Source organism: Bombina bombina, chromosome 4 (genome assembly GCF_027579735.1).
Source record: "Bombina bombina isolate aBomBom1 chromosome 4, aBomBom1.pri, whole genome shotgun sequence".
NCBI lineage: Eukaryota > Metazoa > Chordata > Amphibia > Anura > Bombinatoridae > Bombina > Bombina bombina.
This window is the reverse complement of record NC_069502.1, coordinates 784,827,840-784,899,928: the sequence shown is the minus strand read 5'-3', so window position 1 is coordinate 784,899,928 and position 72,089 is coordinate 784,827,840.

Sequence of the window (72,089 nt, the reverse complement as noted above, 5' to 3'; positions counted from 1 at the left end):
TCCCCTTGGGGTTTGGTTGGGTCTCAGCAAAGCAGATACCAGGGACTGTAAAGGGGTTTAAAGCTTAAAACGGCTCCGGTTCCGTTATTTTAAGGGTTAAAGCTTCCAAAATTGGTGTGCAATATTTTCAAGGCTTTAAGACGCTGTGGTGAAAATTTGGTGAATTTTGAACAATTCCTTCATGTTTTTTCGCAATTGCAGTAATAAAGTGTGTTCAGTTTAAAATTTAAAGTGACAGTAACGGTTTTATTTTAAAACGTTTTTTGTACTTTCTGATCAAGTTTATGCCTGTTTAACATGTCTGAACTACCAGATAGACTGTGTTCTGAATGTGGGGAAGCCAGAATTCCTATTCATTTAAATAAATGTGATTTATGTGATAATGACAATGATGCCCAAGATGATTCCTCAAGTGAGGGGAGTAAGCATGGTACTGCATCATTCCCTCCTTCGTCTACACGAGTCTTGCCCACTCAGGAGGCCCCTAGTACATCTAGCGCGCCAATACTCCTTACTATGCAACAATTAACGGCTGTAATGGATAATTCTGTCAAAAACATTTTAGCCAAAATGAACCCTTGTCAGCGTAAGCGTGGCTGCTCTGTTTTAGTTACTGAAGAGCATGACGACGCTGATATTAATATCTCTGAAGGGCCCCTAACCCAATCTGAGGGGGCCAGGGAGGTTTTGTCTGAGGGAGAAATTACTGATTTAGGGAACATTTCTCAGCAGGCTGAATCTGATGTGATTACATTTAAATTTAAATTGGAACATCTCCGCATTTTGCTTAAGGAGGTATTATCCACTCTGGATGATTGTGAAAATTTAGTCATCCCAGAGAAACTATGTAAAATGGACAAGTTCCTAGAGGTGCCGGGGCTCCCAGAAGCTTTTCCTATACCCAAGCGGGTGGCGGACATTGTTAATAAAGAATGGGAAAGGCCCGGTATTCCTTTCGTCCCTCCCCCCATATTTAAAAAATTGTTTCCTATGGTCGACCCCAGAAAGGACTTATGGCAGTCAGTCCCCAAGGTCGAGGGAGCGGTTTCTACTTTAAACAAACGCACCACTATTCCCATAGAGGATAGTTGTGCTTTCAAAGATCCTATGGATAAAAAATTAGAAGGTTTGCTTAAAAAGATGTTTGTTCAGCAGGGTTACCTTCTACAACCCATTTCATGCATTGTCCCTGTCACTACGGCCGCATATTTCTGGTTTGATGAACTGCTTAAGGTGCTCGATAGTGACTCTCCTCCTTATGAGGAGATTATGGACAGAATCAATGCTCTCAAATTGGCTAATTCTTTCACTCTAGACGCCTCTTTGCAATTGGCTAAGTTAGCGGCTAAGAACTCTGGGTTTGCTATTGTGGCGCGCAGAGCGCTTTGGTTGAAATCTTGGTCGGCTGATGCGTCTTCCAAGAACAAGCTACTAAACATTCCTTTCAAGGGGAAAACGCTGTTTGGTCCTGACTTGAAAGAGATTATCTCTGATATCACTGGGGGTAAGGGCCACGCCCTTCCTCAGGATCGGCCCTTCAAGGCAAAAAATAGACCTAATTTTCGTCCCTTTCGTAAAAACGGACCAGCCCAAGGTGCTACGTCCTCTAAGCAAGAGGGTAATACTTCTCAGGCCAAGCCAGCTTGGAGACCAATGCAAGGCTGGAACAAGGGAAAGCAGGCCAAGAAACCTGCCACTGCTACCAAGACAGCATGAAATATTGGCCCCCGATCCGGGACCGGATCTGGTGGGGGGCAGACTCTCTCTCTTCGCTCAGGCTTGGGCAAGAGATGTTCTGGATCCTTGGGCGCTAGAAATAGTCTCCCAGGGTTATCTTCTGGAATTCAAGGGACTTCCCCCAAGGGGGAGGTTCCACAGGTCGCAGTTGTCTTCACATAAAAAGACAGGCGTTCTTACATTGTGTAGAAGACCTGTTAAAAATGGGAGTGATTCATCCTGTTCCATTAAGAGAACAAGGGATGGGGTTCTACTCCAATCTGTTCATAGTTCCCAAAAAAGAGGGAACGTTCAGACCAATCCTAGATCTCAAGATCTTAAACAAATTTCTCAAGGTCCCATCGTTCAAGATGGAAACCATTCGAACTATCCTTCCTTCCATCCAGGAAGGTCAATTCATGACCACGGTGGATTTAAAGGATGCGTATCTACATATTCCTATCCACAAGGAACATCATCGGTTCCTAAGGTTTGCATTCCTGGACAAACATTACCAGTTCGTGGCGCTTCCTTTCGGATTAGCCACTGCTCCAAGGATTTTCACAAAGGTACTAGGGTCCCTTCTAGCGGTGCTAAGACTAAGGGGCATTGCAGTAGTACCTTACCTGGACGACATTCTGATTCAAGCGTCGTCCCTTCCTCAAGCAAAGGCTCACACGGACATTGTCCTGGCCTTTCTCAGATCTCACGGCTGGAAAGTGAACGTGGAAAAGAGTTCTCTATCCCCGTCAACAAGGGTTCCCTTCTTGGGAACAATTATAGACTCCTTAGAAATGAGGATCTTTCTAACAGAGGCCAGAAAAACAAAGCTTCTGGACTCTTGTCGGATACTTCATTCCGTTCCTCTTCCTTCCATAGCTCAGTGCATGGAAGTGATCGGGTTGATGGTGGCGGCGATGGACATAGTTCCTTTTGCGCGCATTCATCTAAGACCATTGCAACTGTGCATGCTCAGTCAGTGGAATGGGGACTATACAGACTTGTCTCCGAAGATACAAGTAAATCAGAGAACCAGAGACTCACTCCGTTGGTGGCTGTCCCTGGACAATCTGTCTCAAGGGATGATGTTCCACAGACCAGAGTGGGTCATTGTCACGACCGACGCCAGTCTGATAGGCTGGGGCGCGGTCTGGGGATCCCTGAAAGCTCAGGGTCTTTGGTCTCGGAAGAATCTCTTCTACCGATAAATATTCTGGAACTGAGAGCGATATTCAATGCTCTCCAGGCCTGGCCCCAGCTTGCGAGGACCAGGTTCATACGGTTTCAATCAGACAACATGACGACTGTTGCGTACATCAACCATCAGGGGGGAACAAGGAGTTCCCTAGCGATGGAAGAAGTAACCAAAATTATTCTTTGGGCGGAGTCTCACTCCTGCCACCTGTCTGCTATCCACATCCCAGGAGTGGAAAATTGGGAAGCGGATTTTCTGAGTCGGCAGACATTGCATCCGGGGGAGTGGGAACTCCATCCGGAAATCTTTGCCCAAGTCACTCACCTGTGGGGCATTCCAGACATGGATCTGATGGCCTCTCGTCAGAACTTCAAAGTTCCTTGCTACGGGGCCAGATCCAGGGATCCCAAGGCGGCTCTAGTGGATGCACTAGTAGCACCTTGGACCTTCAAACTAGCTTATGTGTTCCCGCCATTTCCTCTCATCCCCAGGCTGATGGCCAGGATCAAGCAGGAGAGGGTGTCGGTGATCTTGATAGCTCCTGCGTGGCCACGCAGGACTTGGTATGCAGATCTGGTGAATATGTCATCGGCTCCACCTTGGAAGCTACCTTTGAGACGAGACCTTCTTGTTCAGGGTCCGTTCGAACATCCGAATCTGGTTTCACTCCAGCTGACTGCTTGGAGATTGAACGCTTGATTTTATCGAAGCGAGGATTCTCAGATTCTGTTATCGATACTCTTGTTCAGGCCAGAAAGCCTGTGACTAGAAAGATTTACCACAAAATTTGGAAAAAATATATCTGTTGGTGTGAATCTAAAGGATTCCCTTGGGACAAGGTTAAGATTCCTAGGATTCTATCCTTCCTTCAAGAAGGATTGGAAAAAGGATTATCTGCAAGTTCCCTGAAGGGACAGATTTCTGCCTTGTCGGTATTACTTCACAAAAAGCTGGCAGCTGTGCCAGATGTTCAAGCCTTTGTTCAGGCTCTGGTTAGAATCAAGCCTGTTTACAAACCTTTGACTCCTCCTTGGAGTCTCAATTTAGTTCTTTCAGTTCTTCAGGGGGTTCCGTTTGAACCCTTACATTCCGTTGATATTAAGTTATTATCTTGGAAAGTTTTGTTTTTAGTTGCGATTTCTTCTGCTAGAAGAGTCTCAGAATTATCTGCTCTGCAGTGTTCTCCTCCTTATCTGGTGTTCCATGCAGATAAGGTGGTTTTACGTACTAAACCTGGTTTTCTTCCAAAAGTTGTTTCTAACAAAAACATTAACCAGGAGATTATCGTACCTTCTCTGTGTCCAAAACCAGTTTCAAAGAAGGAACGTTTGTTGCACAATTTGGATGTTGTTCGCGCTCTAAAATTCTATTTAGATGCTACAAAGGATTTTAGACAAACATCTTCCTTGTTTGTTGTTTATTCAGGTAAAAGGAGAGGTCAAAAAGCAACTTCTACCTCTCTCTCTTTTTGGATTAAAAGCATCATCAGATTGGCTTACGAGACTGCCGGACGGCAGCCTCCCGAAAGAATCACAGCTCATTCCACTAGGGCTGTGGCTTCCACATGGGCCTTCAAGAACGAGGCTTCTGTTGATCAGATATGTAGGGCAGCGACTTGGTCTTCACTGCACACTTTTACCAAATTTTACAAGTTTGATACTTTTGCTTCTACTGAGGCTATTTTTGGGAGAAAGGTTTTGCAAGCCGTGGTGCCTTCCATTTAGGTGACCTGATTTGCTCCCTCCCTTCATCCGTGTCCTAAAGCTTTGGTATTGGTTCCCACAAGTAAGGATGACGCCGTGGACCGGACACACCTATGTTGGAGAAAACAGAATTTATGTTTACCTGATAAATTTCTTTCTCCAACGGTGTGTCCGGTCCACGGCCCGCCCTGGTTTTTTTAATCAGGTCTGATATTTTATTTTCTTTAACTACAGTCACCACGGTACCATATGGTTTCTCCTATGCAAATATTCCTCCTTAACGTCGGTCGAATGACTGGGGTAGGCGGAGCCTAGGAGGGATCATGTGACCAGCTTTGCTGGGCTCTTTGCCATTTCCTGTTGGGGAAGAGAATATCCCACAAGTAAGGATGACGCCGTGGACCGGACACACCGTTGGAGAAAGAAATTTATCAGGTAAACATAAATTCTGTTTTGTATGTATTTGTCTCAATGTTAAAGCCCTTTGCCTATCTTATTTTCTATATACCTGAGACCTGATATCTTTGAGCCCTTATAACATTTTTGTACAATTTTTTTTTTAAATCATTTTTATTAGATAGTGTTATGATGAGTGTAACTGTACTTTGTAATGTATTTTTGATGTGTTTTGTGATACTTTTTTCTTTTGTTAAACAGTTAAAGGGACACTGAACCCAATTTTTTTCTTTTGTGATTCAGATAGAGAATGCAATTTTAAGCAACTTTCTAATTTACACATATTATCAATTTTTCTTTGTTCTTTTGCTTTCTTTATTTGAAAAAGAAGTCATCTAAGCTATTTTTTTGGTTCAGAACCATGGAAAGCACTTGTTTATTGGTGGGTGAATTGATCCACCAATCAGCAAGAACAACCCAGTTTGTTCACCTAAAATGGGCTGGCATCTAAACTTACATTCTTGCATTTCAAATAAGATACCAAGAGAATGAAGACAATTTGATAATAGGAGTAAATTAGAAAGTTGCTTAAAATTGCATGCTCTATCTGAATCACAAAAGAAAAAATTTGGGTTCAGTGTCCCTTTAATCAAAACTCTGAGGACGCAGTTACCATTGTAGCATAAATAACGTTAACTTTTAATATGAGTGGTAAACCTGACACGCCCAGCCATGATAAACCCCTTTTCGCTTGCACATAACTGGTAACGCTTCACTCATAATCTAGAACTATGTCATTTTTTTTATAGAATGTCCCCAGTGTTTCAAGCAATATGTAGGTTTGACAACTGGAGATGTACATACCCCCATCAGGGAACACTACTGGTATATTACTAATAATGAATCATGTTCAGCCTGGTTGCAGCACTTAATTGAGTTACACAATCAAAGAGTTGACACATTTAGATGGAATGGAATAGAAGTTATACATACACCGCATAGAGGGGACAATAAGCTGGTCACATTGGAACATCAGAAAATATATTTGTTAACACAAATTGAAAACATTAGTGCCACAGGGATTTTATTCCCAGTTTGATATCATGAATTATTGGGAGTTATTTCTTCCTTGTGTAAATAATTACATAATTTGTATAAATTTAGAATTTATAGTACAATGGACTAACTTTCATTGCTAACTGGCACGTGAATAGTTAATTGTTCTGAGTTGTTTTAATGGAGGAGGGATTTATTCCATATATAACATGCTCCCTGTTTACAGCTAGGATCTATGATTACATTTAGTAATGCCAAAACATGTTACTTCATGTCTTTAACTTTTAATGTAGTATGCTGTTGATTTGAATATGTTCCAATAAAGCAAGAAGATTTATTTTAATTATAACCAGTGCATTGACATTGTTTTTTGTATTCAATAAGGAGTACAGGTACTCCTTGGTCCGATTGAGGACCGGGCTGCTTCTGGCACAGTGAAAACATGTGTGTATATGCTGCACAGGGGTTATCTGCGAATGTGAAGTAGAGGGCTTCAGCAGTTGGGGAATATTGCTACAACGTTTCCCGTTGATACCGCATACAATGCTAGGTGGCTTCTTAAGAAAACTGTGGAACAACTGGGAGTGGATGGAATCTGCAGTGCCCATCAGGAAGTGTGACAGCGGTGAGTGCCCTCTATGTTTTGTACTACTTGTCTGTGGTCTGCATTAAGCTTTACCCAGATTGAATCTGAAATTAGTTATTTGATCGATTGATTACAGGCACCTTTATGACATTTGGGGACATTGAGTTCAAACTTTTTACATTACAGAAATTCTTCATGTGTGCTTACCCAACATGAGTTGCGTTATGTATTTATTAAAAGTAAAATATTGAAAAATATTAGTAATTAATGTAAATAATTATTATAGATGTACTAAAATAATTTAAAAAAATCCATATAATGTGTATATATATATATATATATATATATATATATATACAGGCATATCTCGTTGTATTGCTCTTCGCTTTATTGTGCTTTGCAGATATTGCTCTTTTTACAAATTGAAGGTTTGTGGCAACCCTGTCGAGCAAGTCTATCAGAGCCATTTTTCTAACATATATACACATATAAACACATGAATACACATAAATAAATATATATATATATATATATATATATATATATATATATAAAAACACACCTCCAGCAAAACAATAATGACTAGCTGAAGGCAGGCTCAGATGATTCTAGGATTTTTAGCAATAAAGTATTTTCTCCAACATTGGTGTGTCCGGTCTACGGCATCATCCATTACTTGTGGCAATATTCTCTTCCCCAACAGGAAATGGCAAAGAGCACAGCAAAAGCTGTCCATATAGCCCCTCCTCAGGCTCCCCCCCCCAGTCATTCTCTTTGCTGCTCTGAACAAGTAGCATCTCCACGGAGATGGTGAAGAGTATGTGGTGTTTAATTGTTTTAGCCTTTCTCAGATCTCACGGGTGGAAGGTGAACATAGAAAAGAGTTCCCTGTCTCCATCCACAAGAGTTCCCTTTTTGGGAACAATAATAGATTCTATAGAAATGAAGATCATCCTGACAGAAGTCAGAAAGTCAAAGCTTCTAAACGCTTGTCAGGTTCTTCACTCTATTCTGCAGCCTTCCATAGCTCAGTGCATGGAAGTAGTAGGGTTGATGGTTGCAGCAATGGACATCGTTCCTTTTGCTCGAATTCATCTAAGACCATTACAACTGTGCATGCTCAATCAGTGGAATGGGGACTATGCAGACTTGTCTCCAAAGATTCAAGTAGAACAGATGACCAGAGACTCACTCCATTGGTGGTTGTCCCAGGATCACCTGTCTCAGGGAATGAGTTTCCGCAGACCAGAGTGGGTCATTGTCACGACCGACGCCAGTCTATTAGGCTGGGGCGTGGTCTGGGATTCCCTGAAAGCTTAGGGTCTATGGTCTCGGGAAGAGTCTCTTCTCCCGATAAACATCCTGGAACTGAGAGCGATATTCAATGCTCTCCGGGCTTGGCCTCAACTAGCGAAGGCCGGATTCATAAGATTCCAGTCAGACAACATGACGACTGTAGCTTACATTAACCATCAGGGGGGAACAAAGAGTTCCTTGGCGATGAGAGAGGTATCCAAGATCATCAAATGGGCGGAGGATCACTCCTGCCACCTATCTGCAATTCACATCCCAGGAGTAGACAACTGGGAGGCGGATTATCTGAGTCGTCAGACTTTCCATCCGGGGGAGTGGGAACTCCACCCGGAGGTTTTTGCCCAGTTGACTCAATTATGGGGCATTCCAGATATGGATCTGATGGTGTCTCGTCAGAACTTCAAGGTTCCCTGCTACGGGTCAAGATCCAGGGATCCCAAGGCGACTCTATTGGATGCATTAGTGGCGCCTTGGTCGTTCAACCTAGCTTATGCGTTTCCACCGTTCCCTCTCCTTCCCAGGCTTGTAGCCAGGATCAAACAGGAGAAGGCCTCGGTGATTCTGATAGCTCCTGCGTGGCCGCGCAGGACTTGGTATGCAGACCTGGTGAATATGTCATCAGCTCCACCATGGAAGCTACCTTTGAGACAGGATCTTCTAGTACAAGGTCCATTCGAACATCCAAATCTAGTTTCTCTGCAGCTGACTGCTTGGAAATTGAACGCTTGATTTTATCCAAGCGTGGGTTTTCAGATTCAGTGATAGATACTCTGGTCCAAGCCAGAAAACCTGTGACTAGAAAGATTTACCATAAAATATGGAAAAGATATATCTGTTGGTGTGAATCCAAGGGATTCTCCTGGAGTAAGATTAAAATTCCTAAGATCCTCTCCTTTCTCCAAGAAGGTTTGGATAAGGGATTGTCAGCAAGTTCTCTAAAAGGACAGATTTCTGCTTTATCTGTCTTGTTACACAAACGACTGGCAGCTATGCCAGATGTACAAGCCTTTGTACAGGCTTTGGTCAGAATCAAGCCTGTTTACAGACCCATGACTCCTCCTTGGAGTCTAAATTTAGTCCTTTCAGTGACCTGATTTGCTCCCTCCCTTCATCCGTGTCCTAAAGCTTTGGTATTGGTTCCCACAAGTAATGGATGACGCCGTGGACCGGACACACCAATGTTGGAGAAAACAGAATTTATGCTTACCTGATAAATTACTTTCTCCAACGGTGTGTCCGATCCACGGCCCGCCCTGGTTTTTTTAATCAGGTTTGAGAAATTTCTTTCTCTATACACTACAGTCACCACGTCACCCTATTGTTTCTCCTTTTTTTCTCCTAACCGTCGGTCGAATGACTGGGGGGCGGAGCCTGAGGAGGGGCTATATGGACAGCTTTTGCTGTGCTCTTTGCCATTTCCTGTTGGGGAAGAGAATATTCCCACGAGTAATGGATGACGCCGTGGACCGGACACACCGTTGGAGAAAGTAATTTATCAGGTAAGCATAAATTCTGTTTTTTAATTAAGGTATGTAGATAGTTGTTTTAGGCATAATGCTATTACACACTTTATACACTACAGTATAATGTAAATATAACTTTTATGTGCACTGGGAAACAAAAAAAATAGAGTGACTTTATTGCTATATTTGCTTTATTGCGGTGGTCTGGAACCGAATCCAAAATATCTCCAAGGTACTCCTGTATATATTTTACATGTAACTATAATAATTATTAATAATTTGTGATTCAGATAGAGCATGAAATTTTAAGCAACTTTCTAATTTACTCCTATTATCAAATTTTCTTCTCTTGGTATCTTTATTTGAAATGCAAGAATGTAAGTTTAGATGGCGGCCCATTTTTGGTGAACAACCTAGATTGTCCTTGCTAATGGATTAGTGCATACTAATTTTTCATGTGTGCTAACCCAACACTGCGGTAGACCTAAAGCGTGCAACCCAAAGCATTTTACGCATATTTTACAGTCCAATGTTCTTCACATAGAAAAAAAAATGTCTTTTCATTTTTAAATATATATATATATATATATATATATATATATATATATATATATATATATATATATATATATATATATATATCTGATAATGTTAATGTAGAATATATATCTATACCTATATATCTATATGAATATGTATATAGTTATACGTATATATAGATATATAAGAAATATATATTTAAAATAAAAATTAAAAAATCCTGTTTGTAAAGAACATTGGACTGTGAAATAATAATAACTCTTGAGTCCATTTGCGTTAGCATGCCATCGATAAGCATTCATTTTTTTTTCTTCTGCACTCTCTATTGAAGTCTATGGGGAAAATATGGCGTGGTCGCAATACTGAGGTTAGTGTGCATCCAGTTTTGCTTGCGCGCAAAAATTTTACTTTCGATTTGTAATTTGCGTGCTAACCCGAGGCCTCAAAAACTTTACTTCTGGTGGTGTTATTGCTTGAGCGAAAGCGCTCAATAGCACACCACTTGTAATCTAAATATAGTGTATTACTTGCTTTGTATTGTCTTAGTGATAAGGGCAAATATGCAAATAGAACTATATAATTTATAGATGGACACTTAGGGGCCTATTTAAGAAATTGTTGCTAGCGGACATGATCCGATACCTATGCCAGATAAAATTAAAAGGGACAACCAGCAGTTTTTAATCTTTATTATGGCCTGTGAGGTAATGTTTTCTTTAAAGCAAATCAGTAACAGACTGAAAAAAAAAGAGTACAAATATTGCACTCACAACGTTTAATAAGTAAATAGTTTGTATTGGGCAAAGGATGAAAAGCAAAAAATAAAACTTTTTTATTAATATTCCTAATAAAAAAGGGTAAGGGGGTAACTAGGTTTTAAAAAATAATAATTTAAAATTAAATACCCTGGTAATTATCCATGTAGAAACTGCATTTACTGCTCACATGCCGTCCAAACTAACCAAATTAAAGTTAGGTTCGGGAAGGTATAAAAAATAAGACAAAATATCCCATGTAACACCTGTGGCGTAATATATGCATTGAAATGCAATTGTGATTTATATTACGTCGGCATGACCACCCGACCCTTGAAGAGAAGAGTGGGCGAACATATGAGCAATATAAGAAATGCCGAACCTGATTTACTAAATGCGAAAAAGATCACTAGTACCTAAACATTTTCTTCAAAAACATAAGTCTAATGTAGATGATTTATCATACTTTGGCCTAGAGAAAATCTCACTTGGCATCAGAGGTGGCGATTTAGAGATGGACTATTACAAGCAGAGTGCAAATGGATCTATTTATTGGATACTGTTAACCCTAGTGGATTAAATGAAAATAATAATTATTATGTATTTTTACCTAAATAAGTATCTAACTCAGATGCTAATAAAGTCTTTTTATTCTTTAAACAACGTTAATAATATACACTCAGAAAGCCAGGTTTTTATACCAAACCCCACTGAAGCTATATGTGGAGATATACGTACAAGGATTTTCTCCGATTCAACTTCACTGTATGTTCACTCATTCCTTGTTTGACATTTTTTTCAATTTAAAGTTGATTAGTTCTGTTTTCACATGTTTCACCCAGCACTATAGCACTATAATTATTCTTTCACTCTTTAGCAAAGCGTCCTTTTAAAATATAGATCCTTTTTTTGACTGATCGGAACAGCCAATAGAATGCGAGCTCAATCTGATTGGCTATCAGCCAATCGGATTGAACTTGATTCTGATTGGCTGATTCCATCAGCCAATCAGAATTTTCCTACCTTAATTCCGATTGGCTGATAGAATCCTATCAGCCAATCGGAATTCGAGGGACGCCATCTTGGATGACGTCCCTTAAAGGAACCGTCATTCGTCGGGAAGTCGTCGGTGAAGATGGATGTTCCGCGTCGGCGGGATGAACATGGATCCGGAAGAAAGAAGATTGAAGATGCCGCTTGATAGAAGACTTCAGCCGGATCATGGACCTCTTCAGCTCCCGCTTGGATGAAGACTTCAGCCGGATCTAGGACCTCTTCAGCTCCCGCTTGGATGAAGACTTCAGCCAGATCATGGACATCTTCAGCCCCCCGCTTGGGCTTGGATCAAGACATCGGAGCCAGGACGGATCGGTGTGATACCCGGCGAGGTGAAGATAAGGTAGGAAGATCTTCAGGGGCTTAGTGTTAGGTTTATTTAAGGGGGGGTTGGGTTAGATTAGGGGTATGTGGGTGGTGGGTTGTAATGTTGGGGGGGTATTGTATGTGTTTTTTTTACAGGCAAAAGAGCTGAATTCTTTGGAGCATGCCCCGCAAAGGGCCCTGTTCAGGGCTGGTAAGGTAAAAGAGCTTTGAACTTTTTTAATTTAGAATAGGGTAGGGCATTTTTTTATTTTGGTGGTCTTTGTTATTTTATTAGGGGGCTTAGAGTAGGTGTAATTAGTTTAAAATTGTTGTAATATTTTTCTAATGTTTGTAAATATTTTTTTATTTTTTGTAACTTAGTTCTTTTTTATTTTTTGTACTTTAGTTAGTTTATTTCATTGTATTTATTTGTAGATATTGTATTTAATTAATTTATTGATAGTGTAGTGTTAGGTTTAATTGTAGATAATTGTAGGTATTTTATTTAATTAATTTATTGATAGTGTAGTGTTAGGTTTAATTGTAGATAATTGTAGGTATTGTATTTAATTAATTTATTGATCGTGTAGTGTTAGGTTTAATTGTAACTTAGGTTAGGATTTATTTTACAGGTAATTTTGTAATTATTTTAACTATTTTAGCTATTAAATAGTTCTTAACTATTTAATAGCTATTGTACCTGGTTAAAATAAATACAAAGTTACCTGTAAAATAAATATAAATCCTAAAATAGCTATAATATAATTATAATTTATATTGTAGCTATATTAGGGTTTATTTTACAGGTAAGTATTTAGCTTTAAATAGGAATAATTTATTTAATAAGAGTTAATTTATTTCGTTAGATTTAAATTATATTTAACTTAGGGGGGTGTTAGTGTTAGGGTTAGACTTAGCTTTAGGGGTTAATCCATTTATTACAGTAGCGGCGAGATTCGGTTGGCAGATTAGGGGTCAATAATTGAAGTTAGGTGTCGGCGATGTTAGGGAGGGCAGATTAGGGGTTAATACTATTTATTATAGGGTTATTGAGGCGGGAGTGAGGCGGATTAGGGGTTAATAACTTTATTATAGTAGCGGTGCGGTCCGCTCGGCAAATTAGGGGTTAATAAGTGTAGGCAGGTGGAGGCGACGTTGAGGGGGACAGATTAGGGGTTAATAAATATAATATAGAGGTCGACGGTGTTAGGGGCAGCAGATTAGGGGTACACAGGGATAATGTAAGTAGCGGCGGTTTACCGAGCGGCAGATTAGGGGTTAAAAAAAATATGCAGGTGTCAGCGGGAGCGGCAGATTAGGGGTTAATAAGTATAAGGCTAGGGGTGTTTAGACTTGGGGTACATGTTAGGGTGTTAGGTGCAGACGTAGGAAGTGTTTCCCCATAGAAAACAATGGGGCTGCGTTAGGAGCTGAACGCGGCTTTTTTGCAGGTGTTAGGTTTTTTTTCAGCTCAAACAGCCCCATTGTTTTCTATGGGGGAATCGTGCACGAGCACGTTTTTTAAGCTGGCCGCGTCCGTAAGCACCGCTGGTATCGAGAGTTGAAGTTGCGGTAAATATGCTATACGCTCCTTTTTTGGAGCCTAACGCAGCCATTCTGTGAACTCTAAATACCAGCGGTATTTAAAAGGTGCGGCCAGAAAAAAGCACGCGTAGCTAACGCACCCCTTTGGCCGCAGAACTCTAAATCTAGGCGTTATTTTCTAAAAAACAATCCGTTATTGGGAACATTCTTTTGGACATGTCTAATCTTCACTACAAATCCCATTATGGATTGCAATGATTGAAAGGTACTCTGACCAATGGGGAGGAATGATATACGAGCAATTAATATTGAGATATACATTTGGCGTTTAGAATCATTGCAAGTAAATATACAAAACTTATAAAAGTTAAGTGAATTTCAGTTAACATCTGTCAAATTAATTCATTTAATCGTACAATTTGGGATGGTAACGTTATCCTATCCAATCAGAATGCACTCTGCTGATTGACAACAATATCGTCCAATCCTCTGGCCAATTACATGATAGGTTGTCGATACAGCCAATCCAATAATAGCTAAGGGTATTTAAATCCCACGACATGTAAGTGTGATTGCCCTTTGATACAGCCACCACGGTGAAACGTGTCATTGGCATCCCCGCTCCCTCTACCCTATTTTAGACAGCTATGCCTACTCCTAGATAAACGGTATATCAAGGTATAAGACTTTATTTTGCCCTGGGGGTATTTTTTACGTTATGCAGGAAATGCTATTTCAGCTCTATGGTTTTCTTAACATGAGTCCTGACTGCTCATATTAACGCCTCATTATCGGTAAGTACCAGGTATAGGTCTTTGGTATCTCTGGAGAGAAAATAACTGGCTCATACTCTGAGGCATTTTTTTATTATAAGCTGGAAAGCAAATATAGCAGTTTTGTTTCCTGACAAGAGCTTTCACTCTCTATACTAAGCATCATTATCGGTAACTAAAAGGTATAGGTCTCTGGTATTACCAGAATGTCCTGACTGCTCATATTAACGCCTCATTATCGGTAACTAACAGGTATAGGTCTCTGGTATCTCTGGAGAGAAAATAATTATAATACGCTGGAAAGCAAATACAGTCTGTTTTGTTTCTTGGTATTGACTCTCTGCACTAAGCATTACTACCGGGAACTAAAAGGTATAGGTCTCTGGTATCACCAGAGAGCCCTGACTCCTTATACTAATGCCCTATTATCGGTAATTAACAGGTATAGGTCTCTGGTATTTCCGGAGGGAAAATAATTGACTCCCACCAAGAAGCATTATTTTATCTCACACTGGAAAGCTAATACAGCTCTTTTCGTTTCCTGATATGAGTTCTGACTCCCTACACCAAAGCATCACTGTTGGTAACCCAAAGGTATAGGTCTCTGGCATCACCAGAAAGTAAATCACCAGAGAGTACCTATATATGAGACATTATTTGAGGCTCAGTTACGGCACCAGGGTACATAAGGCAATGATTTGAGCATTCATTTGACATAGATTAAAACTCTTGGTGAGTTTGGACAGTATATTTACACTGAGGTTCTTTAACACATAGAATCTCCCAAGGTCACCTACCATTTAGGTACTACTCAGACCCTCGGCTTCCCATCTTGTTCCAACTCGATCTTTGTCACTTTACCTTGCGTAGTAGGCATATGCATTTTTTTAAACCTAGTTACCCCCTTACCCTTTTTTATTAGGAATATTAATAAAAGTTAAGTTTTATTTTTTGCTTTTCATCCTTTGCCCAATACAAATTATTTACTTATTAAACATTGTGAGTGCTATATTTGTACTTCAGTATATTTGTAATTCAGTCTTTAACTGATTTGCTTTAAATTATCTATCAGTACAAGCACCATCCCCTTTCAGATAATTACTATTGAGTAATGACATATATGGGATCGTTTATTTATTCATGAGTAGTGCCATTGGTAATTCTATTACAGTAATGTTTTCTTTGAAACACATAACTTTTTGTTAAGGTTTTGTAAAAGTTAGAATTGCTATTTCTTTATTCCTTATCAGATTACAAGTAAAGCATTATTTAACGCTCCCGCTTGAGCGTTAACTGCACTAGAAGTAAGCTTTTTGCATGTGTCAGGTTGTGCTTGTATTACAAGTTGAAAGTAATATGTTTTCATTTGAGCGCTAACCTGACTAGCGTAAAAAGTCTAACTTTGAATATGGTGTACGAAATAATGTATTCCCCCATTGAAGTCAATGGAGGAAAATAAAATGTGTGTGGGGGGACTAACACCCTACTCGCGCACAAACATTAATTTTTGTATTTATGAATATATGAATACATCCCATTCCAATGTTCTTCATGTTGCAGAATATGTTCTATTTATTTATAAATACATAGTTCTACATATATATGATATTTTTATATAATATATATCTCTTTATTTGATTATATATAGGTAAAGAACTATACAGATACAGTATATTTAGGAATATCAATTTAGAAATACAAAGAACATATTCCCCTATGTGCAGAACATTGGAATGTGAAATATTTACAGTACATACACAGTTAAACACTTTATTATGAATATTGCATAAATATGTTTTCTTCTACTTAACTGCAAAGGACTCCAATGCACTTCTATACTGTATATGTCTAGATATGTGTACATATGTATTTATGTGTTTATATGTGTATATATGTCTTTATTTTCAATTTATATGAGCGAAAAAACAGACGAGCACAAACACCCGTGATAAACCCCCTTTCACTTGCGCGTAGCTGTTATCCCTCCACTCATAATCTTGACCTAAATAGGCCCATCATTTTTATTAATTGGGGATAAAGCCCTTGATACATGGGATTCTTTTGTGGAAGCTATAAAGCTTATTTATAATGATTACATTTCTGCTGCTACTACTCAAAGTTCTATTCAATTACTTACTCAAGGGGTTATGCCTGTGAAAGATTAAATTTCTGAATTTCATTTGTGAGACTTCATTGGCAGATCAGTTTAGAATTGGACCCTCTGAGGAACTCAAGGATGAGTTAGCACGTATTGGTTTTCCAAATTCTCTAAGTGGTTTGATGAGAATGATTATACAAATTGACAGTAGATTTTGGGAAAAGAAAAGAGAGAAAGGATCTGAGGTTGAATCTTCCTTTAAGTCTGTTGATTTAGAGTGTGAGTTCATTCAGATAGGTTTAATTAAGGGATCCTTACCCCTCAGGAATGGCAACACCATTTTCATTTAAAAAGCGCTGTTTATATTGTGGTAATGGGGGACATATGGTTAATAATTGTCCTGGTTTTTTTTTACAAAAGGTCTCGTTGTAGCAAAGGAGAATCCAACTATGGTACATGTGGTGGATGTAACCCCATTAATTCTGGCCCTATTATGTTTGAGACCTGTACCCTCAAGATGGTTCTTGGAAATATTCATGTGGAAAGAATCAAATATGATGTTGTTAAAATGCCAATTCTTCCCATAATTTTAGGGTTGCCTTGGCTTAGAAAACATAATCCTGGCATTAGTTTGGAGTCTGGGCAATTTCCTCTTCTTTTGTGGAGTGTTTCTCTAAAAAAAATTGTTATTTGTACTAGTTATTCTGAAGTTGAGCCTTTTCTTCCCCCTAAGTTATGCGAGTTATGGGATGTTTTTGAAAAGAAAAATTCAGAAAACAATACCGCCTCATAGATCTTTTATAGATGATTGCCCTATTGAGCTTTTTGCAGGTGCTAGTGTTCCTTTTGACAAGGTTTTTTCTTCTATTAGGGCCTGAACTTAACCCCTTAAGGACCAGTGACGTACCCTGTATGTCGCTGGCCTTTTTTTTGGGACTTGATTGTTTTATGGTCTTGCCACCAGCGTTGAGACTGCTCTATTCCACAAAGCCTGCTGGAGGGAGGGAATTAATAGTGTGTTCTTGCTAGACTTGTGCTATTATGTCCTGAAAAAACCCTTAACGACCAGTGACATACAGGGTAAATTGTGGTCATTAAGGGGTTAAACATATTAAGGATTATATTGAGGAGATTCTTTGCCAAGGGATTTATAAGCAAGAAAAAAAAGAGAAGTGTCTGTCACAGTATCAAGTAATAGATATAAATGGTATAAATCCCAAGGACACTATGAAAACTGGGACTTAACAGTGTACCTCCAATACCCCTTTAAGATGTTCCCCCAATGCCCAAAAGCAAGGCAACTTCAGTACCTGCAAAATCCTCCATGCGTCTTCACCGGATCATCAGAGAATGTAGGAGCAGCTTCACGTAACCTTGGGGTCAATCCGTGTCTCAAACAAGCCAGAAGCCTCACTAGGTGTAGTTCATCAAAGGTATCCCGGTTGTGAGCTCCAACAATGCCTCCAGACTCAGCTAGCATGGGGCGATGACATCAAACGTGACGTATTAGTGGAGGGGAGAGGAAAGGAAGGTACACTTGCCAAACACCTGCAAACATCCCAGGAGATCAGCGGAACCAAAATGCTGGTGCAAATATCCAAAAAGAAAGGAGTATATACCGGCTGAGGTTCAAAGTAAAAGTATTTCTTTATTCAGCAACAAATTAAATTAAAACATGGAGAGCATCCGTGATAAAAATCAAGAGAACGTAGCACCAACTGCTAACATGTTTCAGCTGTTAGGCCGTAATCATAGCATAAGGTGCTTAAGTGAACATAGGTGAACATAGGTGTTTAAAAGGGGTTAGCCCATTTCTGATAGGATAAAGGAAAACAGGTACACCCTCAATTGATGTAAGAACTGAACAGTATTAAAGAAAACACATAATTATTAGGCAACTTCCTTTCCTTTGGCAAAATGGGTCAAAAGAAGGACTTGACAGGCTCAGAAAAGTCAAAAATAGTGAGATATCTTGCAGAGGGATGCAGCAGTCTTAAAATTGCAAAGCTTCTGAAGCGTGATCATCGAACAATCAAGCGTTTCATTCAAAATAGTCAACAGGGTCGCAAGAAGCGTGTGGAAAAACCAAGGCGCAAAATAACTGCCCATGAACTGAGAAAAGTCAAGCGTGCAGCTGCCAAGATGCCACTTGCCACCAGTTTGGCCATATTTCAGAGCTGCAACATCACTGGAGTGCCCAAAAGCACAAGGTGTGCAATACTCAGAGACATGGCCAAGGTAAGAAAGGCTGAAAGACGACCACCACTGAACAAGACACACAAGCTGAAACGTCAAGACTGGGCCAAGAAATATCTCAAGACTGATTTTTCTAAGGTTTTATGGACTGATGAAATGAGAGTGAGTCTTGATGGGCCAGATGGATGGGCCCGTGGCTGGATTGGTAAAGGGCAGAGGGTCCAGTCCGACTCAGATGCCAGCAAGGTGGAGGTGGAGTACTGGTTTGGGCTGGTATCATCAAAGATGAGCTTGTGGGGCCTTTTCGGGTTGAGGATGGAGTCAAGCTCAACTCCCAGTCCTACTGCCAGTTTCTGGAAGACACCTTCTTCAAGCAGTGGTACAGGAAGAAGTCTGCATCCTTCAAGAAAAACATGATTTTCATGCAGGACAATGCTCCATCACACGCGTCCAAGTACTCCACAGCGTGGCTGGCAAGAAAGGGTATAAAAGAAGAAAATCTAATGACATGGCCTCCTTGTTCACCTGATCTGAACCCCATTGAGAACCTGTGGTCCATCATCAAATGTGAGATTTACAAGGAGGGAAAACAGTACACCTCTCTGAACAGTGTCTGGGAGGCTGTGGTTGCTGCTGCACGCAATGTTGATGGTGAACAGATCAAAACACTGACAGAATCCATGGATGGCAGGCTTTTGAGTGTCCTTGCAAAGAAAGGTGGCTATATTGGTCACTGATTTATTTTTGTTTAGTTTTTGAATGTCAGAAATGTATATTTGTGAATGTTGAGATGTTATATTGGTTTCACTGGTAAAAATAAATAATTGAAATGGGTATATATTTGTTTTTTGTTAAGTTGCCTAATAATTATGCACAGTAATAGTCACCTGCACACACAGATATCCCCCTAAAATAGCTATAACTAAAAACAAACTAAAAACTACTTCCAAAACTATTCAGCTTTGATATTAATGAGTTTTTTGGGTTCATTGAGAACATGGTTGTTGTTCAATAATAAAATTAATCCTCAAAAATACAACTTGCCTAATAATTCTGCACTCCCTGTATATAGATAAGTAATAGCTCAAATATAAATATATATAGATATAGATATAAACATATATAAATAAATATGTCAGCACGTAAGTCATCTGCAACAGAGAGGGGGTGGCAGATGTGTAGAGATGTAAATATGGATTTAGGAGATACAAATAAAGAATGCCCCAGGAAAATGAATATATATAAACACAATACCTCAAACAGATAATGAGATCTCCCTAGTGACACAGGACGCACCTGCTTATGTTGTATGTATAAGGATGTGAGAATAACAATTATTCCCAAAAATTAATGAGGTCATACTTAGAATTTAGTCCTAGAGGTGTTCTGGTCTCTATCTGGAAGATTCAGAACACTTCTCATTTGGATAATAATTTTTCAATGTCTCCTCCTCTCTTTGGTAAGTCATTTTCTCTATAGCGATCCACCTGAAGGTGTCCAATTTGCAATTATGCAAGGTCGCAAAATGCTGTACCAAAAGGAGAAGTAGATCTACCTCTAGTAATGGTAGACATATGTTCTCTGATTCTAGCATTAATGTCCCTAGAGGTGAGACCTATATATAGGATGTTGCATTTTATTCAAGTGATTACGTTTATTACATGAGTGCAGGTACAATTGAGACATGTTTTGATATCATATGTATTGGCAGTAACAGATGAAGTAAAAGTATTGGCAACTTGGACATAGTCGCAAGGCTTGCATTTTCTATGTCCACATCTATACATTCCAGTATGAGTTAACCAGATTGTTTAAGTTGAGTCGGGGATAATAAAGAGCCTAAGGTGGAACATTTCTTGTATGAACAATGTCCACCTTGTTGTACCACTTCTTTCAATTTATCATTCGCTGCCAGAAAGGAATAGTGTTTTTTGACAATATTACAAATATTGGAAAATTGGGCACTATAAGTAGTTACAAAGTGAACACCTTTAAAAGTGTCACTTGGAATAGTAGCTTTATTATCTTGTAACAGTATGTCCCTCGTTATCTGTTGCACCTTAGCTTCATTAATGTGGCTGTTCTTATTTTTTCTTTGTTTGAGTCTCAGCTCTAATTCACAGGCTTCACACAGATATTCTTGTTCTCTACTACAGTTTCTTTTTAGCCATGTAAACTGGCTCTTGGCAACCGCATAGGAAATATTTTTAGGATGGCAGCTGTCCGCGTGAACCAAGGAATTACTTGATATTGGTTTACAATAGACTTTTGTATAGACTTTACCATTAATATCACCAATCAGACAGAGGTCAAGGAAGTTGATGCTAAAAGCATCGCATTCAAAAGTAAACCTAAGTCCTTTGTCGTTGACATTAAGCCAATCGACAAATATGCCAATTTCATTAGGAGAACCTGACCAAATAAGGAGCAGGTCATCTATAAAATGCTTTAAAAAGTGTACATGAGACCTGAAAGGATTTCTATCTCCAAAGATGTGGGTCAGCTACCACCAGCCAAGATATAAATTGGCATAAGAATGGGCAATATTTGCCCACATCTCTGGAACTAGTACGTGCCCTCAAAATAGAAAAACTTATTTGTTAGCAAAAAGGTTAGAACACGAATCACAAAAGCCTGAAAATCGGAAGTTTACTCTGTATAGTGCTCTAGAAAGAACTTTATAGCCTTAATACCCTTGTGATGGGGGATAGACGAGTATAGTGAGACTGCGTCAATTGTTACCTATATGAAAGAATTGTCCCAGGTGATATTATTCACCAGATTGAGAATGTGTTTTGAATCTCTTGTGTAAGATAATAATGTTACCACCATTGGTTGAAGAATTGCATCCATCCATTGGGACAATCTCTCTAGTAGGGAGTCGACGCAGCTCACAATAGGTCTTCCTTTAATGTCAGTAATGGACTTATGAACTTTTGGAAAATGGTGGAGCATGGGTATTTTAGGATATTGAACATCAAGATACTAAGCTGTACGCTCATCTAAAAACCCATGTTCTACACCATCATCCAATATATGTCTGAGTTCATATTTATACAAGGTGGTAGTTATTAGTTAAAGCCTTGTAATCATGTGTGTTACCCAACTGTCTAAGGGCCTCAGAGATATAGTCTGACCGATCCATAACTACTATGGTCCCGCCCTTATCCGCAGGGCTTATGACTATAGAGTTATCTTGTTTTAGCGATTTTAATACTGCTTTTTGCTTCCAAGGTAAGATTGTGTTTAATTGGATTCAGACTATATCTCAGAGCATGCTAATCCTTTTCATCCCGACTATGAAATGTTTCGATAATAGTTCCCCCTACTATGTAGAGGATAGAACCTAGACTTGTCCCTAAATCTCTGACCACTGTTGATCTCTCCAGAGTTAGTCTCAGTTTCTGATGCTGTTCAATATAGGTAAAAGTGTCAATAAGTGGCAATCATGTACAAAGCAAGTACAAATAATAAATAATGCCATTAATGTGTATTCCACTATTTTGACTTATATGCAAATAGAGGTTTTAGGTTTTGGTTTAAGCTTCGCACCCACTTCCAACTTTGACTTGTTTCAAACAATGATAGATATCAATAGGTTTGTGAGAAACATCACCCTAAAGAAACATTTTTCTGACAATACAGACACTTTTCCCTACATTGAACAGACAGAGCACACTACTACCCACTCCACTGAGTTTCAAACATTTGAAGAAAATTGTGACATAATAAATTTACAAACACTAGCATCAGAAACTGAGACTAACTCTGGAGAGATCAACAGTGGTCAGAGATTTAGGGACAAGTCTAGGTTCTATCCTATACATAGTAGGGGAACTATTATCAAAACATTTCATAGTCAAGGTGGAAAAGGATTTGCAGGCTCTGAGATATAGTCTGGATCTGATTAAACACAATCTTACTTTAAAGCAAAAAGCAGCATTAAAATAGTTAAAACAAGATAACTCTATAGTCATACACCCTGCGGACAAGGGTGGAACCATAGTAGTTATGGATCGGACAGACTATATCTCTAAGGCCCTTAGACAGTTGGGTAACACATATGATTACAAGGCTCTAACTAATAACCCTACCACCTTGTATAAATATGAACTCAGACATATATTGGATGATGGTGTAGAACATGGGTTTTTAGATGAGCGTACAGCTGAGTATCTTGATGTTTAATATCCTAAAATACCCATGTTCCACCATTTTCCAAAAGTTCATAAGTCCGTTACTGACATTAAAGGAAGACCTATTGTGAGCTGCGTCGACTCCCTACTAGAGAGATTGTCCCAATGGTTGGATGCAATTCTTCAACCAATGGTATTAACATTATTATCTTACACAAGATATTCAAAACACATTCTCAATCTGGTGAATAATTTCACCTGGGATAATTCCTTTATATGGGTAACAATCAACGCAGTCTCACTATACTTATCTATCCTCCATCACAAGGATATTGAGGTTATACAGTTATTTCTAGAGCACTATACTGAGTACACTTCTGATTTTCAGGCTTTTCTGATTTGTGTTCTAACCTTTTTGATAACACATAACTTTTTCTATTTTGAGGGCACATACTATCTCCAGAGATGTGGGACCGCCATGGGGGCAAAGTTTCCCGCTTTTATGCCAATTTATATCTTGGCTGGTGGGAGTTGACCCACATCTTTGGAGATAGTAATCCTTTCAGGTCTCATATATGCTTTTTTAAGTGTTTTATAGATGACCTGCTCCTTATTTGGTCAGGTCCCCCTAATGAAATTGTCATATTTGTCGATTGGCTTAATATCAACGACAAAGGACTTAGGTTTACTTTTGAATGTGATGCTGTTAGCATCAACTTCCTTGACCTCTGTCTGGTTGGTGATATTAATGGTAAAGTCTATACAAAAACTGCAGTAGAGAACAAGACTATCTGCGTTCAGCCAGTGAATTAGAGCTGAGACATAAACAAAGTAAATAAAAGAAGAGTCACAATAATGAAGCTAAAAAGAATGTGCAACAGATACAGAGGGACATACTGTTACAAGATAATAAAGCCTGAGGAAACAGCCCTTGAGAGGCTGAGAAACGTGTTGCTCTGTTTTTAAATAAAGATTTGTTTTTATAATACACTTGCTGCACTTTGGAATTTTTATCTCTTGTCTCGTGGAGCTTAGAGTGGATCCAGTTTGCAAGAGAGAGCAGTCTACTAGGCGGCTGAGAGGTCCCAGTTCGTCTATGCTGCACCTGGAGGTGTAATACATGTTGTAAGTGTTACCATTCATTATTACTCTGCCTGTTCATACTGTACTAGGCTATGGTAGCTCTGCTTTCTAATTTTTATATAGGCACTAGTGATACACCTGTGCCAACCTCCTTTTCAGGTGCCTAGCCTGTCTGTATACAGTGAGCTGGACCACTGCAAAAGTTCCAGTCTGCCCCACTAGCACCATTGGGTGCTTTCCCTTTGTGAGTACCTCCATGTATCATACTGCTTATCCCCTTGTTTGATAGTACTAGGCTATGTTGGCGCCTCTGTGTTTTCTCTTCTCCGGATACCAGGGACATACTGTTACAAGATAATAAAGCTACTATTCCTAGTGACACCTTTAAAGGTGTTCACTTTGTAACTACTTATAGTGCCCAATTTTCCAAGATTTGTTATATTGTCAAAAAACACTATCCCCTTCTGGCAGCGGATGATATATTGAAAGAAGTGGTACAACAAGGTGTATTTTGTTCATACAAGAAATGTTCCACCTTAGGTTCTTTTTTATCCCCGACTCAACTTAGACAATCTGATAGACCCTAGCATTCATGGTTAACTCATACCGGAATGTACAGATGTGGACATAGAAGATGCAAGCCTTGCGACTATGTCCAAGTTGCCAATACATTTACTTCATCTGTTACTGGCAATACATATGATATCAAAACATCAAAACATGTCTCAATTGTACCTGCACTCATTTAATATTCTTGATCACTTGTATACAATGCAACATCCAATATATAGGTCTCACCTCTAAGCATTTTGCGACCTTGCATAATTGCAAATTGGACACCTTCAGGTGGATCGCTATAGACAAAGTGACTTTACCAAAGAGAGAAGGAGATTTTGAAAAATTATTAGCCAAATGAAAAGTGTTCTGGATCATCCAGATGGAGACCAGAATATCTCTAGGACTAAAATCTAAGTATGACCTCATTAATTTTTGGGAATAATTGTTGGGCATATTCTCACATCCTAATACATACTCATTATACATAATACAGATCTCATTATCTGTTTGAGATATTGTGTATATATATATATCTTCATTTTCCTGGGGGCATATTTGCCCTTTCCTTCTCCTCTAGCATAGATTCTTTATTTATTTGTATCTCCTAAATCCATATTTACAGCTCTACACATCTGCCACCCCCCCTCTCTGTACACTATTGCAGATGACTTACATGCTGACATATTTATTTACAGTATATATGTATATATATATATATATATATATATATATATATATATAAATATATATATATTTTTTTATATTTGAGATATCCCTTATCTATATATATTAATAGGATGCATGTATGCTGGCATCTGCGACACAGCTCTCTCTTTGTTCTCTTCCTATCTGTCTAACCATACCTTTAGTGTAGCCTTCTCTGGGGCATCCTCTGCCCCGTTACCTCTTTCTGTTGGGGTACCGCAAGTCTCTGTCCTCGGTCCCCTTCTCTTCTCAATCTACATGTCCTCATTAGGTTCCTTAATAAAGTCCCACGGGTTTCACTATCATTTGTATACCGACGATACCCAAATCTACCTCTCTGCACCAGAACTATCTCCTTCCTTGCTAACCAGTGTCACTAACTGTGTCTCTCATATCTCATCTTGGATGTACTCTCAGTACCTCAAGCTAAATCTCTCCAAAACTGAACTCCTTATTTTCTACCCTTTGTCACGCTCAGCCCCTGGGAAGCTCTGGCAGTCCTCTCTGTGTGCTTGATTGACAGGTTGTCTGAGCCGCCCCTTCCTGATGATGTCACGACCAGGCTTTTTATTCCGGGCTTCCTGTTTCTTCAGGGCCCGTTTGTTTGTTACTCTTTGTGGCTCCTGTGAGGACTTTGCTGTGGAATCTCTCTAACTGCTTGATATCCTGTTGCCAAAGATTGCAAAGACTGTCTATTCTGTGAAACTCTCAAACTGCATGTTTACCTGTTGCCAAAACTCTGCAAATACTGTTATTTCAGTGTAAACCTTCAAACTGCTTGATATCCTGTTGCCAAACATTGCAAAGACTGTCTATTTTGTGAAACTCTCATACTGCATGACAACCTGTTGCCAATCCCTGCAAGTACTGATTAATCTGTATTAATCCTCAAACTACCTGTTATCCTGTTATCTAACTCTGCATGTACTGACTACTCAGTATACACCTACAAACTGCCTGATAACCTGTTGCCAAACTCTTCAAGGACTGACTACACAGTTTTAACCCTCAAACTGCCTGATAACAAGTTACCTACTCCTGCATTATTAACTGTTTCTTGTTTACCCTTCCTCTGTCTGAGTATAAGTGACTATCCCTGCTCTCCTGATTCTGTGGAAGACTTTTCCTGTAACCAGTTTCTTACTCAGAAGTCTATTTGGCTGATATCTTGAATTACTTTGGACTCAGGCTAACCCTGCTCCATATCGTGAGTACGTTGTTTTTTAGAGGTTGTCATGGGGTCACGTCCTGGATTAAACTCAGAGTGCAAGGGTGTTGTTTAAGTTCACCCTTGCATTTGGGTCTTCTTGTGGACTTTTCCTTATCTGACAGTACAAACGGGCCATAATATGGACCCTGATGAGTTATCCAGGGCTGTGGCTCTACAAGGGCAACTTCTGGGAAATCATTCTGCTCATTTGCAATCTTTGGATTCCAAGCTTGACCAGATTACTGTTATGCTACATAACCTCTCCGCTCCTTCTCAAGCTACTGTGACTCCTACTGCAGCTGCTACTAGCTCCAATGCTGTCTTTAACCCACCTCAACCTGTTGGACAGTATATACCACGAATCCCACTTCCAGATAAATATGACGTTAATCCTGAAGAATGCCGTGGATTCCTTAATCAATGTCGTTTACACTTCAGAAACAATCCTCAAGTTTTTTCCAATTCTACTTCCAAGATCACCTTTATTATTTCCCTCATGAAGGGTAAGGCTCTAGCCTGGGTGTCTCATCTTTTAGAGAAGAATGATCCTTTACTACAGGATGTGGAATTGTTTGTGTCCATTTTTTCTTCTGTTTTTGACAAGCCTGGGAGGTCTGCAGCTGCAGAGGCAGGATTGTTGGATCTGAGACAGGGATCCCTTTTCGGTAGCTCAATATGCTATTGAATTCAGGACTTTAGCCGCAGAAACTGATTGGAACCATGGAGCCTTACGGGCAGCCTTTCGCAAGGGACTTTGCGAACGCCTTAAGGATGAACTTGTATTTTGGGAACTCCCCGATTCATTGGAGGGTCTTATCAATTTGTGTATTACTCTTGACGCCCGGCATTCTGAACGTCTTCAGGAGAGAGATAGGAATCGGAGACCCTTTGTTAAATCTTCTTTTCCTCCTCCTATTCGAACCTCAAGTCTGTCTCATAATAATTCCCAATCTCGGGGCGTGTCCAGCACCTTGAATAGTTGCAGTATCGGTTGCTCTCAGGGGATCACAGATAACCTGCCTTTTATCCATGAATAAAATAACCATCTACCTTGTGTTTCCTGCTAATACAAGTCTACAGACCGAGCTGATTTGATTGAATCTACATTTATGGGAGTACTACCTGTGACAACCGATCTGGAGCGTTGAGGCCTAAGGCAGTTTCCACAGAGAAATGTCCTAAACACCCCCCCCCCCCGGTATCTTGCAAGCCGGGTATACAGTGCTTTGACACTGATGTTCTAAGTATCTACAGTGGAACTTACTTTTGGTCATTTTTTGAGATAAGGGACGTTTCACATCTGTCTAAGCATCGTACATCAAATATTTACTATGGCGCTAGACACTGCACTGATCCTTAGGGAAATGAAAGCCATGCTGGAGGCTCACTCTAAAGAAATGTGTGCAATGCTTGAAGCGGAATTCGCCTCCCTAAAAAATATCTGTGTTAAAGCAAAGGGAGAAATGCAGCCTTTACTAAAGTTACCCATTAAACCTATTACATGCCCGATCCAAGTTCTATCTAAACTAGTCCTAAAATCAAAGCTTCAATACACTGGCCTAACAGCTAGAATTACTGAGCCGACAATGGAGATGACATATCTAATGGCCGGAGAGCTCAACGGCCAATCTCAGCCTGTAATTCTGAATGATAGGGACCAACCCTCCATAATACTTCCAGAGGCCCCACAGAACGTAGAAGTTCCCTTGCAACACCCCTGTCTGGAGGAACACTTACCCGTTAACCCGGCTACAGATAAAAATATACCGCCCATGGTACTGGGATCAAGAGGCGATTCGGCACCTCAATGGATTAAACGATGCAGGCGGAGAAGAGACAGTTGGCCTCGAGGGTTCCGGTGTTTCACATAGTCATTGGCAGACAGAGGGGGTCACAAAGCAGGTGACCGGCTCAGCCAGGGGGAGCAGCAGCAAGTCGGGCTTCTCTTTCTTCCTGTGATCCACGAACAGCCCAACTTCCCTATACAGCAGAGGGCCACAGGCAAGAGTTTGTAAGTCAACCTGCTTTGAGGAAAAGAGCGTTCAGTACACGGATGCTTACCACAACGGGACATTCTCAGCTATGCAGGCAGGTTTACTCCGATCTCTACTGTGGCCCTGTATATCACCCAAGTGTCTCCAGTTTACATAAGTCTCCCGAGTATCAAGCCTCATTGAACACTGTCCCTGCAGAGAGTTGTGAGTTGCTTCCGAGACGCTCCAGTATCGGCTAATCCCGCGGAGCACTTTCATGTTCAGCTGTTGTACTGGCTAGTCTGGCGAGACATTTAATACTAAACTCTTTGGCCAATTTACTATTTTGGCAACTGTGGAGCATCTTTAGATCCGATGCAGGGTGGAGGGGAAATGTGTTATCCCTAGAACTTTTAGTTGTTTAGTTAAATATGTTAACCCAAATTGGAACGCTATTCTCCCACTTTAGTTTTGATTTAGATCTGGGAGTTTTGCAGTTTTCATGTAACCTGTGTCTGTCCGTCTACTTTACAGCATCTGCACATACTAATCCATTTCTATATATTACTGTATACTGAACCCATCCCAATATACCTGGGCTGATCTTTGTTTGTTTCTGAGTAAGACTGCTTAACTTTTACTAGTTAGGTTGCCATACAGATTATAGAAATTTCCAATTTTATCCTCAGGTTATGATGGGGTTTTCTTTATACCTGTTTTCCCCAAATTGGGAAGTTATTTATATATGTGTCCATAAATAAGTGTATATATGTGTTTATACAATGGAATATTAGGTTGTTTCAATTTCACTTTTACTGTGTTTTCGCAGCCTGAGAACATTAGACTATAGTCATGATGACCCTTTCCATAGTGCCCCTATAATCACTCCTTCACAGCCTGTAGCCTATATATTGTGCACAAGATAATGATGATATGTCTAGAGTTAAGGGTATACACTGATAACTATGCATGGTCAACAACATAGCCTAACCGGTCCACAGATTACTCCACTGCCCTAACCAACTGCTAAGTTTGTCAAAACTTAATTATATATGGTCAGATTTGATAGATTTACCTCACCAATATATTGTTCCTATACCATTGGACTGTTTGCATGCATATCTTAACTATGTATTACCGAAAAGGAGGTTAACTGCTAACAATAACTGTCCTTGCTGGTACCCTTTTTAGGTGTGGGAGTGGTGATTTATGTATGTTATAGATTATATGTGGCATTTATCCTTAGACATTCAACAGAAGTTTTTCACCTTAGTCTCTTAGCTACGCCACTTAGGTTAACTACTCTGCAATGTCCCTTTTCTTGATCCACACATAAAATTATTGCAGTCTTACTTCTTATAGGCTCCAGGCTGAGGAGTAAATTTACTTATCTCCCTATATTTTATCCTAGTGTGGTCCATCCTCTGTATTAGTGTTCAAAATCCTACTGTTGGATATGGGATCTTTACAGCCCATCAGTGTAATGTTGCCTAGCTTACCACGCTTCCCTACTATTAGACCCCATGTCTTGTGCTCTACAGAGTTATATACTCTTCACATAATATACCAAAAGTAAGCGAGTATCATTTCTCTCCCTATTATATATTATTTTAGTTTAGCTCATATTAAGTTATATAAAAAAAAATCCTCTTCCCAGAAAACTATAAAATCCTGAGGTGCACTAGTTGAGGCCCAAGAGAGGTCTCTCTGTTTCAGATTACCTTCTATTCTGTATATTCTTTTGTTAGTACTAGAGGTCCAAAAGTGGTGTATTGAGTCATGTTGGAAGGTTTCGCAAGGTACAGGCAATATGTAATAATACGGTTCGCTAAATCTGTTAAATATACCTTCCTTGTGCCGTATGATGCAGTGTGAACTTATTGTTTTTGTAAAGCTATGTACTGTAACTTTATTCACTAAAGTATTCATGTTGTATGCCTGTTTTTATCACCTCAATAAAAATATTTAAAAAAAATAATTCCCAATCTCCTGAGTCTGTGGAACCCATGGAAGTAGGATATATTAAATTGTCAGAAGCTGAATGCCATAGAAGGCGTACTCTTGGATTATGTCTGTATTGTGGTACCAAAGGACATTTACTGAAGGACTGTCCTATCCAGCCAGTAAAAGCCAAGGCTTAACTTTTGATAGAGGGACAGAGTTAAGCCAGAATCCCATGTCTTCCCTCAATTCTAAACTTGTTGTTCCTGTAACTATCTCTTTTGGAGACACCAAGTTTCGAGCTCAAGCCCTCATTGACTCTGGAGTTTTCATTGATTCAAACTTTGCTGACTCTTTCAGGATTCCTCTTCAAGCCAAGAAACAGTTAATTAAGGTAACCACTGTTAGTGGACAGCCTTTAGGTTCTGGTATCATAAAAAATTCTACCATTCCTCTTCTTTTGTCTGTGGGCATACTCCATTCTGAAGTTATTCGTTTTGACGTCATCACTTCTCCCCACATACCGTTGATTCTGGGGTTACCTTGGTTGCAGCTTCATGATCCAGTCTTCTCATGGTCTAAAGGAGAACTTATTTCCTGGGGAACTACCTGTTTCAAACATTGCCTGCAAAATCCCTCAAAACCATCTGGTCCTGTCGTAGCTATGGTGGAAGTTCCTGATTCATTGCCTACTTACTATCATGCCTTTAGTGATGTGTTTTCTAAGGAGGAGGCTGAGACATTACCTCCACACCGGATATTTGACTGTCCTATCGAATTGTTTTCAGGGGCTCCTCTACCTAAGGGAAGGACCTATCCCCTCTCTCGTCAAGAAAATGTCTCTCTTGAGGAATACATAAAGGACAACTTAGCCAGAGGATTTATTCGTCCTTCCTCATCACCTGTGGGTGCGGGTTTTTTCTTCATTGGGAAAAAAGATGGAGGTCTTCGTCCCTGTATCGATTATCGGGCCTTGAATCAGATTACTGTCAAAAACAGCTATCCTCTGCCGCTCATTCCTGAGTTATTTGATCGTCTTCAAGGTGCTTCTATGTTTTCCAAGTTAGATCTCCGTGGGGCCTACAATTTGGTCAGAATCCGTAAAGGAGATGAATGGAAGACGGCATTTAACACTAGATTTGGTCACTACGAGTATCTAGTAATGCCATTCGGATTGTGCAATGCACCAGCAGTATTTCAGCACTTTGTTAACGAAATCTTCAGAGATTATCTAAATCAATTTGTTATCATTTATCTCGATGACATTCTGATCTATTCGAAAACATTACAGGAACATGTACATCATGTAAGACTGGTACTTCAGAGGTTACGAGACAATTCCCTGTTTGCTAAATTGGAGAAATGCTCTTTTCATCAGACTTCCATTCCCTTTTTGGGGTATATCATTTCTGAATCAGGTTTTGAGATGGATCCTGCTAAACTTTCGGCTATCATGGACTGGCCCAGACCAACTACTCTCAAATCCCTGCAGAGGTTTCTTGGCTTTGCCAATTACTATAGAAAGTTTATAAAGAACTTTTCTGACATCACATCTCCGCTCACTTCTCTTACTAAGAAAGGGCAAAATTGTAAGAACTGGTCCTCTTCGGCAGTACAGGCTTTTGAAACGCTAAAATCAGCATTTTCTTCTGCACCTCTTCTTAGTCATCCAATTCCTGATCTCCAGTTTATTTTGGAGGTTGACGCTTCCTCTATAGCAGCTGCAGCTGTTCTCTCCCAATGTGATCCGACTACCAGTAAGATACATCCTGTGGCGTTCTTTTCGAAAAAATTAAATCCTGCCGAGTTAAATTATGATGTAGGCAATAAGGAGCTTTTGGCTATAAAATTAGCTTTGGAAGAATGGAGGCATTGGTTAGAGGGTACCAGTCAACCTTTTTTCATTCTGACAGATCACAAGAATCTTTTATACCTCCAAACAGCTACACGTCTCAATCCTCGTCAGGCTCGGTGGGCCTTGTTCTTCTCCAGGTTTAATTTTGTACTTTCCTATGTTCCTGGTTCAAAAAACTCCAAGGCAGATGCTTTATCTAGGCAGTTCCAATCTTCTGAACCTTCTCCTTTGGATTCTGAACCTATACTACGTCCAGTCAAAGTTTTGGCTCAAGTATCCTCTTTTCCAGTACAGGCTTTACATGCTGCTCAAGTCCTGGTACCATCTTCTTGCAAACTACCTTCTGGTATCCTGTATGTACCTAAAGGATTACATCTTAAGCTTCTACGTTGGGCTCACGACAACATTTTAGCAGGTCATCCTGGAATAACCAATACTTTGTGGAAACTGAAGCAGCATGTTTGGTGGTCCACTATGAGGAGGGATGTTAAGGATTATATTGCTGCTTGTAGTTCTTGTGCTTCGAACAAACAATCTTCTCATCGACCGTTTGGTCTATTACACCCTCTTCCTATTCCTCATTACCCTTGATCTCACTTATCCATGGACTTTGTTACAGATCTTCCTGTTTCTGCTGGAAATACGACCATTTGGGTAGTGGTGGATCGGTTCTCCAAGTCTGCTCACTTCATACCTCTTCCAGGCTTGCCTTCAGCTCAAAGACTTTCTGAACTCTTTGTTCTACATATATCACGTTTACATGGTTTTCCCACTGACATAGTCTCAGACATAGTCTCAGATCGTGGAGTCCAATTTGTTTCTGAATTTTGGAGGTCTTTTTGTAAGCACTTCGGAATCAACATATCTCTTTCTACTGCACATCATCCTCAATCCAACGGACAGACTGAGCGTGTAAATCAAGCCTTGGAATCTTTTCTTAGACATTATGTAGACCATCACCACTCCAACTGGTCTCAATTATTGCCTTTGGCGGAATTAGCTCACAACTCACGTTATAACGCCTCATTACAGACCTCTCCCTTTAAGGCAGCTTATGGTTTTGAACCTAGAACCTTTCCTATGATTACCAGTTCTACTGAAGTCCCTGCAGCAGATCGTATAGTGAAAAATCTCAGTAATGACTGGCAACTCATTTGTCAAAATCTACTTTCTTCTTCCTTAAGACATAAGAAATATGCTGATCGCAGAAGGTGCAAGGCTCCTTTACTTCGTACTGGAGACAGAGTATTTTTATCCACCAGATTCATACGTCTAAAACAACCTGGTACTAAGTTGGGTCCTAAGTACATTGGACCTTTTCGAATTGTTTCCAAAGTTTGTTCTTCTGCATACCGCCTGGCCTTACTCAAGACTCTCAAGATCTGTTTCATGTCTCCCTACTCAAGCCAGTCATCTACAATCGGTACTCTATCAGGAGTAAACCACCTCCTCCACTTTCCGTAGACGGAACATCTGAGTTTGAAGTCAGCCAGATTCTGGATTCCAAGCTACGGGGCAATCGGCTGTACTACCTGGTCCATTGGAAGGGTAATCCTATCTCTGAACGATCTTGGGAACCGGCCTCTCATGTTCATGCTCCAGCTCTTGTCAAGTCTTTTCACAAGAAATACCCTGCCAGGCACGGTCGGGTCCCCGGGAGGGGTCCTTGAGGAGGGGGCACTGTCACGCTCAGCCCCTGGGAAGCTCTGGCAGTCCTCTCTGTGTGCTTGATTGACAGGTTGTCTGAGCCGCCCCTTCCTGATGATGTCATGACCAGGCTTTTTATTCTGGGCTTCCTGTTTCTTCAGGGCCCGTTTGTTTGTTACTCTTTGTGGCTCCTGTGAGGACTTTGCTGTGGAATCTCTCTAACTGCTTGATATCCTGTTGCCAAACATTGCAAAGACTGTCTATTCTGTGAAACTCTCAAACTGCATGTTTACCTGTTGCCAAAACTCTGCAAATACTGTTATTTCAGTGTAAACCTTCAAACTGCTTGATATCCTGTTGCCAAACATTGCAAAGACTGTCTATTCTGTGAAACTCTCATACTACATGACAACCTGTTGCCAATCCCTGCAAGTACTGATTAATCTGTATTAATCCTCAAACTACCTGTTATCCTGTTATCTAACTCTGCATGTACTGACTACTCAGTATACACCTACAAACTGCCTGATAACCTGTTGCCAAACTCTTCAAGGACTGACTACACAGTTTCAACCCTCAAACTGCCTGATAACAAGTTACCTACTCCTGCATTATTAACTGTTTCTTGTTTACCCTTCCTCTGTCTGAGTATAAGTGACTATCCCTGCTCTCCTGATTCTGTGGAAGACTTTTCCTGTAACCAGTTTCTTACTCAGAAGTCTATTTGGCTGATATCTTGAATTACTTTGGACTCAGGCTAACCCTGCTCCATATCGTGAGTACATTGTTTTTTAGTGGTTGTCGTGGGGTCACGTCCTGGATTAAACTCAGAATGCAAGGGTGTTGTTTAAGTTCGCCCTTGCATTTGGGTCTTCTTCTGGACTTTTCCTAACCTGACACCCTTCTTCCAAAATCTCCATGCCCCATATCTCTATAACTGTTAACTCCATCATTACCCCAACCTCACATTCCCGATGTCTTGGGGCCACACTTGACTCAGATCTTTCTTTCACTACTCACATTCAGTCCTTGGCTAAAGCCTGAAGCTTCCACCTTAATAACATCTCTAAAATCAGACATTTCCTTACACAAGACATAACTAAGATTTGAATCCACTGTCTCATGCTTTCCCGCCTTGACTACTGCAACTCCATTCTCTCTAGTCTCCCTAGCTGCCGCCTAGCTCCTTTACAATCCATAATGAATGCCTCTGCCAGGCTCATCTTCCTTACACGTCACTCTGTATCTGCCACAGCTCTCTGCCAATCCCTTCACTGGCTTCCTCTTGCCTCCAGGATTAAACACAAAATTCTTACTCTGACACACAAAGCCCTCAATTGCATTGCACCCCCCTACATCTCAGACCTTGTCTCCAGATACTCTCCCTCACAACCCCTTTGCTCCACTCATGATCTCCTTCTCTCCTCCTCTCTTGTTACCTCCTCACATTCCCGTTTACAAGATTTCTCCAGACTGGCTCCCATCTTATGGAACTCTCTGCCTCGTTCCACAAGACTCTCCCCTAGTTTTAAAAACTTCAAGTGCTCCCTAAAGACTCTACTATTCAGGGACGAATACAACCTACACTAACCTTCCTATCTCCAATGCTATCCCCTTGAACCCCATAGCATGTAAGCCTATGAGCTCAGCTGTTTGTAGTCCACCTTCATAAGAGCCGACTACAACAGTGCAACTCTCGGCAGGACCCTCTACCCATTTGATCCCTGTAATTGTGTTTTATATACCACCTATGTTCATAGCGCTGCGGAACCTGTTAGCGCTCTACAAATACCTGATAATAATAATAATAATACTTGAATCAGCCAATAGAATGAGAGCTGGTTAAATCAAATCAGCCAATAGGATTTTAGCTCTAATTCCTATTGGCTGATTCAAATTTTTCAGCCAATAGGAATGCAAGGGATGCCATCTTGAATCGCGTAACTTGCATTGAAGATTCAGTGTACAGCGGCGACCATATGAAGAGGATGTTCCGTACCGGATGTCTTCAGGATGGACCTGCTCCGCACCGCCGGGATAAAGATAGAAAATGCCTCCTGGATGAAGATAGAAGAGGCCGTCTGGATGAAGCTTCTTGCTGCCTGGATGAGGACTTCGCAACCTGGATGAAGATAGAAGAGGCCGTCTAGATGAAGACTTCTCACTGCCTGGATGAGGACTTCACCGCCTGGATAAAGATCGTTCAAGCAGGACTTCAAAAACTGTAAGTGGATCTTCAGGGGTTAGTGATAGGTTTTTTTTTTGTGTTTTTTTTTTTTGTTGTTTAGGGTTTGGGCTTGTAAAAGAGCTAAATGCCCTTTTAAGGGAAATGCCCATACAAATGCCCTTTTCAGGGCAATGGGTAGCTTAGGTTTTTTTTAGAGTTAGGTTTTTTATTATGGGGTGTTGGTTGGGTGGTGGGTTTTACTGTTGGGGGGGTCTTTGTAATTTTTTTATAGGTAAAAGAGCTGTTTAACTTAGGGCAATGCCCTACAAAAGGCCCTTTTAAGGTCTATTGATAGTTTATTGTAGGCTAGGTTTTTTTATTTTGGGTGGGCTTTTTTATTTTGATAGAGCTATTAGATTAGGTGTAATCCTTTTTTATTTTGGATAATTTTGTTTGTTATTTTTCGTAATTTAGTGTTTGTTATTTTTGTTATTAGATTACATTAGTAATTTTTAGAGTAGTGTGATTTTTTGTAATGTGTAGTTTAGTTTTTTTTAATTGGTAGTTAGTTTAATTTTAGTTTAATTATTATATTAGTTTATTTGTTAGTTTAAAGTTTAGTTCTTTTAATTTGACAGGTAAGTTTTAATTTAATTTAAGATAGGGAAATTGTAATTTTAATATAAAGATCGGGGGGCGTTAGGTTTAGGGGTTACTAGTTTAATATAGTTTTTTGCGATGTGGGGGGCTTTTGGTTTAGGGTTTAATCGTTTTTTTAAATATTTTTTTCATTGAGGTTATATGCAATAACAGCAAATATGCAATGTACACCTACAATAGGATAAAGAATAAAGTGGCATGTCATATGGTGATATAGGTGATATAGATATACAATAATATATGGACCATATGCTGAGTATCATACACTGTTATAAACAAGCATTTATATTAATAAGCATATAAATCCACTACAACAGTGTGTATGCATAAATTAAACCTCATTTTCCTCTATTGAAAAAAAATCCTCTCCAGTCATAAGTGGCCTCTTTTGGACCATACAAAGTATATATCTCTAGAGAGAGTGAAACTAGAAACTAAAGCTTAAATCATATGGGGCCACTTTTGGACCCTTGTAGCTGTGTTTGCTCATATGTTTATACAAACCGGATAGGGAGGGGGCTATGAGAAAAGAAACTAGTAGAAAGTGTCTAAATTTACAGTTTTAAAGGGGTAGTTGTTAAGATATAATTTCCTTATCTTACAAACAGCTAGATTACGAGTTTTGCGGTATGAGTGAAAAAGCAGCGTTAAGGCTCTTTAGGAGCACCGCACACTTTTTTGGCCGTAACGCAACGTAATTACCGAAGCTTTCAAAAAGTCCTTTTTCAATGGGACTTCCACAGCGCCGGTAATACGAGTCTGCCTGGGAGGCCAAAAAGTGAGCGGTACACCCTATACCGCCAAGATCCATACCGTAAACTGAAAGTCAGTAGTTATGGGTTATACGCTACAAAGCTTTAGCATAAAACTCATAACTAAAGTGTTAAAAAATACACTAACACCCATAAACTACCTATTAACCCCTAAACCGAGGTCTTCCCGCATCGCAAATAATAAAACAAATTATTAACCCCTAATCTGCCGCTCAGGACATCTCCGCCACTATAATAAACATATTAACTCCTAAACCATCGCACTCCCGCATCACAAACACTAGTTAAATATTATTAACCCCTAATCTGCCACCCCTAACATTGCCGCCACCTACCTACATTTATTAACCCCCTAATCTGCCGCCCCATCGTCGCCGCCACTATACTAAATTTATTAACCCCTAAACCTAAGTCTAACCCTAACACCCCATAACTTAAATATAATTAAAATAAATCTAAATAAAACCTACTATCATTACCTAAATAATTCCTATTTAAAACTAAATACTTACCTGTAAAATAAACCTGAAGCTAGCTACAATATAACTAATAGTTACATTGTAGCTAGCTTAGGGTTTATTTTTATTTTACAGGCAAGTTTGTATTTATTTTAACTAGGTAGAATAGTTACTAAATAGTTATTAACTATTTACTAACTACCTAGCTAAAATAAATACAAATTTACATGTAAAATAAAACCTAACCTGCCTTACACTAACCAATCCTATTTTCTGATTGCAACAGCCAATAGGATTTTTTAAACCTTAATTCCAATTGGCTGATAGAAATCTATTAGCCAATTGGAATCTAAGGGACGCGATCTTGGATGACGTCATTTAAAGGGAAACCTAATTTGGAAGAAGACGTCGATTGAAGAGGATGCTCCACGTTGGATGTCTTGAAGATGGACCCGCTCTGCGCCAGATGGATGAAGATAGAAGATGCCGTCTGGATGAAGACTTCTGCCCGGTTGGATGAAGACTTCTGCCCGGTTGGATGAAGACTTCTGATGCTTCGTTGAGGACTTCTGCCCTCTTCATTGAGGATGGATGTCGGGTCTTCAAAAATTGTAAATGGATCTTCGGGGGTTAGTGTTAGGCTTTTTTAAGGGTTTATTGGGTGGGTTTTATTTTTAGATTAGGGGTTTGGGCACTTGAAAAAGAGCTAAATGCCCTTTTTTTTTTTTTTTTTTTTTTTTTAAATATTTTATTTTTGGAGGACATTACAGTATATGCAAATTACATAATAAAACATAGTCAAAACAGTTATTAAATGAATTACATTTCTTATGCTAGGGAAGTAAAATATTCAGTCCTCATATTTTATCCCCTCAAATATTACCGGTCACTTTTGGACCTATAGTTAGCATACTGTTCCATGCTAGGGGTTATATAATAGGAGATAATACTTAGGCTTATTTAAGAAGTATAAAGGGAAAAACAAAGAAAAACTACATCTCCATAAACTGGAAAAATAAAACATGATAATAGCTTTAGGTATGGTGGAAATGTATGTAACTGGAAAAGGTCAAATCGTCATTACTGTCCACAGAGTTCCAATCAGCAAACATACACAGAGTAGATCAAATAAAACAATTATACACATTCTAGGCATCTAAAAAACTGACATCTGCCCCGTCCAGATTGTGGGATTATAATGTATAGATGGGCCGGTGAGAGATTATATTCGTAAGCAGGGGTCATGTGCTGGCTCTTCCAATAGTAAAAGTGGGTCCCCAAAGCCGGGGTAGATTAGTTAAATGTACTCAAGATGAATAAATCTTGCGTCAACCCTTTCAGACCTTTACATTAGCATTATAAAAGTTAATAATTGTAATGGAAAATACATGGGCCAATAGAGGTAGGATTAACTACTATGACGGGACCCTGTGTTCTATATGTATTCGCATCCGAAAGCCTTACTATATATCTGCCATGGTATAATATTATAGGTGTTTTTGTCAGAGATCAGGCGTGAGGTCACTTCTATATTTAATAATTATGTATGGCGTCTTTGAAGTATCGTCTATGTGTTACCTCGATCCCCGCCGCTGCGGCCGTCAGCCGTGAGGGAGGCATACCTGCGTGAGTGAAATATATATGCGCCATAGGGGTAAATTATGTCTACAGCGTTATAGCGCTAAAGCTTACTGGTCAGTGACCCCTTCCTCATCCCTATCTGGCCATAGCAGACATGAATAACCGTTAGTCCCATAAAATAAATTTATAACAGATGCACAAACAAACAGCGATAAACAGTGCTGCAGGGTAACTTTTTCAATACATGTAAATACACCATTGGGGTAATCTATAGATATCGTGGTATAGTGCCAAAGCTTTATAAACAGTAATCACAAGCAACCCCGATATGAAGAAAAACTGAGAGCCACAAACGAGCAACATTAAACTGAACTGCAAAATGACTTTTTAGCTAAGTGTCTATATGTGGATGGTCTTTACTAAGGTATTAACCCCCGCTTGCATTTGTTTGCCAGACAGTTCCAAACACTAAGCTAGTGGGTATATGCAGGGTCGTTATATAGGGTAATATACCAGTGTTCAATGCGCCTTTGGTGTGCTGCTGCAAATAGAGGGCTTCATCCCTTCGGGCGGTAGTTATATTGTCCTTTGGACAGGCTGCAGAAAGTGTACCACTTATTTCTATAAAGTTCTCACTCAGTCTCCGCTTCATTGATGTATGCTCCGGGCGTCTCAGATGCGGGCTGGGAGTTAATCCTAGTTTGCCATTGCTGCCATATGCTAAACCTGTGCCCAGCGTCTTCTCTTCCTTTCTGATCGGCAAGGCGCCAGACGCCATATTGAAAGATGTAGTGGCGTATCTCCCAATCAAGGAGATCTGTTCCGTGCGTAGGAGATTGATCTGGGAGATAGGCCCACAAATACTCTGAGCTGCTATATGCTGAGCCGGTAAGTTTGGCAGCGACGAAGCCACCATATTACTTGGTTGCTGGGAGGTTGTGTCTGCGTCCTGCTCCAATAATAGCGTGCTCGCCCCTGCCTGTAATATGGGCTCAGACTCCTCATCCAAAGGCTGCTCCAATGTAGCTGAATTGGTCTTGGATGCTGATGCGGTCCGCTCCATTAGCTGTTGAATATCCTTCTCCGATGGTACCTTATTTATTAGGGCCTGAAACAAAGCTTCCACTTTAGCCCAGCGATAGTCCCAGTTATCAGGGGGTACTTTGACCTGCATTGCTGTAGTTAAGCTATATAACGGTACACACTGCCCGAACGTGCCACCTAGAGTAATGTACCTACTCAGTCAAATGGTAGTTTTTATTCTGAAACTCCGGACAAAAGTGTGTTCAGATTGACCAAGTCCAGCAAGTAACCCTAGGATCTTCCTAGGGGGGGAAACGCTACCTGTATTGTAGCCGCCGCACCAGGTCTTTTATGTCCGTTTTCTACTCCAGGGTCATGAAAACAGCCTCTTGTCAGGTGAAAACTATTGTAGAGATAATCCTACGGTAAAGTATTAGTAGAAAGCTGTGGTTTGTAAGCAAAAAATCGGCGGATTCTATGCAACTCTCCCAGAGCTCGAAAAAGTGCGACTGCACCGAGCCGCTGCTTGGACACGCCCCCCGCTAAATGCCCTTTTAAGGGCAATGCCCATCTAAATGCCCTTTTCAGAGCAATGGGGAGCTTAGGTTTTTTTAGTTAGGATTTTATTTGTTGGGTTGGTTGTGTGGGTGGTGGGTTTTACTGTTGGGGGTAGTTTGTATTTTTTTTTTTACAGGTAAAAGAGCTGATTTCTTTGGGGCAATGCCCAGCAAAATGCCCTTTTAAGGGATATTGGTAGTTTAGTTCAGGCTAGGGTTTTTTTTATTGGGGGGGGGGGGTATTTTGATAGGGCTATTAGATTAGGTGTAATTAGTTTAAATATCTGATAATTTCTTTTTTTTTTATTTTGTGTAATTTAGTGGGTTTTTTTTTTGTAATTTAGGTAATTGTATTTAATTAATGTAATTGTAAATTTGTATTTATTTTAGCTAGGTAGTTAGTAAATAGTTAATAACTGTTTAGTAACAATTCTACCTAGTTAAAATAAATACAAACTTGTCTGTAAAATAAAAATAAACCCTAAGCTAGCTACAATGTAACTATTAGTTATATTATAGCTAGCTTAGGGTTTATTTTACAAGTATTTAGTTTTAAATAGGAATTATTTAGGTAATGATAGAAGGTTTTATTTAGATTTATTTTAATTATATTTAAGTTAGGGGGTGTTAGGGTTAGGGTGAGACTTAGGTTTAGGGGGTAATAAATTTAGTATAGTGGCGGCGAAGTTGGGGACGGCAGATTAGGGGTTAATAAATGTAGGTAGGTGGCAGCGATGTTGGGGCAACAGATTAGGGGTTAAAAAGTATAATGTAGGTGTCGGCGATGACGGGGGCAGCAGATTAGGGGTTAATAAGTATAATGTAGGTGTCGGCGATGCCGGGGGTGGCAGATTAGGGGTTAATAAGTGTAAGATTAGGGGTATTTAGACTCGGGTTCATGTTAGGGTGTTAGGTCTAAACATAAATTTAGTTTCCCCATAGGAATCAATGGGGCTGCGTTACGGAGCTTTACGCTGCTTTATTGCAGCTGTTAGACTTTTTTTCAGCCGGCTCTCCCCATTGATGTCTATGGGGAAATCGTGCACGAGCACGTAAAACCAGCTCACCGCAGCTTTCAGCAGCGCTGGTATTGAAGTGCGGTATGGAGCTCAATTTTGCTCTACGCTCAGTTTTAGCCTGCTAGCGCCGGGTTTTTGTAAACCTGTAATACTAGCGCTGTAGGTAATTGAGGGGTGACAATAACTTGCAAGTTAGCACCGCACCGCTCTTAACGCAAAACTTGTAATCTAGCCGAAAGTAAACTATGTGAGTGGGGGGGAAGGATAGGTGAGATTAATAATGCAGAATTGAGGATATGTAAAAGTATTAAGAAAGGAAAATCTATTGAGCTAAATAAAACATGGTGATATTGTCCTAAACACTATAATAATGGCCTATCTCTGATAGTGAGCTTTCAGGTGGGACTCCTATCCTCAATTTAAACTAGAAGCTAGCAAGAGGTCTCTGTAGACGGAATGCATATGTACTGTATGTACCATATATAATAGTATCAGACCTAGTAACATGAACAATCCAAACAGGTGAGTAACATATTTAAGTCAAGGTCTGAGCAAAGTAACAGAGGAAAAGTCCAGCTTCACAAATCTTGGGCAGACTTAAAGGGACACTAAACCCATTTTTTTCTTTTACAATGTAGATAGAGCATGCAATTTTAAGCAATTTTTATATTTACTCCTATTATCAATTTTTCTTTGTACTCTTGGTATCTTTATTTGAAAAAGCAGGAATGTAAAGCTTACAAGCCAGCCCATCTTTGGTTCAGTACCTGGGTAGCCATGCTGATTGGTGGCTACATTTGAACACCAATCGGCAAGCGCTACCCAGGTGCTGAACCAAAAATGGCCTGGCTTGTAAGCTTACATTCATGCTTTTTCAAATAAAGATACTAAGAGAATGAAGAAAAATTGATAAAAGGAGTAAGTAAGAAAGTTGCTTAAAATTGCATGGTCTATCTGAATTATGAAATAAAAAATATGGGTTCAGTATCCCTTTAAGTTTCCATATTATAAAGGTTCCTATAAATTCAGGAATCATTTTTATATGTTCATGTCCTGCCAGACACAGTATAGACATATATATAAGACTTAACTAGAGAACACATACTGTATATGTTGTATGGTAAGATAGAGGTATGTGAATAGGATAGGCTCAGATATTCCTTAAGAAACACAGTAACAGAGTTCTCTGAATATATATATGAAACTATGTAAAATATCAAAAAATTACTATTTTATTCGATAGCTTACAGCTCCAGGATTGGACTTGGTATAAAAAAAGCAATCATAATATAGAGGTGCCTATTATCAACTAGGTTCCCATAATTAAGCCTATTGAGTATGAGGTTGTCTGAGTTCACACTAAAGATAGATGATTCCAATGTCTAATGTTAGATGTGATCTAATTCTACCCCTAGCCTTGACTAGTATATATAAATGTAGGTATATAACAGCAACCACTCTGCATAGAATAAAGTGTCAGCAACGTTATTTGGGAATTCCTGTACCTGAGGTATATTATTAGTCACTTGTTACTTCAGATAACTCACAGCAAGGTTTCGAGTTGCAATAGTAACATTAAAGTGGTACTAACCGCTATATTAAGTATAGCTTTCATATGGGCTATATGGGAATTACTCCACTGCTTTCTTTGTTTATATTCTGTTTAATACCGTATATGTATATATGTTGGAGAGTTGTGAGAATACATTCAGTTAATATGTTGTATTTTTGTAATTTTCTCAATATAAATAGGAAGTTGTGGGTTATCCAAGTCAAATATATAGGGACACATATTAAATATAAAAAATACAGCTTATCCAAGTAATGTGAACGAGAGCAGAAGAACATTGTCCAGTTAGTATAACATACACACAAGTATCAGACATATTAGAACAGACAAGCAAGTTGTCATGGAGAGTGTAAATTCTAGGCTGTTCTAATGAAATGCTATAGACATCAAGGAAGGACATATAGTGTATGTATTTAAACTAAAAGTTGTGCCAAGTTGAACTTTTGAGGATTATTCTAGTGATAAGAATAAATATATCTGATCCAAGTAATAGAAATATAAACAAAATAACTTGAGCAAGTTAGTGTAACATATACACAAATAACAGGTATATTAAATCAGGCTAGCAAGTCATCCCAGAAATTGTAAATTATGGGCTGTTCTAATATAATGCGAAGGACCTCAGATAAAAAAAAAAAACAGCGATAAGCTTGTGTCTATGTATGTCTTGTTCAGATAGCTCCGATCACAGCATGCATAGCCTCTCCCCAGTCCATGTTATTTTAACCTACCCCAGTTTTTTGCGAGATATAGAGGCCAGTTGAATTCGTTTCAGTGGCTCTCTGTACAGCATGTGCGGGTGAAGACTCATCAATGTATGTAATGTCCAATCCGGAAAAAGAGGTGAGTGCTTGGAATTTGCGGGATGTCGCCAGGTGTTGAGATAATGCTATCTCCAACTGTAGGTATCTCTGAGCCTTAGACTTCCAAACAGTCGAATTGTCCCCTGTAGCGGTGTAGACTGTTTGATCTGGTGCAGCTGGGTAGTGAGGCTTCTCGCTTTGTACAGCCTGAATTCAATGTCCGGCCTATCCCGTCGGCTTGCTGCTTTCATGGGTACTGTTACTGTATCACTCCAAATATCTCTCAGAGTAGGTGGTGGGTGGTGGGGCCCCAGAGCACCACCACTTTTAGAAATAGTTATGGAGGTATATGTATAAGCACCAAGGTCTGCAGACCTTACTTCTGCGGGTTGGAGTGCCCTTTGGAGCTTGAGTTCAAACGTAGCTTGGCAAGCGTCCATGGGTTGCTTATCTTCTCTATAATATAAGTTGCAGATTAAATGTTACGGTTGCTCAGTTGCTGTCAATATTGGAGTGAATACAGCTTCAGTAAGCTGGACTCACTCCTCACACTGATCACCACGTGGAGAGACAAAATGGCAGCCCCCGAGATCTCAGAACAGCCAAATAGGCTCCAGAACCTTGAAATTCCGTCCACCAAGTGCCTCTCTCCTAAGAGTTAAGTGACCAGATCCCTGGAGCCTAGAGATTAACAAAATTAGTAGGCCACAAGTGCTAGAACGATCGCCAAACTTGTTTTTGTATATAAATTGAAGCTGGAGCTACGGTAATGTGCAACCATTCAGTTTCAGTTTTGGCTCCGCCCCCTAGGGTTTAATAGTTTAATTTAGTATATTTCGTTGTGGGGGGCTTGCAGTTTAGGGGTTAATAGGCTTATTATAGTGGCACGGTGTAGGGCTTAATAACTTTAGTATAGTGGGGGCGATGTGGGTGGACGACAGATTAGGGTTTAATAATATTTAAATAAAGTTTGCAATGCGGGAGGGTGGTGGTTTAGGGGTTAATAAGTTTATGATAGTGGTGACGATGTCGGGGAGCAGCGGAATAGGGTTTAATGAAATTTTATTAGTGGCGGCGATGTCGGGAGCGGCAGATTAGGTGTTAATACATTTAATATAGTGTTTGCGATGTGGGAGGGCCTCGGTTTAGGGGTTAATAGGCAGTTTATGGGTGTTAGTGTACTTTGTAGCAGTTTAGTTATGAGTTTTATGTAACAGATTTGTTGTGTAAAACTCATAACTACTGCTTTTAGATTGCGGAATGGATCCTGTCGGTATAGAGTGTAACGCAAGCTTTTTAGCCTCACCGCAAAACTCGAAATGGCTGCACTATGAAAGTCCCATGAAAAAAACTTCATTTTTACGTGTGCGGGACTGACCTGGCCTTGTAATGGCTGCGGTGCTGTTTTAACACTGAAATTACCATTTTTTCAGAGTTAAAACACAAACGCACAGCTCGTAATCTAGCTGATTGTAACTTATTGATCTTTTGTATAAATATATTTTTTGCATATGTTCTGTATATATTTTGTAGCGTGCCCTTAAACTGTGTTTTCTTTAATGCTGTTCAGTTCTTACATCAATTGAGGGCTTACCTGTTTTCCTTTATCCTATCAGAAATGGGCTAACCCCTTTTAAACTGGGTCTGTTTTCTTTAGAAAAAAGGCGCTTGAGAGGTCACATGATTACTTTATATAAATATATTCAAGGCCCATATACAGATATGGCAGAAGCTCTGTTTATTCCAAGAAAATTGTTTCTGACAAGAGGTCATAATTTAAGGTTGGAGGAAAGGAGATTTAATCTCCTGCAATGGAAACGTTTTTTCACTGTAAGAGCAATAAAATTGTGGAACTCATTACCAAAGGAGGTAGTGAATGCCAATACCATAGATACATTTAAAAATAATCTGGATACATTTCTGTATATAAACAAAATTCATGGATATGATTGCTAGTATTAAATGGGTCACCTTTTAGTGGGGTTATTTAAGCTTAACTGGAGCTTTTTGTAAGTATTTTAGATTTGTATAGGTTGAACTTGATGGACTTCAGTCTTTTTTCAACCTTATCTACTATGTTACTATGTTACTATGTTCACTTTAGCACCTTATGCTATGATTACGGCCTAACAGCCAAAACATGTTAGCAATTGGTGCTACATTCTCTTGATTTTTATCACGGATGCTCTCCATGTTTTAATTTAATTTGTTGCTGAATAAAGAAATACTTTTACTTTGAACCTCAGCGGTATCTGTTCCTTTCTTTTTAGATATTGGCACCAGCATTTTTGGTTCGTAGCTCTGATTTTGATTTTGCAAAGTTTGATGCTATTCTCCAGGAGTCAGTGGCTCATAGTAAGCAGCTTATTATGGAGAATAAGCATCTCAAATTTGTAAGAGACAGGACGGATTATTTGTCTAATTCAGTCTATATCTGGAACAGAAAACAGCGCTATGATTATAGGCGCAGCCTACCGAATAACAACAATGGTAATAATAATAATAAAAATAGAAGAGGCAACCGTAGACGTAGAAATAGACAATCTAAATCTGTTTCTTTCTCTGATAGTGAAACAGAGTACTCATCAGACATGAAACAATCAGGTACCAAGGCTAACACTATTACTCAAACTCAAATTCATTTTCAACAACAACCATCTGGGATTTTAAAAAATCCAATAATTAATGAAGTATCATCTACCATGCATACAGGGGCCATACCGAAAGAAAAGCCTGCCAACAGTGAAGGGCATAAAAGCTCAAAGTACATTTCGAGTAAAACAATGGTACCCCATATAGTGTCTGCAAGTAATGTTACCGGTAACAACCAATCACTGTTAGATCAGGTTTTATCATTAGGCCAGGACCACTCTGTGGGGGGGGGGGGGAGGAAGCCTACAACAGAGCCTACAACAGAGCAATCAGGACAGGTACCAGTTGAGGGGCGATCATGTACAAAGCAAGTACAAATAATAAATAATGTCATTAATGTGTCTTCCACTATTTTGACTAATGTGCAAATAGAGGTTTTAAGTTTTGGTTTAGGCTTCGCACCCACTACCAACTTTGACTTGTTTCAAACAATGATAGAGATCAATAGGTTTGTGAAAAACATCACCCTAAAGAAACATTTTTCAATACAGACACTTTTACCTACGTTGAACAGACAGAGCACAATACTGCCCACTCCACCAAGTTTCAAACATTTGAAGAAAATTGTGACATAATAAATTTACAAACACTAGCATCAGAAACTGAGACTAACTCTGGAGAGATCAACAGTGGTCAGAGATTTAGGGACAAGTCTAAGTTCTATCCTATACATAGTAGGGGAACTATTATCGAAACATTTTATAGTCGGGTGGAAAAGGATTTGCAGGCTCTGAGATATAGTCTGGATCTGATTAAACACAATCTTACTTTAAAGCAAAAAGCAGCATTAAAATAGCTAAAACAAGATAACTCTATAGTCATATGCCCTGCGGACAAGGGCGGGACCATAGTAGTCATGGATCGGACAGAATATATCTCTGAGGCCCTTAGACAGTTGAGTAATACATATGATTATGAGGATCTAACTAATAACCCTACCACCTTGTATAAATATGAACTCAGGCATATATTGGATGATGGTGTAGAACATGGGTTTTTAGATAAGCGTACAGCTGAGTATCTTGATGTTTAATAATCTAAAATACCCATGTTCCACCATTTTCCAAAAGTTCATAAGTCCATTACTGACATTAAAGGAAGACCTAATGTGAGCAGCGTCGACTTCCTACTAGAGAGATTGTCAACCAATGGTAGTAACATTATTATCTTACACGAGAGATTCAAAACACATTCTCAATCTGGTGAAAAATATCAGCTGGGACAAATCTTTCATATGGGTAACAATCGACGCAGTCTCACTATACTCGTCTATCCCCCATCACAAGAGTATTAAGGCAATAAAGTTCTTTCTAGAGCACTATACAGAGTACACCTCTGATTTTCAGGCTTTTGTGATTCGTGTTCTAACCTTTTTGCTAACACATAACTTTTTATATTTTGAGGGCATGTACTATCTCCAGAGATGTGGGACCGCCATGGGGGCAAGTTTGCCCCCTCTAATGCCAATTTATATCTTGGCTGGTGGGAGTTGACCCACATCTTTGAAGATAGTAATCCTTTCAGGTCTCATATACGCTTTTTTAAGCGTTTTATAGATGACCTGCTCCTTATTTGGTCAGGTCCCCCTAATGAAATTGGCATATTTGTTGATTGGCTTAATGTCAACAACAAAGGTTGCCAAGGGCCAGTTTACACGGCTAAAAAGGAACTGCAGTAGAGAACAAGACTATCTGCGGGAAGCCACTGAATTAGAGCTGAAAATCAAACAAAAAAAATATAAGAACAGTTACATTAATGAAGCTAAAAAGAAGGTGCAACAGATAATAAAGCTACTATTCCAAGTAACACCTTTAAAGGTGTTCACTTTGTAAATACATATAGTGCCTAATTTCCAAGATTTGTAATATTGTCAAAAAACACTATTCCTGTCAGGGTGCCAGGAATCAGACTGAGACAAGAAGTGCAAAAATAATCACACCTTTATTAATAACAAAGAAATAATAAAAAGTCCACAACAAATAACAAGCCAGAACTGGTAGTCAGATGAGCTGAGTCAGGAGCCAAAGCAAGTAGTCAGACGCGCCGAGTCAGGAACCAGGAGGGACGTCAGACAGCCAGCTAATACACAGGAACAGGAACTCACAAACAGGTCTGAGACAACGCAAGAGCAAAGCATACTGAACAGAGGCCCTTTAAATAATAAGCGATGGCATCACAATTCTGAGACTGCAACCTGTCTCACACGGATGATGTACAACAGTCTGGCCATAAGAGGACGTGCAGGAAATGAGCAGCATCACATACTCTGCACCAGATTCAGCAAGAAAAGGTAAGCAAAATGGCTGCCAGCAGCACATGGCAAACAAAGTAGGGAAAAAACCATGACAGTACCCTCCCCTCAACAATCCCTCCCCCTGCGGGAGGACAAAAGGCTTATTAGGGAAACGGGCATGGAAGGCACGGAGGAGAGCGGGAGCATGAACATCAGAGGAGGGAACCCATGAACACTCCTCAGGACCGTAGCCCCTCCAGTGAACCAAATACTGTATGCGGCCCCTGGACATACGAGAGTCAATAATGCTCATATTCTTCATGGTTGCCAACAGAGATAGGACGGGGATGAGGCAACACAGTGGTAAACCGATTACAAACCAATGGTTTCAAGAGGGAGACATGAAAAACATTGGAGATGTGCATTGCAGGCGGAAGGTCAAGAGCGTAAGCCACAGGATTGACCTGTCGGAGTATTCGAAAAGGACCAACATAATGAGGAGCCAGTTTATTGGAAGGCACACAAAGGTTTAAGTTTCTAGAGGACAGCCAAACCCTCTCACCAACCTGGTAGGAAGGTGCGGGCAGATGCCTACGATCAGCCTGGAACTTTTGGCGCTGCATAGAACGATGAAGGCAATCCTGAATCTGCACCCACGTGGAACGGAGTTGCTAGAGATGCTCCTCCAAAGCCGGAAAACCCTGAGACATGAATGAATCTGGCAACAAGGAAGGTTGAAACCCATAATTCGCCATGAACGGGGATAACTGGGAGGAAGCATTAACAGCACTATTACGAGCGAACTCTGACCAAGGTAACAGTTCAGACCAATTATTGTGGTGATCTGAGACATAGCAATGAAGGAACTGTTCCATAACTTGATTAGACCGTTCAGCAGCCCCATTGGATTGAGGGTGATATGCCAAGGAGATGGAAAGCTGGATCCCCATTTGAGCACAAAAGGAACGCCAAACATCTGATGACAAACTGGCTACCCTGGTCCGAGACTATCTCCTTGGGTAACCCATGTAAACGGAAGACCTCCCCGGGCAAAAATTGAAGCAAGCTCCTGAGTGGTAGGCAGCTTCTCCAAGGGAATGCAATGTGACATTTTAGAAAAACTATCACCCCCCATTAGGATAACAGTATTGTCATTGGAAACAGGGAGCTCAACAATGAAGTCCATGGAAAGGTGTGTCCAAGGATGCTCACCATTAGCAATAGGTTGAAGAAGACCCACAGGAAGACATCGAAGAGTCTTATTCTGTGCACAAAATGAGCAGGAGGCAACATACACAGCAACATCAGAACGAAGACCTGGCCACCAGAATTGTCGAGTGCCGGGTGACCTGCGGCTTTAGGATAGTGATAAGTGTGCAAAAGTTTAGTTCGAAGATTCTCAGGAACAAAGCACTTACCACTAAGTTTCTCCGGAGGTGCATTGGTTTGTGCAGCCAGGATCTTCTCCCCCAAGGGAGATGTCAAATTAGTATGTATGGTAGACAAAATATGATCAGGAGGTATAACTGAAGTAGGTACAGACTTCTCCTTGGACAGAGGTGAAATTTGTCGAGAGAGGGCATCAGCACTAACATTCTTACTACCAGGAAGGTGGGAGACCACATAATTAAACCAAGACAAAAATAGTGCCCATCTGGCCTGTCGGGCGACAAACGTTTTGCTTCGGATGGATAAGTTAAATTCTTGTGGTCAGTAAGAATGAGCACTGATACGTTAATACCCTCGAGAAGATGCCTCCATTCCTTGAGTGCCAAAATTATGGCCAGTAATTCCCTGTTGCCAATTTCATAATTGCACTCCGCTGGAGACAATTTCTCAGAGAAGAAACCGTACGGATGCAAGGAACCATCAGGCGCAGAACGTTGAGACCAGAGGGCACCTACTTCAGTCTCAGATTCATCGACCTCAAGAATGAAAGGCAGGACAGGGTTAGGATGAGCCAGTACTGGAGCAGCAGCAAAGGCAGTCTAAAGACTATCAAAGGCCTTAATGGCAGTAGGTGACCAAAGGAGTGGATCATTCTCTTTACAGGTCATGTCTGTGATAGGTTTGACCAAGGAAGAAAAGTTTTTAATGAAATTTCTATAGTAATTGGCGAACCCCAAAAAATGTTGAATAGAGCGAAGACCAACTGGGCGAGGCCACTGCAGACAACTTGTCAGGATCCATGGAGAACCCTGCAATGGAGATCACATAACCTAGGAAGGTTACTTGAGTCTAATGGAATTCACATTTCTCGAGTTTACAAAACAGGCCATTCTCACGAACGATGAGACTCAAGTGTGGGTGAGTCTATGAGGATGTCGTCTAAGTACACCACAACACACTGTTGCAAAATATCTCATAGGACATCATTAATAAATTCCTGAAAAACAGCAGGAGCAATACATAGGCCAAAGGGCATTACAAGATATTAATAATGCCCGCTTCTGGTGTTAAATGCTGTTTTCCATTTGTGGCCCTCCTTAATCCTAATGAGATTGTACGCTCCTCTCAAATCAAGTTTAGAAAAGACTATAGCTCCCTTGAGGAGGTCAAAGAGTTCCGTAATGTGATTAATAGGGTAAGCATTCTTAATGGTAAGACAATTAAGACCCCTATAATCGATGCATGGTCTTAACACGCCACCCTTTTTCTTCACAAAGAAGAAGCCAGCCCCTGCAGGAGAGCAGGATTTGCGGATGATCCCCCACGACAGAGCATCGGCAACATACTTCTCCATAGCACAATTCTCTGCAACAGACAGAGGGTAAACCAAGCCCAGAGGAGGAATGGCTCCGGGTTGCAGGTCTATGGCACAATCGTAAGACCGGTGAGGAGGCAACGTACCGGCACAAACCTTGTCAAAAACATCTAGAAACTCTTGGTACTCCTCTGGCAATTGAGATACCCAAGAGGTGCACAAGACTTTGACTGGTTTCCGAAGACAAGTGGAAATACATTGCGGAGACCATGACAAAATTTCGGACCTGCGCCAGTCAAGACTGGGATTGTGCTTTTGGAGCCAGGGATAACCAGAACAACCGGAGAGTTAATCACCTGGTACTGGAGGGTTACAAAATGGAGAGCCCCAACAGCCATGGATAATGGAGCGGTTTCGTGAGTAGCGAGTGTGGGCTGAAGGGGCCTGCTATCAATGGCCTCAATAGCAAGCAGAACGGACCGAGGCAATACAGGAATGGAGTGCTTTGATACAAAAGTACTGTCAATGAAATATCCTGCAGCACCAGAGTCAAAAAGAGCCTGGGTGGCTATGGAGGAGTCCACCCAGGAAGGGACAACCATGACCAAAGGTTTCTCCTTTATCGGTTCCAGGGGACAAGGATAAACCACCCAAGGTCTGCCCCGACAGGAACTTAGGTGCGAGCGTTTCCCAGCCGTGTAGGACAAGACTTTAAAAGGTGGCCCTGTGACCCACAATAGAGGCAGAGCCCCTCCCTCCTCCTAAAGGCCCTCTCCGCCGTGGAGAGACGCGTGAATCCCAACTGCATCGACTCAGCAGTACCTGGTGACTCGGGACCAGGAATCATGGGAGGAGAGGGAGGCTTTGGTGGGAACTAGACATGTGCATGGCGAAAAAATTTGGTTTGGTTCGGATCGATTCGGAATATTTCGAAGTTCGGTTCGGATCGATTCGAATTCGGAAAATATTGAATCGATTCGTTTCGGATTCGTTTCGGATTCATTCGGATTCGAAGAAATTCGGCTGGATTCGGTTTGATTCGGTTCGGAAATTCAGAATTTTGGTAAGTGTTAGGTGGGATTAGACTAGTATTATGTACTGTATATTAGGTGTAACCCATAGCAGAGTGATATAACCTAATATACTGTACAATACTAGTGTAATCCATGGCCATCCAAATTTACTGAATAAATCCGAAGTAATTCGGATTTATTCGCGAAATTTGGCAGTATTTTAATTCGGAAATTCGGTTTGATCCGAATCGCTGAATTTCTGAATCGAACCGAACCGAATTGCACATATCTAGTGGGAACGAACATGTAGGAGACAACAGAACAGGAGGCTTCCACAAGCCCTCCTTGAAAGAGGGCCCCTCTCTGAGTCTGATGTCAATTAGGATAAAAAAAGACACCAATGCCTCGAGATCCTCTGGTAAATCTCTGGCAGCAACTTTGTCTTTAATCGCATCAGAGAGCCCATGAAAGAAGGCGCAAAAACAAGGGCTTCATTGTTCCAACCTACCTCTGCGGCAAGCGTATGGAACTCAATGGCATACTGAGCAACAGATCTCGTACCTTGCTGAATGGACATGAGTCGTTTAGCAGCAGAGGAGGAGCGATCCGGAACATCAAATACCCTTCAAAAGGAGGCCACAAATTCAGGGTAATTTTAAATCACAGGTTTATTAGTCTCCCACAAGGGATTAGCCCAGGCAAGAGCTGTGTCAGAGAGTAATGAGATGAGAAATCCCACCTTAGCTCTGTCAGAGGGAAATGCCTGAGGTAACATCTCAAAGTAAATGCCAACCTGGTTCAAGGATTCATGGACCTTGCGTAATGTCAGGGTGCCAGGAATCAGACTGAGACAAGAAGTGCAAAAATAATCACACCTTTATTAATAGCAAAGAAATAATAAAAAGTCCACAAGTCAAATAACAAGCCAGGAGTCAAAGTCAGAGCTGGTAGTCAGACGAGCCGAGTCAGGAGCCAAAGTGAGTAGTCAGACGAGCCGAGTCAGGAACCAGTAGGGACGTCAGACAGCCAGGTAATACACAGGAACAACAACTCACAAACAGGTCTGAGACAACGCAAGGGCAAAGCATACTGAACTGAGGCCCTTTAAATAATAAGTGATGACATCACAATTCTGAAACTGCAACCTGTATCACACGGATGATGTACAACAGTCTGGCCATAAGCAGGGCCGCCATCAGGGGGTGACAGGGGTGACTCCTGTCAGGGGCCCAAAGGGCCAGGGGGCCCCATGAGGCAAGAACTAAAAAAAAAAAAAAAAAAAAATTTTTTTTTTTTTAATTTTGGCAGCCACCAGTGGGTACTACAGCAGAGTCCTAACTGAGCATGGGAAATGTTATTACAAGGAATAAAGTATTAGTATTTGAGAGGATTTTTGAGTGTGCACTAAACCACTATGCACAGTGTGAGACAGATTAGGCACTTTGTTTGTACAGTGTGTGCCTGAGTCAGACAGCAGATCACTTTAATTTGCAGAGGAGGTAGGACTTACTTAGCAAATGTTTTTTATTTCTTTGTGCAATTTCAGATTGTAACTTCAGTGTGGTAGTAGTTGTATGGTGGGGCCAGGGGTCCTTAAAAACACATTTTATAGCAATATGTAGCAGTGTATTTATGATTATTTGACAATGCTGTAGAAATATATTCTATATTTAAAGCCATGTAGAAATGGCTTTTGGCAGATATTAGTTTTTTTATTACTATATATATTTTCATTACATTCCAGTTTACTGCCCCTTTATGCAAGGACTTTCCAGATGCAAGGAGGCATTTTATCTAAGAGTTTTACATCTGCATAAAATGTTACTCTCAGACTAAGATTGCTTAGTGTTTGAAATGAGACAGGTTAACTTAACACTGTTCAGTTTACACTACAGCTGACTTAATTTTGAAATACATACCAACAAGCCTAAATCCTGCATTAAACCAGATCTAATGGTATGAGTACCACAGCTTATGGTTCCACCAAGACCATATAGAGTACAGCATTTTCAAAATACATAAGTACAGCTGACAGATGGGAACATTTGTACACTATATTTGAAGTGGTGCTCTTGGTTGGGAAAAAACAAACAAACATATGTCAACCTTTTAAAAGTACTTTTCTTCATCTAGCCATCTACCCAGATCATTAATGTACAATTTTGAATTCACAAAATTATTTTTGTTTACACATTTACAAATATGATACTTTAAAAAGTGTTCTCTTAATTTCTGCAATTTTTTTTATCATGCATGTCACACACTGTTGATTTAGGGGATGCAAGGTGCATAAATGTTTCCTCCTGTAAGTGTTTCTGTGGGTGTCTGTGTTTATGTCTTTGTGCTTTGGTTTGTGTCTATGAGTGTGCATGTATTTTTTTCTGTGGGTCTCTCTGTGAGGGTGGGTGTGTATGTCTTTGTGCATTTTCTGTGGAAGTCTGTAAGGGTGTGTGCATATGCCTTTGAGCTTTTCTATGGGTGTCTCTGTGAGGGTGTGTGTATGTTTGCCTTTGTGTATTTTCTCTGGATGCCTCTGTGAGGGTGGGTGTGTATATCTGTTTTCTGTGGATGTCTCTGTAAAGGTGTGTGTGTGTATTTATGTATGTCTGTGTTTTCTGTGGCTGTCTCTGTGAGGGTGTGTGTATGTATGTCTTTCTGTGTTTTATGTGGTTGTCTCTCTGTGTGTGTGTGTCTTTGTGTGTTTTCTGTGGGTGTCTCTGTGTGTGTGTGTGCACGTCTTTATGTGTTTTCTGAGGCTGTCTCTGTCATTGTTTCCTTGGGTTTATGTGCAAGTTTGAGTTTGTCTGTGTGTGTCCATTGTCTGTTCCTTTTTAGGACATTTTGACCTTACTACTGATTATTCACATCTTTCTACAGACTTTGAGGCTAATGAGACCTTTATGGAAGTCACCAATTTACCATTTAACCTTTAAATTATTGTTTGGGCAGTTCAGGGCCCTTCCTTTCAGCCACTGCATGCTGTTGGCATCATTTAGTTGGCATCTTCCTTTACAAAAAGATAATCAGAACTCCATATTTTGTTTTCTAAATCTCCTTTTTTTTACAAAACTGTAGTCTACCTCATTACTTGTCAGGTCAATGTAATCAAGTGCTGAGTGTCTGTTTGAGTGTCTGTGTCTGAGTGTGTTTGTGTGTTTCTTTGCGTCTGCTAGAGTGTCTATATGTGAATCCTTATGTGTGAGTGTGTGTGTGTGTTTCAGTGTATGAGTGTGTCTGTATGTTACTACCTTCACAACATTTCCAAGTTTAAATAGACACTTAAGAATAAAGTGCATATACGTTTTAGTCACCTGGTCAAAAATTGCACATCTCAAAGGGGGGGGGGGGGGCCTGGTCAATGGTTAAGTCAGGGGCCCCAAAATTTCTAGTGGCAGCCCTGGCCATAAGAGGGCGTATGGCAAACAAAGCAGGGAAAAAAACCCTGACAATCCACTTCTGGCAGCAGATGATAAATTGAAAGAAAATGTACAACAAGGTGTACGTTGTTCATACAAGAAATGTTCTTTATTATCCCCGACTCAACTTAGACAATCTGATAGACCCCAGCATTCATGGTTAACTCATACCGGAATGAACAGATGTGGACATAGAAGATGCAAGCCTTGCTACTATGTCCAAGTTGCCAATACTTTTACTTCATCTGTTACTGGCAATACATATTATATCAAAACATGTCTCAATTGTAGCTGCACTCATGTAATATACTTGATCACTTGAATAAAATGCAACATCCAATATATAGGTCTCACCTCTAGGGACATCAATGCAAAAATCAGAGAACATATGTCTACCATAACTAGAGGTAGATCTACTTCTCCTTTGATACAGCATTTTGCGACCTTGCATAATTGCAAATTGGACACTAGGTATGACATCATAAATTTTTGGGTATAATTGTTGGGCATATTTTCACATCTTAATACATACAACATAAGCAGGTGCGTCCTGTGTCACTAGGGTGAAGTCAGCTAAAAAAAAATCAAAATTTGATCTTAGAGTTGCTTATAACCAGGTTCAAATTTGTAAGAGCAATGAGTGGAAGATTGCTTTTGAACCAGATATGGGCACTTTGAATATTTGGTAATGACTTTTGGTCTGCAACATTTTAACATTTTTTTAATAACATTTTCAGAGATATTCTTGACACTTTCTTGGTTGTATATCTTGACAATATTTTGATTTTTTTCTCAGTCCATTGAAGAACATGCATTTCATGTTAAAGAGGTGTGTCATTTAGTAAAACCAAACTTGAGAAATGTCTTTTTGATGTTACTTCTGTTGATTTTCTTGGTTTTATATTATCTTCAGGTCATACTGAGATGGACCTTAAAAAGGTTCAAGCTATTACTGACTTGCCGGTTTCTACTAATGTGAAATCTGTGCAAAGGTTTATTGGTTTGGCTATTTTTCGTTGTAAATGTATTAGGGGATTTTCTTCCCCTATTACAAAATTGACTAGTTCTAAGTCACAATTTCATTGGTCTGTTGAAGTCCAGGTAGCTTTTCATAGGTTAAAGCAGCTTTTTGCTTCTGACCATATTTTAGCCAAGCCAGATTTGTCTAAATGGAGGTGGATGCTTCGGAGGTGGCAATTGGAGCAGTGTTGTTTCAGAGAACAGGGGAGAAAAGAGGTGCTTCATCCAGCTGCCTTTTTTATCTAGGAAGCTGTATTCTGCTGAACAAAACTATGATTTAAGGGACAGGGAGCTGTTGGTAATTAAATCTCAGACCACCATCTGCTCACCTATAATCTCAATGTACATGCTAAACCTATTTCTCCCCCCCGCCTCCGCACCTGTAGAAATCTGCACACTGTGGATCCTCTCCAACTTTCTAACCTTATTCAAAAACGCCTTCCCCACACTTCCACGGTATCATGCCCTAACCTTGCTACAAACCACTATAACAATACTCTCTCCTCTGCACTCGACACCCTTGCTCCTCCACAAATACGCAAAACCCAACATTGTCAGCTTCAGACCTGGCACTCTCAGCAAACACGCTATCTACTACAATGTTCCCGTGCTGCTGAATGTGCCTGGAGGAAATCTTACTCCTCTGCCCTTCACTTAGCCAAGCAAAACTACTTCTCTTCTCTCATATCTTCTCACTCATCAAACGCTAAACGTCTCTTCTCCACTTTCAACACTCTCCTCTATCCAACTGCACCACCCCCTTCATCTGACTTTACTGCTCAAGACTTGGCAGACTACTTTTTCAACAAAACACTTACCAGCCGAAGTAACATCCCACCACAAGACTGCAACCTTCCATCTCCGCCCCCGGTCACCCCTCCATCACTCTCAGTACCTTCCCCCCAACCACTGAGAATGAAGTGAGTTCCATAATATCTTCCTCACACCTCACTACCTACCCACTTGACCCTATCCCTTCACATCTAATACCTTCTCTGTCTTCTACCCTCACCCCAGCTCTTACTCACATATTCAAATGATCCCTTACTACTGGTTCATTTCCATCATCCTTCAAACATGCAAAGGTCACCCCCATCCTCAAAAAACCCTCCAAAAGAAAAAAGAGGTCCGGCAGCACAGCAGTAAAATAAGTAAGCTTTATTCTTCACACAAGGCACACAGATACAACATGGAATGAACCCTGACGCGTTTCACGCCCCCTAGTGGCGCTTCATCAGAGACTACAGATATTCTTGCCCATGGCCCTCTTATACTCAGGTCATGGGCGGAAACATATTTAACCCTTTAATGTCACATCTTTCACAAACAACATTTAACATTAAAAGTATATGGTAACATAAAATATTTATTTATTTATAAAACAGGAATGATACATTGAGATTTCTCTCGTTTTCAAGTATGTCCTGGGTCCACAAAACATTGCATTGATACAATACAATACACAATAGATGCAAAAATTTTACATAGAACAGGTAAGAAATACATAATCAACCATGACAGGAGCATTCTGTTTTGAGATATGTAGAGAGGGATCTCTTAAAGGATATTAGGCTTGGGGAAGGTTTGAAAGTGTGCGGGAGGTCATTCCATAACTGTGGCACTCTGTAGGAAAAGGAGGATCGAGCTACTTTCTTTTTGTATTGAGGCAAGCTAAATAATGTGCTGGTACTGGATCGGAGGTTATAGGAGGTGGGAATAGCCAGGGAGAGCATTCTCCAGCTCTCATAATGCGGTATGGCAAGGAAAGAATCTGTGGAAACCCTCCCTCAACCCCAATTCTCATGCAAACTACTGCTCCATATCACTACTTGCGCTAGCTTCTAAAGTCCTGGAAAAACTAGTTTTCGATTGCCTAACACACTTCCTATCCTCCAACTCATTGCTTGACCCCCTGCAATCTGGCTTCCATCCCCAACACTCAACTGAGACTGCCCTCACCAAGGTTACTAACGATCTTCTTTCTGCTTAAAACAATGGCCACTATTCTATACTTATCTTACTTGACCTGTCTGCTGCCTTTGACACTGTTGGCCATCCCCTCCTCCTATGGACTCTCAGCTCCCTTGGGCTCTGTGACATTGCCCTCTCCTGGATCAACTCATCTCTCTATTAGATCTTTTTCTGTCTCATTTGCTGGTGACTCCTCCTCCACATTGCCTCTGTCTGTTGGAGTACCTCAAGGCTCTGTTCTAGGCCCTCTACTCTTCTCTATTTATACTTCCTCACTGGGTAAACTTATCAGTAGCTATGGCTTCAACTATCACCTCTATGCTGATGATACTCCGATCTACATATCCACCCCTGCTCTCTCTCCTTCTGTCCTTTCCCACATCAGCGACTGCTTATCTGGCATTTCTTCCTGGATGGCCTATCACCAACTAAAAATCAACATGTCCAAGACTGAGCTTCTTCTAATCCCCCCATCTAATTATATTCCAGTTTCAAACTTTACTATCACTGTTGGTGACACCACAATCTCCCCATCACCCCAAGTCCGCTGCCTAGGAGTTACACTTGACTCCAATCTGTCCTTCATACCCCACATCCAATCGCTCTCTTCATCCTGTCGCAACCACCTACGCAATATCTCCAAAATTCGTCCTTTTCTGAGTGCTGAAACTACTAAACAGCTAATCCATTCCCTAGTAATTTCCCGGCTTGACTACTGTAACAACCTACTAACTGGCCTTCCTCTCTCCCACCTCTCCCCCCTTCAATCCATCATAAATGCCTCTGCTAGGCTAATCCACCTCTCCCGATGCTCTGTATCTGCTGCACCCCTCTGTGAGTCCCTTCACTGGCTCCCCATTCACAGCAGAATTAAATTCAAAATTCTCACTCTGACCTACAAAGCCTTTACCAATAAAGCCCCCCCATACCTGTCCTCACTCATCAACAAATATACTCCAGCCCGTCCCCTAAGATCCAACAATGATCTACTCCTTGCCTCTTCTACCATCACCTCCTCTCATGCTAGACTACAGGACTTCTCTCGTGCGGCACCAACCCTCTGGAATGCACTTCCTCGAGCTGTCAGACTTTCCCCCAACCTCTCCTTCTTTAAACACTCCCTAAAGACCTTCTTGTTCAGGGAAGCCTATCACCAAATCAGTAACTAATGAATTCCACTTGCCTAATAGTTGCCCTCATCTAACTCCACACTAACATCATTCCCACCTTTGTAGTCCCCACCTCCTGTTTCTCATTCTCCTACCCATTTAGATTGTAAGTTCCCACGGGAACAGGGCTCCCAATTTCCCCTGTATTTGCTTGTTAAATTTTGTCTGGTGTCTCATATTGTACTGTCCTTTTATCTTTGTTACCTATGGACAGTGCTGTGGAATCTGTTGGCGCTTTATAAATAAAGAATAATAATAATAATAATAATAAAAGATGCTCTAGAGGAATGGAGGCATTTGCTGGAGGGAGCATCACATCAAGTGACTGTTTACACTGACCATAAAAATCTTGACTATTTGAGATCTGCAAAACATTTAAAGCCCTTGTGTTATGACTCTTGGTTGCCATTACACTGTTGTGTTGACAGGTTGATCCATCTTGCGTCACTCTCGAAGCATCGCATAATCTTTGGCGCACTTTTTCCTTTAAATGCCCTTCAGTTTCTCTGTCTGATTGCCCTAGTATTAGGTGTATATTATGGGTACACCTTGAACTTTATTTTTGGATATAGAATTCTGGCTTGTGACCTGGACCTCCTTTTGTTCATTCTTCTGCCTGCTGATTCCACTCTGTTTGTTGCCTGATTGGTTCTGACCTTGGGTTTCCCTGACTAAGCTTTTGGACTCTGATTCTGTTTCCTGCATCTGTTTAGTTTGATCCCTGGCTTGTCGACTCTGCTTTGACCTCCCGGTCACTTCCTGGTATTTAGCTCCTTGCTATTCTCCTGATACGGACATCCTTCCCCTGGGTCCTTCCGCTACTATCCTAAAGATTTTTTGTTATCACTCCACTTGACGCCGGGATACCAAGACTACTGTCCAGGATTGGTTTGATAGCGAAATATCTGAAGGATTCTAACACCTAGTTTTTGCAAGGTTTAATGTTTTGATTACTTTCTTTCGTAAAATGATGATGGTCCAAAGTCCTCCATAACATATGGGATATATTTCCCACAACTAGGCATATGTATATACCCATATTAACACATAAATATATATGTATATAATCATACACATATAGATTTACACGTTGCTGTTATTGCTGTGCTACTTACCCCTTCACCGCAATGTGAACGTAAGCTCACATTTGCATTAGACATGTGCGATTCATTTCGTATTTATTCGGAAAAGTCGGTAAATTCGGAGATTCTGATCGATTTGAATTTCCGAATTAAAATACTTCCGAATCTACCGAATGAATCCGAATTAGCTGCCGTATCTACCGAATAAATCAGAATTAGCTCGGTAAAATTTGGCATTCCCCCATAGGAAACAATGGGGCAGTTTCGGCTGAAAAAAAACCTAACACCTGCAAAAAAGCAGCGTTCAGCTCTTAACGCAGCCCCATTGTTTCCTATGGGGAAACACTAAGTCTAAACCTAACACCCTAACATGAACTCCGAGGCTAAACACCCCTAATCTAACACTTATTAACCCCTAATCTGCCGCCCCCGCTATCGCTGACACCTGCATTATCTTATTAACCCCTAATCTGCCGCTCCAGACACCGCTGCCACCTACATTATACCTATGTACCCCTAATCTGCTGCCCCTAACATCGCCGACACCTATATAATATTTATTAACCCCTAATCTGCCCCCCCAACGTCGCCACAACCTAACTACATTTATTAACCTCGCCGCTACTATAATAAATGTATTAACCCCTAAACCGCCACACTCCCGCCTTGCAAACCCTATAATAAATTTTATTAACCCCTAATCTGCCCCCCCCAACGTCGCAGCAACCTAACTACAAGCATTAACCCCTAATCTGTCGACCCGACACCGCCGCCACCTACATTATAGCTATGAACCCCTAATCTGCTGTCCCTAACATCGCTGACCCCTATATTATATTTAATAACTCCTAATCTGCCCCCCCCCAACGTCGCCGCAACCTAACTACAAGTATTAACCCCTAATCTGCTGACCGGACATTGCCGCCACTATAATAAATGTATTAACCCCTAAACCGCCGCACTCCCGCCTCGCAAAAACACTATAATAAATTTCATTAACCGCTAATCTGCCCCCCCCCCCCCCAACGTCGCCGCAACCTAACCAACCGGACATCGCCGCCACGATTAATAAATGTATTAACCCCTAAACCGCCGCACTCCCGCCTCACAAACACTGTAATAAATTTTATTAACCCCTAATCTGCCCTCCCTAAAATCGCCGCCACCTACCTACAATTATTAACCCCTAATCTCCCGCCCCCAACGTCGCCACTACTATAATAAAGTTATTAACCCATAAACCTAAGTCTAACCCTAACACCCCCTAACTTAAATATAATTTAAATAAAACGAAATAAATTTACTATAATTAAATACATTAATCCTATTTAAAACTAAATACTTACCTGTAAAATAAACCCTAATATAGCTACAATATAACTAATAGTTACATTGTAGCTATTTTAGGATTTATATTTATTTTACAGGCAACTTTGTATTTATTTTAACTAGGTACAATAGCTATTAAATAGTTAATAACTATTTAATAACTACCTAGCTAAAATAAATACAAATTTACCTGTAAAATAAATCCTAACCTAAATTACAAAAAATAAAAAAATATTACAAGAATTTTAAACTAATTACACCTAATCTAAGCCCCTAATAAAATAACAAAGCCCCCCAAAATAAAAAAATGCCCTACCCTATACTAAATTACAAAAGTTAACAGCTCTATTACCTTACCAGCCCTTAAAAGGGCCTTTTGCGGGGCATGCCCCAAAGAAAACAGCTCTTTTGCCTGTAAAAAAAACACAATACCACCGCCCAACATTACAACCCACCACCCACATACCCCTACTCTAACCCAAACCCCCCTTAAATAAACCTAACACTACCCCCCTGAAGATCTCCCTACCTTGAGTCGTGTTCACCCAGCCGGGCCGAAGTCTTCATCCGATGGGGCAGAAGAGGACATCCAGACCGGCAGAAGTCTTCATCCAAGCGGGGCAAGAAGAGGTCTTCCATCTATCAGAAGTCTTCATCCAGGCGGCATCTTCTATCTTCATCCATCCGGAGCGGAGAGGCAGCATCCTGAAGACATCCGACGCGGAGCATCCTCTTCTTTCTTGATCCGACGACTAAATTACGGTACCTTTAAGTGACGTCATCCAAGATGGCGTCCCTTGAATTCCGATTGGCTGATAGGATTCTATCAGCCAATAGGAATTAAGGTAGGAAAAATCTGATTGGCTGATTCAATCAGCCAATCAGATTGAAGTTCAATCCGATTGGCTGATCCAATCAGCCAATCAGATTGACCTCGCATTCTATTGGCTGATCGGAACAGCCAATAGAATGCGAGGTCAATCTGATTGTAATAAAGGGATTATATATCTTTTTAAACAATAAAAATTCTGGAGTAGACTGTCCCTAAGTTAAAATATTTTAGAATTTATCAGGAAAAATAGTTTGGATATCGGGATTGATTCTTTTTGTCTTTCAAGAGATTATCAGGCCCATTTATCAAGCTCCGTACGGAGCTTGAAGGGCCGTGTTTCTGGCGAGTCTTCAGACTCGCCAGAAACACTACTTATGAAGCAGCGGTCTGAAGACCGCTGCTCCATAACCCTGTCCACCTGCTCTGAGCAGGCGGACAGGAATCGCCGGAAATCAACCCGGTCGAATACGATCGGGTTGATTGACAGCTCCCTGCTGGCGGCCGATTGGCCGCGAGTCAGCAGGGGGTGGCATTGCACCAGCAGCTCTTGTGAGCTGCTGGTGCAATGTTAAATGCGGAGAGCGCATTGCTCTCCGCATTTAGCGCGGTCTTGCGGACCTGATCCACAGTGTCGGATCAGGTCCGCAAGCCCTTTGATAAATGGGCCTGCAAGAGTCCTCCTTATTGCGGTCCTAGCTCATGTTGCCAAAAATCTTTCAAAGGCAGCAACCTTTATAAAAGGATTTGGAGGATATGAGAATAATTAATGTCAGTACCAGGGTAGCTTCAGGTTAAAGGGTTTTACCCCAATCAATTGTTAAAAAGAAATTTACAGTCCTGTCCTAGATTTAACAGCCCTAAACATGTTTGTCATGGTTCCCACTTGTATAATTGGAACATTCCGCACAATTTACCCTTAATCCAAAAAGGTCAGTACATGGCTACTATAGACCTCAAGGATTCATATCTGCACAACCCTATATCACTTTCAGTTATTGAGGTTTGTATATCTGCAAAATACTGCGAGTTTTCCACTCTGTGTTGGGTAAAATCTTGGCAGTGATCAGAATTCAGGGCATTTCAGTTGCACCGTATCTGCACAACTTACTAGTGCAAGCCTATTCCCTGTCACTAGCTATTGCTCATACTCACAAGACCATGGTTGGAGAATCAATGTACCCAAATGCTCATTTTATCCTTTTGTAAGGGAAGCGTTTATAGGAGTCATAACAGACTCAATCCTTATGCATCTAATTGCTAACAGAAATTCGCACAATAAAGATTTAGAGGGCGTGTCTCTCCCTACATAGGGCTCCATTTCCATCAGTAACTCAGTGCATGGAGGCAGAAGGTCTTATGGTAGCTGCTTCAGACTTAGTTTTAATATTTTTCCCCTCTTCACTTGAGACCCCTTTAATTGGCTATGCTACCTCAGTGGTCAAATAATTATCTACATTTGGAACAACAGATTGCTTTGGATTTCTCAGCTAGACAATCTTTTTCTTGGGGACACAAAGGGGCCGATTTATCAATTTCTGTCCGACATGATATGCTGTAGCGTATCATGTCTGACAGACATCGCTGAATGCCAACAGCATATGCTGTCGGCATTTAAAATTGCACCCCCTGGGCTAGCAGGATCATATAGCATCAGGCGGATTGATGTCCGCAACCTCAGAGGCAGTGGACCAGTTAAGGGGCAGCGGTCTTAAGACCGCTGCTTCATAACTGCTGTTTCCGGCGAGCTTAAAGGCATCAGGGGCCATTCAGCCCTTGATAAGTCAGCCCCAAAGTCTTTCTTTGACCCTTGGGGCATCCTGCCTTCATTAGTCTTGGTCTAGTGTGCCTACGGTCTGAGTTTCTTGAAGTTTGGTCTCCTCTAGAGGCAAGGTTACCAATCAACATTCTAGCCCTGGCCTTTATTGAATGAGGAAAGTGTATCAGTTTCCAGTCAGACAATATCACAAAAATCATCAAGGGGGTACCCACAATCTATTGACCATGCAGAAAGTGTCTCAGACTCTGTCTTAAGCAGGGAGGAATCATTGCTCTCTATTGGCAATTCACATACCAGGTGTGAACAACTGGTACATGGATCATCTTAGTAGTCAATTGGTCCATCTAAGAGTGTGGTCTCTTCATTTGGACATTTTCGATCGTTTAGTGATCAAATGGGGCTTACAGGACATCTGATGGCCAATCACTTAAATCACAAGCTTCCAAGGTATTGTGTAAGATCAAAAGATCCAAGGGCTCACATGATAGACGCCTTGATATGTCCATGGGAGTTTCATCTAGCATACCGGTTTCCATCATTTGTTCTTCTTCCAAGAGTCATTACTCAGATCAAACAGGAGTCAACGTGAGTAATATTAATTGCTCCCGCTTGGCCCCGCAGGACATGGTATGCGAATCTAGTGCAGATATCCTCATCTCCTCCAAGGCCTAAATCAATTCTTTGGGTTGTCTACTTAAAAAAATATATAGTTTTGATGCCGCTGGGGAGGGAGACCGACTGTCTCCGCTCCCTGGAAGGGGTTCTGCCGCTGGGGAGAGGTATCGACTGCCGTCTCTCCCTGCAAGGGGTTCTGCCACTGGGGAGGGAGACCAACTGTCTCCGCTCCCTGGAAGGGGTTCTGTCGCTATGGAGAGATATTGACTGCCGTCTCTTCCAGCAAGGGGTTCTGCCACTGGGGAGGGAGACCAACTGTCTCTGTTCCCTGGAAGGGGTTCTGCTGCTGGGGAGGGAGGTCTGCTACCTCCTCTACCTGCAAGGGGTTCTGCCGCTGGGGAGGGAGACCAACTGTCTCCTCTCCCGGGAAGGGGTTATGTTGGTGTGGATAGAGGTCGGTGACCTCCGCTCCCTGGTTTCCTGAAGCTGCTGCAGGTGCAGGGCAGAGGCTAGCGGCTATCTGCCCTGTTGCCAACACTTCTGCTGGTGTGGCTCCCTTGTCCAAGACCATAAGCTCGGGTCATGCTGCTGATCTGTATCTAGCAGCTCGCTTATTCCTTGTTGCCACTACTCGGAGGCCAACCACCAGGATTCAAAGAGAAATGCTTAGGAGCGCTAAATAGCTAAAGGTTAAAAAGACATTAGGAGGTGAATCAAAAAATTTATACACCACAAGCTAGTAAAAGCAATAGTTTTATATTTCTAAAATAAGCTAACATCAGAATATAGAAACAAAAGTAACAAGTATATAATTCTATAGTAATAAATGTTACTAAACAATTTCCAACAATATAATAAAAAAACGGACGTCTCTGATTAGAGTAAAAATAGGATATTACAATGTATAATTGCCACCACTAAGAAAGTAGAAAAAATTGGTTTTGCAAAACATATCAGTCAGTTCAAATATCAACCCGAATAGTCATAGTTTATAAATCTGTATATACAAATTTAGGAAGTGTAGACATATAAGTCCTTATGTTAAAGTATTTAACCAAATACTTGACATTGCGAGTGTCACAGTTAAGGGACCGCAGCTAGGTGTGTAGGCTGTTTGGCGTCAGTGTATACCTTCTCAGCCATTATACCATACGTCACTGGTCTATTCAGCTGCTCCAGTCCTATTGGACAATCTCAATTTCAAACACTCCAGGGGTTTTTTTCGGTCATGTAATGAAAATAGTATCCTGCTCTTAGTGCAACGGCACGCTGGATACTCACAGTGTATATCCTTTAGCGGACTTAGGTAAAAAGTTCAGATGTTTCTTCTAGCACAACACCGGTGCATAGGTATAAAGGTAGCAGATTTCCACTATATTCAAGCTTTATATGGGTAGGCAATCCTTACGCCTATGAGTCCAATGTAAACTCCGTTGTCCACAGAGGAGTTTAAAACAATTATAAACAATTTTGACTGCATAAAAATCATCAACCGGTTTCTCCCTCCATGAGGGCTTTTTCAAGATGAAAGCTGGCAGTCCTAAGCTTGCTTTTTAAAAAGAGGCCAAACTTTTTCATTGGTCCATTAATTAGTTGAAATTTAAGGTGGTAGTGAAAAGATGCAAGTGGTGGCAATCTTAAGGTGGTAATGGCAATAAAAAACATTTCATATTTATTCTATAAGAGATACATTATCTCAAACAACTAGTCATAAAGTGACAATAGTACATGCATAATTAAACATGTGTATATTATATAGTGTTAGATAAATATTCATTCAAGAGTTTAAATTTAAAAGTGTATATTTAAAAGTATGTGGGATAGGTGTATCTAGATGGGATACGTGATATAGAAGAGGATTATCTTTCAAAGATAAACTGAGAACAAAGACAAAAAAGGGGGAGTTTTATCTTTCAAAGATAAACTGAGAACAAAGACAAAAAAAAGACAAAAAAAAGAGAGGTTTATCTTTCAAAGATAAACTGAGAACAAAGACAAAAAAAATTGCTTTCAGTCTAGTAGGAAAGGTGAAATATTCATTTCAGAATTGAGGCCTGCTGGGTACAGGGTATTATATTTATAAATATACTCTGCTTTTTTGGTTCACCTCCTAATGTCTTTTTAACCTTTAGCTATTTAGCGCTCCTAAACATTTCTCTTTGACTATACTCATTTTTACCTAATTGTTAGAGGATCTATTAGGGCCCTAGGAGTTTGGTTAAGTAGCTTAGCGCACATCTCAACCACCAGGATTCCCAGACTGCTGCACCACAGCTCTGTGCAGAATCCGGGGCATGCTGATGAATGCAGTCTAACAGCCTCTGTCTAGCTGGGCCAGCGCCTCCTGTACTCTCTCCAGGAGCCCGCCCTCCATAGTTACCGGATACTGTGGCACTTCTCCTCTGTCCGTAGAAACTGTGTGGAAGAAGCAGATCCCACTGCTGCCAACCAATGTGACGGATACCCCAGCTACCCTGACTGGGTAGCTCAGCCAAAAGGGTCCTGCTTCCTCCCTGCCGACTGCAGCTGTGTAGCCACCAAGTGACTAAAGCCAGTAGCCCACCCTGATAACAGAGAGCACCAGTATTCAGGATCCCACTGTAACAGACTGCGGCTACCCCAACTGGGTAGGTCTGCCAGAGGGTCCTTCCTATCCCTGACAACAGGTCGCTATGTAGCAGAGAAAGGGATTATAGCAGGAGCCCACCCAAATAACTAGACAGACTAACATTCAGGTGAAACAAGAACTGATTTTATTGGGAAACACACACTCCTTTTATACACAACCAAAGGGTCTTATCTCACTCCCAAATCTCCCACCATTCCCGCCCCTCCTGACAGGCTGACGCCTGCCATAGCAACCACGGTCCCACAGAGCCCCAGGACCCAGAGGTGGTAGTTTTGGGGTGATCCTTCCATGGTGTCATTTGAAAGCTCTCGGTCCCCAGATGCCACAGTCCAAAAAGCAGTGTGATTCGTTACTGGGGACCAGAGATACAGCCCGGTAAAGATAGGGGGTAGGGGTGTCCCAAAGGAGCTCCCCTCTGGCAATCACCTCACCTCTTGTTCTCCCTAGGGGCTACCAATCCCCAAAAGAGCGGTGCTCTGGAGCGACCAGGGTAAAGTTAGCAGGTGTCCAGCGTGAAGTGGCCGACCAGGAGTTCCAGGAGCCCGGCTAGCCTAAGAGGGGTTAGGTGGGTATCCTTTGCGGTGCGGCCGGCCAGCAGTTCCAGGAGCCCAATCAGCCTAGAAGGGTTTTCCCGGTCAGAGATCAGCTCTTCTCTGACAAAGTTCACATTACAAAACAACAGTTCTGGAAGATCACAGTTGCTCTCAGGAGCCCAAATCTGCTGAGAAACAGGAGGGGGTGAGGTAATAGGGGGTAGGGGTTTAACCCTTGCGGCCCGTTATCCGTGACATGATCTATAACCCTGTATTAAACTACAAGCTTTTGAGATCATCTCTTCCTCAGGTCTGAAACAATACTTTATAAATGGAGTTTACTAACTATGGACTAGATTACAAGCCACGTTAAGCAATATCAAGACCGTGCTAACTTACACGCGTATTACAATTTGAAAATAAATGGGTGCACTTGAGTGCAAACAGAGCTTGCACTTATCAGGTTAACGCAACCGAAGACCTAGCATAAAGTGTAAGCGGTTAAAAAAATGCACCAAACACAATATAACTACACTAATATAAAGTGTTACACTCATATATACACTTTCCGATAAAAATTATTCATGTAAATGTTAATATTTATTTTTATAAGGGTTAAAAGCTATATGATATATGACAAGATATTTTACTGGAAAGGGTTATAATGTATACATATATAGCTAAATATGTGTATGTGTGTCATATATATATATATATATATGTGTGTGTGTGTGTGTGTGTGTGTGTGTGTGTATGTGTGTTTATTTATGTGTTTATAAACACATGTATATACATACATACACATACAGCTCTGGAAAAAATTAAGAGACCACTGCACAATTATCAGTTTGTGTTTGAGTAAAATTAACATTTTTGTACAAAATATCTCCCAAATTCCAAATAAAAATATTGTAATGTAGAGCATTTATTATATTATACTATATATACAACTGATGTGGTCATCACTGTACTCTTCCAATAGGACCAGCTGGTATACCTCAAAAGTAATTGGAATCAAATTGCCCATGCCAAAAGAGTTGAAAATGAAAGTTTGGAGTGAAGAGAAGAGTTAAATGCTGGTTTTATTGGCAGAGGGATACAGTAAGCATCAGATTACTTCCATCCTTAAAATTTCACAGACAGAGGTTTATAAGAATAATGTCAAGCAGCAGACATTGGGGACAACAAAGCTACAAAGCTACAGACTGGCAGAGGGTGAAAACGACTCTTCACTGCCTGGGATGACCGCCAACTCAGTTGAATGTCACTCAACAACCGTAGGATGACATCAAGTGACCTACAAAATGAATGGTAACTGGGGTGAAGAGCACAGCGAGGATTGTTTAAAACAGGCTTCTAGGTGCAGGGCTGACGTAAGGTCATCTTCTCTGATGAGTCCAATTTATAGCTTTGCACTATACCTGGTCTTCTAATGGTTAGATGGAGACCTGGAGAGGCCTACAAGTCACAGTGTCTCGCACCCACTATGACATTTGGTGGAGGATAGGTGATGATCTGGGGGTGCTTCAGCAAGGCTTGGAATTAACAGATTTATCATTGTCAATGATGCAAGAATCAAGCCATGTTCAAGGTTGTGACGGACACCCCGGCTACCCAGACTGGGTAGCTCCGCCAAAGGGGTCCTGCTTCCTCCCTGCTGACTGCAGCTATGTAGCTAGCAAGTGACCACAGCCTGTAGCCACTCCTGATGCCCGACAGCATCAGTACCCAGGGTCCCACCCTGTGGCAGACTCCAGCTACCCAGACTGGGTAGCTCTGCCTGAGGATCCTTTTTCTGCCTGGAACAGGCTGCTATGTAGCCCATGAAAGTGATTTTAGCTGGAGCCCACCCAAATAACTAGACAGACTAGCATTCAGGTGAAACAAGAACTGACTTTATTGGAACAAACACACATCTTTTATACACACACACATCTTGATAAAACAGGGAGACAATGTCACAGTTTTCCCGTCATTCCCGCCCCTCCAGACTGACCGGCGCCTCCATAGCAACCATAGTCCCACAGAATCCCAGGACACAGTGGTGACGGTTTTGGGGTGATCCCGGGGGAGCGGCAGCATTTCCAGGGTGTCATTTGAAAGCTCACGGTCCCCAGATGCTGCAGTCTAAAGCGGTGTGATTCGTTATTGGGGACCGGAGATACAGCCTGTTGAAGTTATGGGGTAGGGGTGTCCAACACCCCCGTTTCCCAAAGCAGCTCCCCTCCGATAATTCCCCCACCTCTTGTCCTCCCTAGGGGCTACTAATCCCCAAAATAGCAGAGCTCTGGGGCACATGGTTGCTGGAGCGACCAGGGGTAAAGTTAGCGGGTGTCCTGCTGTCCTGTGGCTGACCGGGAGTCCCAGGAGCCCGGACAGCCTGAAAGGGGTTAGGCGGGTGTCCGTTGTGAGGCGGCCGACCAGGAGTTCCAGGAGCCCAGCCAGCCTAAGAGGGTTTTCCAGGTCATAGACCAGCTCTTCTCTAAACAAGTTTGGAACACAAAACCATGCAAACAAAAGCTTCCAGAGATTGTGGTTGCTCTGAGGAGCCCAAAACCACTGAGAAACAACAGGGGTGAGGTTGCAGGGGGGTGGGGGGTAGCCTTAGCTGTCTGGTATCCGTGACACCTTAGCTGTCTGGTATCCGTGGCATCTCCCCCCCCCTCCAGTTTGGCAGACCCGGCTAGACCCTTAACG